The 72,089-nt window shown below is 38.9% G+C and overlaps 1 long non-coding RNA gene across 1 annotated transcript; it reads right to left on the reverse strand.

The window, feature by feature from the left end:
• Window positions 1-11,675: 11,675 nt before the first annotated feature.
• LOC128942350 (uncharacterized) lies at window positions 11,676-56,605 on the reverse strand. The gene is made up of 3 exons (XR_008483619.1): window positions 56,536-56,605; window positions 17,795-18,235; window positions 11,676-13,066 (listed from the first exon to the last, which is right to left on the reverse strand). It is a non-coding gene; the product is annotated as an uncharacterized LOC128942350 (long non-coding RNA).
• Between the last annotated feature and the right edge of the window lie 15,484 nt (window positions 56,606-72,089).

Below are 72,089 nucleotides of genomic sequence, written 5' to 3' on the forward strand. Positions count from 1 at the left end.
TAAAAGATAGGAAAAAACCCTGATTCACTGGCCCAGCACTACACCTCCTTAGCTTCAAATAGCCTTTGCAGCACATAGGTAATAACTACTGTGGTCACCAAAAGTCTCCGTTTTCTAATTTCAAGTGTAGATTTTTCCAGAACATGATAGCTCTCTCAAAACTATTAGACTTAGAGGCATACATGAGTAGAGGGCTACATGCAACTTCAAGAGCTGAAGCTGTCCAAAGTTACAATTTTCATCTATATTGAACTAGAGATGCCAATAAACTTGTTTAGAGGAATTATTCTGCTGTCTTTCCTTCCTGCCAAGCTTAACCTCCAGCCCTTGCACTGCCCCTGCCAAGCACACACACAAGAACATTTTTCTTTCAAGCCTCTGTGTCTGCCCTGACACTTCCACTCCTGTGCTTGTGTGCTGCAGGAGGTTCAGGGCATCACACTCACCATATGCAAGTGCCCACAGAGAGATGAGGACATGGCCAGCAGCTGGCAGGAAAAGTGACATTCTCTTACACTGATGTGATGTTTAATCCTGGGCTCAATTAAATGTATGGCACAATGTTTATTAACTAGCTGAGCCACCCTACAACAGCAGAAGTTGGCTGCAGCTGTGACAACCTGTGAACCGGTCCAGGAATCTGGCTGGGGGTTTCTGAGGAAGGAAATCACTGCCAAATTTCAGCATCTTCCAAATAAATTGTTTTCCTTTACCAGGTGTTGCTACCTCATGGTGTCATCAGCAGAGCAGGCAGTGAGCCCCATTCCTGGCTGACTGCTTCCTTCAGATTTGTGGGGGAGGAGAGTCAGCCGTGCCTGCTGCTCTGCAGTGCAGTAGCGTGTGACAAAGGACACTGGGGGACACCACTGGGGAGACAGTCCCCACAGGGTGGCCCATCACAGCTCTGACTCCCCTCTCCTGTGACTCTAGGGAAGCCAGTCCTGGCTATAAGGTTCCTTATTATAAGAAAAGCCTAGATATAAACATACACACTTGCACACACACACATATATATATTTACATTCACACACAGATACCTACATATGTGTGTGTATATATACAAGCATGACAGAGAGATATGATGAAGCTGCACAGAATTCAGCATATCATAGCTTTTCCATTTGAGCTGTGTACAGTAGAAGGATTTTATTCGATTATTCTTTCTCTTTTTTTCTTTTTTTTTCTTTTTTTTTTTTTTTTTTTTTTTTTTTTTTTTTTGTTACCTTACTGCTCTAGTCAGGAGGGTTTTGCGTTTTGGGGGAGGGGAAGGATGCTCAGAGGCTACTTCCTAAAGCTGGGGTGCTGCTGCCATCTAGTGAGGTGCTTTTGCCCAGGGACACACACATACATACGCACACACACGGCAAGGAAAGCGTGGGGACACCTTTCTGTCCGCGTTTTCCAGGTAACGCCAGCAGCATCGTGCCACTCTGGAATTCAACGGGCAGCCTGGAAGCTGAGCCCTAGGATAACATGGCATACAGCAAAAGTGCTTGTTTCCCATAGGGGAGCCTGCACTACAGCCAGGTTACAGCCTGTGTGGAAGCAGTTTGTTAGGATGGTTCAGTGAGGCTGTATCAGATTCTGCTAATGCCTGAACATTATCACTTCAGAGCAAATATGTGGAGCCATCAGTCCAGATTTTACTCAGGAGCAAATTATGAACATGACAGTGATTGGAGCCTTGTGTATGAACCGTCACAGGAGATCCCAACTCTTGTGAACACAGTCTGCTGCCTGACAAAGGTAGCACTGAAACGCAGCTTCCCTTCACAGACCACTTCCACAGGGAGCAAAGGACTCTTTCCACACACAAAACAGCTATTTTCTGACCTACAGCAAGTTCCTACAGTTTTAGATCACTCTGCAACAATCAGGAATAAAAAGCAGACCAAGAGACAACAAAATGCAAAGTGCACTAGCTACCAGCTCCACTTGCCAAAAGCTTTGTGATTTGTATGTCTTATCTCAGCACTGGAGGACCAGAATATCCCAGGAGAGAGGCACCAGTCTTGGTGAGCTTCTTGTCATATCACACGAGGACACTGTAATCTTGCAAAGCCATCCCATCCACACCACCTCCTTGTGGCCTCTCTCCAGGACTCAGTGCCCCACTACAGAGGCAGATGGGAAAGTCCAGAAAGAAGCCCAAATATACCAGTGTGGGAAAGGGAATGAATGGATGGCATCTCAATGTGTCAGGAAGTCAGGAAGGAGGTTATGTTTGAAGCTATTGAATTAAAGCTACAGAGGAAAGTAACAGGTCTGAGCATTTGAAGTGCTTGTTTGAGAGCTCTGCTTCAACCCATGGCACTTCAAATCTGTTCCTCCACAGGGAGTCCTAGACACATGGTTATCTTATGATGCAAACATTTGGCATATTTTCCTAAATATGCTGAAAGACCTAAAGATGATACTGTAAAATGTATCTTTCTGAATTGTCTGAGAACTGATGAAAAAAGAAAGCACTTAGAATGGTTTCTTAATTACTATCCATGGCTCATTGTGTTGGTTTCGACTGTGAGAATGACAATTTTCTCCATAGCAGCTTGTATGGGGCTGGGTTTTGGATCTGCATTGGAAACAGTGTTGATAACACAGAGAAGATTTCGTTATTGCTAAGCAGCACTTACACAGCATCAACACTTTTCCTGCTTCTCCTACTGCTCCTCCAGGGAGCCAGGAGTGTGCAAGGAGCTGGGAAGGGACACAAGCAGGACAGCTGAGCCCAACTGGCCAGAGGGATATCCCATACCATATGGCATCATTCCAGTCTATAAAGCTGAGAGAAGAAGGAGGAAGTGAGGATGTTCAGAGGGATGGTGTTTGCCTTCCCAAGCCACAGTCCCACATGATGGAGCCCTGCTTCCCTGGGGTTGGCTGAACATCTGCCTGTCCATGAGAAGAAGTGAATTATATCTTGTTTAGCTTGCTTGTGTTCATGGCTTTTGCTTTACATATTAAAGTGTCTTTATCTCAACCCAGGAGTTTCCCCACTTTTACTCTTCCATTTCTCTCCTCCCTTCCACTATGAGGTGAGTGAGTGAGCAGCTGAGTGATTCTAGTTGCTGACTGGGGTTAAACCACAATGCTCACCAACTTTGAGACTTAAAGTCTTCCAGGAGTTCTTCCAGTCTTCCAAAACTTTCTGTAACCTGGGTCAAAGTGAAGCCATTCATCAGCCTTCTGCTCTTGCAATATGGACTCCCCACTGAGTGACTCACAGGTCTGAACCATGCAGAGACTGATGTTTTAGAGAGGTATATCTTTTGGTTTGCACTTGGAAAATGGGTCTTCTAAGAAAATATGCTTTTCTGTTTCATTCCTCTTTTCTCAAGCTCATTAAGATGCTGGGGATAAGAGTGCTCTTATACTGCCCAAGAATTTACTTCTATATACATACTTATGTGGAATCAATCTTGTGCTCTGATCCTGGAAGAGCTTATGAAGATTTAGCCTCATGCCTTTAGCCTAGCACCTATTAACTTTATGAAAAGATTATGCAGTTATGTAGAACTTTGCAGGACTTCTCACTGCATTTTGTTAAGTAAAGCAGCTAAGGCAGTGTTGCTATGATATTGTAGAAAAATATCTGTGAGTACCAACTACCTTCTGGCCAAAGAAAATGTCCAAAAATCATGACATTTTTCACTGACAGCTATCAGATTTTTCCCCTGGAAAGATTTAATAAAAATCCACAGTCTAATATTCAAGCTTCCCCTAAATCAACCAGTCAAGCAATAGTTTCTATTCTATCCAACATGAGTGAGAAATCACATTCCTATCTGAATAAGACACTATAGATGATAACATTTGAAGCAAACTATTTCCAAACTGTTATCAGACTGAAACAACATGCTGAAAACAGGTGGCACTCACCCAGAATAAAACCATTCTAAAACCTGGACAGAGCAGTAATGTTTTTAAAAAAACAAAAAATGAGGACTGCTTTCAGAACAAAAATTTTAAGGCAGGTCTTCTGCCAGACACCTGGAGTAGGTGACTCCAAATTAGAGATTAAATATAAACAAGTCTTTGCCCTCAAAGTGCATATGATGGTTGCATCACTCTCTGTATATGGGACTTATTGTCTGGACCAAGCAGAGGATGAACTCATTGAGTGCTGGGGTGAGTGAAAGCGAGTGAAGAAGGAAAATTATTGGTAGAGTCATCAGACTGTCAGACAGAAATGGCCTTTTGCCATCTGAGCTGGGAGGAATCAGGTCCAGAAAAGCAAAGAATCTGGTTTAGCCTCAGTGCAAAACCTAAATTTCCATTTGACTTTCTAGAGACCATCACAGCCCCTTCCTTGATTTTCTTCCCTTCTCTCTCTATCCCACCAAGCCACACTCATGCTGTACCATGAGCTATTCTGTGCACAGTTTAGCACCTACAGAAGAGTCACAACCAGCACACACATCACACAGCAGAGGCAGGGGATGTAACTCACCATTAGGAATAATTTATACTTAAAGCCTAAGTGCAAAGAGATTAACTCTGAGGCCTGTCAAGATATGCTGCTGTTTGTTGCCCCACACCAAGCAGCAGCACTGTTGTTAATCTTTGCCACAGGAGGCATGTATTATATTTTATAACATTATGAGCAATCCTCACATGCTTTCTAAAAGGAGAAGATCTAAAAAAAAAAAAAGCAGAGGAAAATAGAAAGGTAGGACAGTAAAAAGAAACGCAATGAAACAAACATGCAGCTGAGAGCCATCTTATCCTGCTATATCTGTCGTCCTCTCTAGACACCCCTATGGAGCTATTTTAGTAAGTTTGGCTATTTATTATATTGTAAGCCCCGCTGCTTGATTTATTGGGCCTTGGTTGCCTCAAGGAGTGAGAAAATCTCTCTCCCTTCTCAGCTCAGAACAGAAGAAAGTTTTATTACCATCTCTGTGGTGCCCCCTGGTCCTTTCTTAGTGATGCTATTTCTGGCACAGACTGATTGAAAAGCGCCTCTGTCCCCCACATGGCTGCCAGTTTGACACTTTTTGACATTTCTAAAAACTGATGCTCTTCCTGCCAACTCCCTGTTGCTTTCTAAACCTTTTTAATCCTGAAGAATGCAAACTAATCTACTGAGAGAAAGAAGCTGGTCCTGGGAAGCAGCGCTGGAAATGTCATAGTGGTAGAAATGATAAATTTACCTGCTAGGGAAAGAGAGCCAACACAGGAGAGGAGCTGTTAAGAAATGTCACTAACACTGTGGCCAGTTAACACTATCTACTGTAAAAACACATGGAGTATATTATTGAGCAGAACTGTGTAATATCTTCTTTAAAAAAAGAATGCTTTGGAGGAAAGCACAAAGCATGGTTAATCAAGTGGAATAAAGCAGTGGTCCCTGAGGGAGACTTAAACTACTTAGATCTAAGTATAGCTAATAAAAGTTAGCAATTCAAGAGAGTTTCCAAAAGGCTTTATTAGTATTATTGTTGTGTCATGCCTGATCTTTTGAATGCAAAGGTCAAAGAGCCTATAGTGTGCTAAGCTGATAGATTTATTTTCCAAGAGTACTCCATATATGCTGAGAATATTAGCACCCCAAAAGACCCCCTCTTCCCTTGTCTCACCTTCCACCCTGTACAATTGCTTTTCAGAAGGCCTCCTCTTTCCACAGAGAGACAAAATTTCTATTCTAATTATAACACTATAAAACAATAGACGCCAGGTTTTAGCAGAGTCTCTTTTCATATATCTTTACCTTGTTCCATTCACAATAATGCATTTAAAACAAATGTCCTCCGTTGCTTCTTTGTACTCATAGCTCTTTAAAGACACAAGGCTACCTTCAGGCAGGTAACCAGGCATCTAAAAGACAATATTTTCCATCTAGGCTACAGGCAGCAAAATGCAACAATGGCTCACCCTGAAGTATGTAGCACTACTAGCAGGAAGCCCAGTTTAAAGAAAAATGAGCCACAATGCACATGGGCAATAAGGGTTCTGAGCACTTCAAAGCCACACTTCCCAAGTGCCTGGTTTTCTTAATTCAGTACTCCAACATGCTGGAAGCAGACATGTTCCCTTCAAACTCAAATATTTCCTGGTGACCGTGCCTGGCTGGAGCTGGCTGCTCAGCACCCTTCCAGCCCAAGCACGCCTATCCCCACCCCAGCACGGTTCCTCCTTGGCAGCATTCAGAAAACCTTACATTCATCAGAATCTAACTGGGGTAATGATAAGATTCCCTAAATACCACCTGGGTTTCATTGCTGTTTCAAGATGCCAGAGGTACTTGGCTGGTAAAAGCCCAGAAGTGCAAGGATTCAGGGGAAATTGGGCTGTTCAGTTCTGACTATAAGCAGAATATTTGGTGATCAGACAGTCTGACACTATTTTTTTTATTCTACCTGCATAGTAGAAAAATAGATTAGACATTGACATTTCAACATAATAGTTGTCAAAAATAACTTAGAAAATGCATCACTAAGAAAATAAAAGTTTATTTTTAGTGAAAGATTCACTACTTCTTTGGCTTTCTGAACAATACACCAGCAAAGAGCAGAACTCAGCCTTTGACCAGCTTTTTTGTTCCTACCAAAGGGCAAGACTGAGAAAAAATGCAAAGACACCAGTGATGGCAATCCATACAGTGAATATTTTAGATGACATCCTGGGATAGCTTTGAAATGGGATTTATATGTATTTTCTTTGGCATTAGAAAGCATATATCCCAGTAAAACATGGAGGTTTCCTTCTAGGAAGTATTCTTTTGTGAGAAAATCTTCTAGAAAAAAGTGAATTAAAATAAACAAAACATTAAGGAACAGGAAACTAATTCTTAGCTTGGTTCCATCTGTGTCCATCAAAATCTTGACTTCTTCTTACACTCTTCTCTGTGACAGGTCATTTCTGATGCGAAATCTAGAACACTGCCATTGAAAACTCCTGTACAAATTGAAATAAGGTCTAAAGGCCTAATTTCAGCATTCTTCCATTTTACCTACCCGAAAAAGAGCTATCTATCTGGCTGCTCTGTATGGTGTAGAAGTCTATGCACCATTGCCATCTGTCCTGGAAGGGAATTTGACACTGGAGCAGCAGCAGCAATGAAAGGTGCTAGCAGTGCTGCTTACTGTGGTTAATATTAGTAATTCAGCTCCATTAAGCTGAAATGCACTGAATTCATTAGAAACATGAAATGTACAGTAAAAATCCAAACACTGCATTCCCTGCCTGTCAGATTAATAAATTCCATGAAGTTGCATTAGACACCTCAGGTTAACTAAGGAAGAACAGCACAGAAAAGGAAACAACTCAGGGGGAAAAACAATTCGAGAACAAGAACGCATCCTAAGAACACAGCATGACCCACAGGATTTGCAAAACTCCCCCTTTTGCAAAGCATCCAATGTACATTTGACCTACTTTTACATTCAAACACTGGGATTTTGATGGTCTCTCTGTCCCAAGATGCCTTTCAGCACTGCAGGGAATTTTACCCATGTACCAGAAAACACAGGACCTGCTGAAAACTAGCTTAAACCTGCAAGGGCTAAAAGCAGCATGGAGAATTTCACTGCAGGCACAGCAGTGAAGTCAGGAACTAAACCTGGAACTTTGCAGCACAAGGTTCAGTTGTCAGCTCCATCACTGGCATGTAATGCCACCCCAGGGACACTCTCCCTTTTCATCCATCCTTCCTGAGTTAGGAGCTCCAGAGAAAGATGAACTCCTCCCATGGCTCGCACAGTACAGCTCTGATATCAAGGGATTGGTGTAATACAAATAAAAATGGAGATATGTACAATTACTCTTTAAGGCCATCTCCAAATCTTTTGAGATTAGGATGGCTCCTCCTCCCTCAAACAGGCAGGATACTCTTAATCTGTATCCTATTGCTGTGAAGCACATATTTCCTTTGGGAAAAACAAGATACACCTTCAGCAAATCTAGAAATATCAGGCTGTCATTGGGAGGAAACAGGTGTGTTGCACAATGTCATGAAACAGCTTTCTCCAGCAGAGCTTACCAGAGGCATCCCTAAGAGAGGGACAGGGGGAAGAAAGCTCTCCCACAGGTAACCTTTTAAAAGGGCATCCTGGCAGTCAGCAGGCATTTGACTTTTGGAGGTCCCTGGGTCCCACAGCCAAAATCCCTCTGCTTATTCTTCTCAGACAGAGAGCTCAGAAATGTGAAAGAGTGCTTTAATTATAAACAGTAAAGCTAAAAGCCTGGTTTTAATAAGTCAGTGATGAAACTCTCCTCAACTTCCCAAAGGCATTTTGAAGTTGCAGTGTTGATTTTAGTTTTCAAGTTTCTGATTATTTTTTTTAACTTTTCCTTCTGAAATGTAGATTTGGAAGTATGTGTGAAGCTGGCTAAATTTACCTGTGACCTATATAATACATACAGTAGCTTCTTATCATATACTAGTGTGTTACTCTCACTATTTTTTCCTCTCCTAAAGGGTACAGGGGATGCAGTTTGGAACCAAAACTTCCATTTCAATTTTCATGTTATTGCCACACGGGTCTCCCAGGCTCATTTTCTCTTTGAATTTAGAAAATTGAAATTCCTATCTCTCTGGCCATCCATCCTGTACGATTTGAGTTAGATTCCAGACTCCCTGATACTTTTTTTTGCTGCATATGTAGCAGAACTGCAGAACTGAGTTTCTCAGCTCACATATCTTCTTTTGTCCAGACTAATACAGTAAAGTCACAACTACCACAGCCCCTTTCCTGACTTTACATAGTGGCAGATTAGGGGGCCCAGAAAATCCATTTCACTCCACATCACTGTGACATGAATATTTTAGACTCACAGGGATAGTCTGCTGCACTCTGTGGTAAGATTTACACCTCACAATGGTTAGGACATTGAATATCCTTTACCTGTGAATTCTTTTGATTTAACCTTTACTCACAAGTTCTTCCTTTCCTACTAGTTGTCATTAATTCACCTTGAAGCAAATTTTCCTTTAATTTCATCTTTATTTCCATTGTAATCACCCCTCATACAAGAGCAGCCTCTTATTTTTTCCTGCTTGATACACTTATATTGGAAAATGGGTTTATCTACAGAGTTACACAGACTATCACGATTTATAACAGTCTGTTTAATTCTTTGGAACCAAACTGAGCACTAACTGCCTTGAGCTGTTTGGTGGGAAATTAGATTTGTGCTAAACTGCTTAATGCTCTGGGGAATGCAGAATAAACTAGATGTGGCAATTTTATGAGTTTCAGAACTTCAAAATTACTATATTTTTATCCCTATCACTGAGCTTGGATGTCATTATCTAAGACTTTTTTTCTATATATCATTGTCCCAAAATGGATTTAAATTTTAAAAAACTTGAGGAGGAAAGTGGGGGGAGGGGGTGGTTTATGCAAAACATTTCTAATTTACAACACTTTACACTTAGAATATGGAATGAAAGAAAGATACACAATTTGGGAGCAGTTTGATTTTAATTTTACCTTTTAGATAAGACTACATCAGTAAATGTGATGTGCTTTCAGATTGACAGTCTGGAAGGAAAACTTAAACTGAAAATATGGAAAAAACATTTCTGTCTTACTCCTTTTCCAAACTGCAGCAGGAGGACAAATCTCAAATCCATTTTTTCATGGCACTACCCAGGTCACATCTGAGAAGGGGGAGAGAAACAAAGAAAAGATGATAAAATTATTTATGCTCAACCATTTAAATAGGCATTCCAGCTGACACCACACTAATTCTGAATAACAGTCACTGCTGTACGGACAAGAGTTCTTTATTTAAATTCCCAAGTGCTGTTAATGTAATATCATAATGCAACACAATTAGCTATTTCAGCAAGACCTGATATTACCAAACCTTTTATTGCATGATGAAGTGCCATCTCCATTATTAAATTTCATAAAATACATTTTTCACGTCAAAAAATATATATTTGCAATAGAAGGACAATAGAAATTGTTAACAAGATGATGAAGCTTCTGGAGCAGTAATTATGTGGCTAAAAGGCAGTGATTGTCCCACAGTGCTTCTAAGGCAGGTTTCTGCAAGCGAGATCTGTATTACAATGTTTTGTGCTAAATTCACTGCCAGTTCTGCCACTGCCAAGGACAAGAAAATTGATAATTTTCTTGCACTTAGCAATGCTGTGTAAAGATAAAATACACCACGGAGGAGTCTGGATTTGCAAAGAAACTTCAAAAATCTGCTGAGTTGTGAAAATATAGGAACCCATTCTTGTGCTGAAAGGAGAATGGTTTGACTATTTCTGTATTGCTTTAGTGTGATGAACAGGCCAGTCAAGCTTGACCCATCTGTCCAGTTGCTGTTGCCAGATATTGGCCCTCATAGAGCTCAAAAAAAATTATTTCCAAAAATTTATCACTCTTTTGGTTGAAATATCCAAAAAGCTCTTCTATTAGATATCATTTTTAATGATAGACCAATGAGAAAAAATCTCTGCAAGGACTTCACAGAGTTCTGATAGGACTCTCTATATTTTTGTCTTTGCCAATGAACACGTTTTCAAATAACTGGAACTTTTAATAGGATTAGCTGTAATTGGGATCTGTGTCACAAAGCCTACTGTGACAGGGAACAAGGGAGAACTGGGACAGAAAAACAAAAGTAAGAATAGGCTAGGGTATCTAATATATCATAGCTAAATTATCAGGAGATCCATACAAACAAAAAAAAAATCTAAAAAACAACAAGGAAAAAACTTGTCCTACTATAATTTCAAAAAAGTGTATGCACAGCATAAAAAACAGTCTGTAGAAACCTGGACTTCTACCTCAGTGCCTTTCTTGGAAAGAGATTTGAAGAGCCAGATGCTGTCCTCATACAGAGAGGCTAATTATGGAGACTGATATACTAAAGCTTTAATAAGGGCTATTGGCATGTAATTACATCCATTAATATTTCTAGACTTACATCATTGGAAATTATTGTTAAATGATGCCCTTTCCTGTCAGATGCATATCTATCAGGACAGTGGTTTTTATAAAGCCAATTTTAAATTTTGGGCAAGGTAGACAGAGTCTATTGAAAAGAAGAAACATTTAATGAAACCAAGAACAGTACCTGCACTGTGTATGCAGATTGAAATCTTCAACCCATCCAAGCTGCTGAGAAGTCAGGAGTTAAAAGAGATTTAATGGATTTCATCCTTCAGCGTATAATAGAAGTAATTTCTTCCCTGCAACCAGTAAGTCTGCAAAAGTTTTCATTAACTTCTCTTTACTTCTGATAAGACCTAGAAGAGAAGAACTTGTCCAGCTGCTGAAAAAAACTCTTGAGCAGTCTTTCTGGTGTTTTTTTATTGTTACTTTTATTTCTCTTTTTTGTTGTAGCAGCTAGTATTTTAAGCATATGATTATTGTTAACATGCTTATTAGTATACAATATAATTTAATTAATTAATATTATGCATCACAATACATGAATAAAATGAAATAATCTTATTACTAAAGCATGATCACATACAAATGCAATCCCTAAAAACAAAATTATCATTAAAATCCACGTTTTATCAATATAGCTTGAACTTCAGTGTTTGGAAGTGCAAGTAGGCAGAGCAGACATATTTACAGCTGCAGGCACCCCCAACCAATATGAATCATTCCTGCTTGAAATCTTACACTTTTTGTATGATTTTTAGCATTTTGGTGAATCTCTCTCTAACATCTGTAATACTGGTCATTAAGCAGCATACAATATATTTGAAGAGATCAGAGAAGACCAATTTCCACTAACAGAGAAAAAAACCAAACCAACACAACTGCATCATTTTAAGTTTTCATTTGGGCTATTTTAATGGCACTATGCAAGTCTGCACAGTTGGGCAACAGGAAAAATTCGTCATTTTCAATGACAGAAACAATTTTTCATTTTGGAGATTTAAATATTTTAAATATATATGCATGCTTCATTTTAAGTATCTTTCAAACTAATAAAAATACGTCATGACATTTTAAAGATAACTTCAAAATAGATGTCACTGTTTCTATGGTACTTCATTAAATCCACCTTTCTAGATAAAGTTTTGAATATGAGGCCTTTGCCACGAGATTCTTCAAGGTGAAGCTGAATATGAACATTTTTTTGTCCTATTCTTCTTTGACCCCGGGTCAGTGTGATGAAACACGGCAGTTCCCTCCAAGAAGAGCTGGAAAAATCAACAGTGCCTAACTCTCACAAGAGTCTGATTCATGAATTTCCAGGATAGGCCCAATGTAACAAAAAAAACAGTGTCTGATATTTTAATAGAAGCATAGTTGTTATAAGTGAGATTCAGTTTGTATCGAGTTAAGGTTGAGTTGATTATTGTAACTTTGGGAAGGGGAGTTATTGTTTTAAGGGGGTTAGTCAATGCTCTTTGCAAGTTCTAAAGGGTCCAGGATGTACCGGGGGCATGGTCCAAAGGGGCAGAATAACATCCAGAAACAGAGTCAGCGCAACGAAACCAGCGCCGCGGAAGGAGGTTGGACGAAAGACCTAACCAATCATTTGATGCCCCAAGGAAATGATTGGTCAGGAATGAACGACAATAAAGACCAAAAGGAACACCAGAAACAAGCCAATCACTGTGTGGATCCAAAACCCATCAATCCTGGACCCAAAGCGGGGGGAGGTTATAAAAACGGGAGTTCAGTTGCATTCGGTGTTCTATTGAGGAACTTGCTTCCTGGAGAGTTCAGCGTGTATGGGGGCTAGACACACTGTTTTGGTTTTTTTTTTTGACTTGTTGCATGGGGGTCTGAGCCTATCTCAGGCCTTCCATCTCCTGTAGCTCTTTTTAAATGAACAAGAGCCTTTTTCTCTGAAGGAAGTCTGGCCTTGTTCGTCCATAACATCCCCCTGTTTTTTAGTCTTTCAGAAGGAATTCTCCACTCCACATAATTTTGTCTCAATGCCATGGGAACCAGCTGGATCTCTGTGTTTTCATACCATCTGTATGTGGTCATTGACACAGGCACAGAAGTCCCACAGTCCAAGTGCTCTGCACTTCTGGAGCACTTCCCCAAGAACGAACTAAAGAGTTTGAGCTAAAGAAACGGCTGAGACTGAAGATCACTCCAGATGGTACAGTCCTGAAAGCAGAAAAATACAACTGCAAAAATTTGAGATATAAATAAATGACAGTTGTTTATTAAAAATAATCAGATATTGAGTACATTTTCTTAATGGTATTTACAAAGACACCCAGCAGGATTTGAGGTACTGCTACATGCCACTGGATTTCAGTGGAAAGCAAAATCCAACGCAGTGTTTTTGTAGATAGTATCTTTGATACAAGCAGCACATCCCCAAAGGAACCGATTTACAGTCCAAAATCTCTGATGCTGAAAACCTGACACACCCACTGCATGAATTTTAGGGAAAGTTTAGGTCAATTTAACACCATTCTGGCCCCTGAGTATAGGAAGCTCAACTTCTGGATGAAGCTTCTGGGAAGGTTCAGTCTCTGGGGCTGCTCCCCAGAGCAAACCCAGCACAACAAGGTGGGCAGCTGGGAGATTGACTTCAAAAGCAGAGTCAGGGCAGAGCCAGCAGCTCCTAAAGTGGACTCATCTCACTTGCTCTGGCACTGCTAAGCTGCTCCTACTTACTCACTCCTCTATGGCCATAGGAAGATAAAATGGCATTGTGAATTCATCCCTGAAATCCAGTCTAGTCTTAAATTTAAAGAAAATTGAAATTTTAGTTATCCTTTCTTATTGCATCCTAGGCAGTGCCAGAGTATGCGCAGGATCATTAAGTCATGGGATGAGCCATGAAGAAAACAAGAATTTAATGAACTATCTTGGAGTCGTTCCTGAAAGAAACTGTATACACACTTGTTCTAAATAATTTATGGACCACCACCAAAAATATCTCAGGAAATATTTTTTTAACTAAAATTTCTATTTTCCTTATCAGTTATGCTCAAAGGCTAGTTCTGACTGTTCTACATGTCACAATCTCAAGCAAACAAAAACAATATTCAAGGGGGCAGCAAGCAGAATATTTCATCTGGGGAAAAGATGGGGTAATACTCAGAAAGAACTTTTTTCCCTTGCTTCTCCTCAACAATCATTTTTTCCAGAAAAGAGGGAGTAATTTTTAAGGCACTCAGAAGAAATCTGTCTGAGCAGTCAGGCTATACTTAAAAACATATGTAAATATCTATGGGTAGACATGAGTGCCTGGAGTAAGTCATTTAACCCCAGTGCATGAGAGGAGCTCAGCTCAGGAGGGATTTTGGGGGCTCTCCCAGAATCTTAAATGCTTGTTTAAGTTATTATGTACTTGGATCATGAGTATTGCAGTCAGCCTGTTCTGGAGGAAGGAATCCCTGAAGAAAAACCCCAGTTTTGATGAATTTCCCTGTTAATCGCAGCACCTCAGAGCACACTGAGCCCATCACAAACATCCACACAAGGCCCACCCTCTGGGGCCCACCACCTCCTCAGCACCCCTTCAGTCTCCATTCTCTGTCCTTAAGGGATGCTGGGTTCCCACTGGATTGCTTTCACAGAAAGCAGTGCTATTTCAAAGAGACTTCAGGTTGGCTCTAGGAACTGAATGAATTTGTCCACATACCTTCAGTGGAAGAAGAATCTGGGATTTAACAGTTTTTCTTTTTTTGCTCTTCTTAATTTATAATTTACTGTCTTTGGCTCCTAATGAATATAGGTCTATATATAATTGCATTAAATTTATGAGATGTGTTTCAGTATTAATCATTTCATATATGTCAAAACACATTTTGGAAGCTGGCCAAAACAATATATAAATTTCAGTAATTGTAAAAGGTAACAGCAGCAAACTACTAAATACAGTGCTGCAGCAATAAGCTTCTCACATAGTTCTTCCACAAGATCCTGATTTAAATTCTGGTTTATCAATAAAAAAAACCACTACCAGCTTTGAAATTTTAATTTCCTTTTGAAATAAAGGTCTCATCTAGATAAAGCTGGTGTTGCTTGCCTCTCAATGCTCCCTACTTTCATTATACAGATTTTTTTTCATACAGCTGCTAAATCCTATTTTCACAAGAGAAAAAAAATTTGCACCTCCAATCATCAAAGCAGCATAATTTAGGCCTTTATTATGTCAGTCATGAATTGTCTTTCTTGTGAGCTCACAATGTCATAATATTCTTTCTGATTAATGAGGATCCTACAATTACAGGGTAGGAACCGTCATGCTGTACTGCAGAGCCTGTCTAGAGGCAAAAATTACTGTTAATGCTAATGTGTTACTGGAGAGTTAGGGGTGGAATTATTACTGTCAGCAAATCCAAAGGGTCTGCACCCACAAGATGGATGGCTTTTGTCGTTCCTGGAACACAGTTCTGGGAGGCCAATGAACTTTCACATGGGACCTCACCAATTCCCACTTCCACTTTTTGCATGCTTACTGCCCCTGCTCAGTTACCTGGAGCACCTCTGCCCTCCTAGGAGGCTGCCAGATGGGGGTGAAACAAAAGGGACCTGGAAAAGCCAGCCTGGCTAAATGGAAATCTATCACATCAAAACAAACCAGGTTCAGTCTTCAAAGAATAATCAGCTTCTCTCATGCAGGTGAAAGGCAATATCAAATCAATAACTATTTCAAATCAATTCTTTAGTTGTTATAGGCAATTTGTTTCCTTTTTAGTTGCTTACAATGCATTTTCCCACCTGTTATCACAAAAAAATCAAAGTGATTTCACAAACCTATATACTTTATGGCACAGCCAAGGTGCTTATTTTACACCCATGTGTGATCCTCATGATAGAAAACCCAGGAAATTGCCTCTGTGACTTGGATAACTTAATCCTATGACAAAATGGGAAAGGGACATGACATTTTATGTACTGCTTGAGCACTTTACAAATTTTGCTCTCAACATTTCTAGAGAGTGCTTCAAGCTTTCTACTGTTTATTATTTTTCCACATCACTCAGTAGTACAAGCATATATTAAAGATCAAAAACATAGGACTTGAAATCTGAAAAACAATTTTTCCCTTTAGAAAATAAATACTCAGGATGGGAATGATTAAATAACGAGCAGCACAAGTGATGTCAAAAACCAAAGTGTCTTTGATGCTGCACTTTTAGAAAACAATATCATCTTCCTTGAATCCTCCTCTTTTGTCACATCTCCTTATTTAATTTCATTCTAGTAGGATGTATCATGTTTGAACAACTCAAGTGGGGAGGCTCATTCCAGCCTCCAATATGTCAATGCCATTAACCGAACACATGTTTTGTAGTGGAAGAGGCTGGTTGATGTAGCAGTACAGTCATTATTCAGCAGACAAACATCCAGCTGAAAGCCATTAACCCAGAGAAAACAAATGACTGCTCTCAGGATTTGCCCCTCCAAGTTTATGCTGCTGTAAAGAAAAACATTTAGTCCTGCATTGCAGTTCTCCACGGAAAGAGCTTTCTTTACAAAAAAAGCATCCCCTTCAAATGAGCAAATCAGTTTAAATATCTTTCTTTGCTTGGAAAGGCAATATATATTTAGGAAATAGTTCTAGAAAGTAGCTGAAAGCAGAAGCAAATAATGGTTTAAGGGTGTGAACAAATATTACACTATTTTCTATCACCTGAGGAGCTTCAAGCAGTCAGGAAGAGAAGAAGGAACAAAAACATTCTGACCTACAACAAGCTTTTTGAAGTTCTAGTTAAAAGTAATAGTCTGTGGTATGCAGGAATTCAAGAGAGTAGTTGATTCAGTAGCATTTCACTATTATTAAAAATATCATAGAAATTGTACTAACCACAATATTTTAAGTATACTTAGTGATCTAATGACAGTCAACAATCAAGATTGTTAGGTAAATAAAGGATTCAGATTTACAATATGCTGATGCTGCTAAAATCAGCGAGAGTTTATTACCTAGTTGAACTAGCATAACTAAGATTATGGTGGACTGCTCCATTTTATATGGCAAAATTACAAGAAAAGTTCACATCATAAACTCTTAGTAACTCAGTATATTCCATGGAACAAATGAATTGTAAAAACAACAAAAAAATATTAATAGATTTTTCCATTGGATTTCTTTTCTTGGGAAGTTTCCTGCAAAAGCTCCTGAGGAAGATGAATAATCATCTATATTCCTTTATGGCTCTTGGTAATACAAACTATGGTTTTGAAAACATAAATTGATACACTGACTTTCCAAATCTATTTCTTTTGGAACAAAAATCTCAGAGGGAAAAATCTGTTTGAGGAGCGGGAGCGAACATAGGGGCTTCATAGTGAGTGGGACTTGTAGACTGCCAATTTCAGAGCCCCAGTTCTGGTAAGTGGCAGTAGTGAATCGTTAGAGACAGTACAGTGCATGGCTAGTGAGCATACTCATGCCTTGCCTGTCCTCTAACGTTTCCTAATCAGCAGCTTAAGTGTTCCTGAGCCAAAAGTTTTATTCAGGGCAATGAACAGCAGCTGTCAGTGGATTGAGTTGCCATGAACTTGCCTGTTTTGAAATCCATTTTGAGGGAGGAATCATGCAGTAGAACCAATAAGCAACAAGTGCATTTTGAGGCAGAATAGCAAATGCCAACCATTGCAACTTCACTCAACTGAGTACAGCCCCTCAGTCTACCAGACCTCATTTTGGGAAATATAGCCTTCCTCCGTGGAAGGAGAGACTAAAGAGACTCCTGTTAACTCTGTTAATCCAATTTCCATTTTCATCTAGCAGTTCCAGTATAAGCTTTAGAAAGGACTCTCAAATATGGCTTTAAATTTAGGCACTCTTAGAAGCCACTTCTTGCTTATGTGTTCTTGTGTCACTGATGTCAGTAGAAATTCCTTGCAACTGCAGCAAAGCAGGCCTGGGATGGGCAGCTGCTCACCTCTGCTTAGTGGGGGGAAGTGATCCATGTCCATCCTGCTCCTGGCCTCCACATTCATCATCTGCACTCCATAACACAGATGTTCATCCTTATAGAACAGCATCTCGTTCCTTCCTATTGCACAAAGCAATGAACACCACAGCACAAACTTTTGTTTTTCTGCCCCCACCCCCATCGTTGCAGATGATTGTCCTGAACAATTTAATGCAGAAGATTGTCAAACTTCATCTTCAAAAAAATTCAACCATTCCATTCCAATATTCTTCTGAAGGCTGTTCCACAACCTTCTGCAGGCTGCCTTCTTTTCCAGATGGCTAAAAACTGTTTTCTAATTATCAGCCTGAATTTATTCATGGGATCCATTTGTTCTTCTGCCAGTATTGTCTTGCAGCAACAAATTGTAGCCACAACTGAGTTGGGTTTGGATCAGCAAGTTGTAACCTAAAGATAAAAGGATAATTGTATTTCATTTGTTTATAGATTAATTTCCCCTATTGTTATTTTAATAAAAAATATACAGTGAAGTGTTGAGAAATATAAATTAATTACATTGACAGTTAAAATAATAACTTAAAAAGTTATATGACAATAAGCAGTCTTCCTAAATTATAGTTATATTTAAATTATTACTATCTAATTATCTATATATGTATATCTCTATGAGCTAATTATCTGTAACTTGTTAAATATGTAAGTGTTCTACAAACTCTTCAGTCATTAATAATAGATTAATTAAAAATTTATCAATAATGTGCTTTGAGGTTATTATATAGAAAGTGAGCTTATCTCACATATTAATCTGATTAACTGATTTTGCTTGTTAGAAGAACCCTTTGTATTCTGCTGATATCTTTTGTAGTACCTGAGCCTTCAGCTGAGCTTGACCTTGCTCATCTCTGGGAGCCGTATTTCCCTGCTCCTGCTCCTGCTCCTCCATGGCAAGCAGTCATCCCTCACCCTGCTGCCCTCTTTCTCCTCTCAGGCAGTCACCATTTGCCTTCTTCACCTTCTTGTGCTGCTGATGGATGGATTCAGAGAAAACAGCTGGACTCCATTATAGCCTTGTGGCTAGAACCGTTCTCATGGAAGACAAATAAACTCCACTGTCACTGCTAAAAGGTTTTTGCTTCTCAAAAAAATGCTTTAAAAAAAAAAAAGGCTAACAATTCCACCAGTTTTCCTGAGATACCCTCGCACACCTGTTGGAAACTATGATTTTGCTTTGCCTTAAATTAAAAGAAAATGCCCAAATATGACAATATAGAAAAAAAAGGGATATAAACAAATAGTGTTTCCCATAAGTCTGAGTTGCATTAATAGTGCACCAGCGTTTTCTTTCTTTCAAACATTCACTCTTGAAACAGGGTAATATTCCAAAAGGTATATTTTTATATACATAATTATCTATAATTTCATCCCACAAAATTAATACATGATATGAAGATAAATAGTAGCAGGTCACTGGATTGACAGTTTGGTAATTTTTTAGAAATTTTTACAGATTATTTTGTAGTACTTTTTGCCAAGGATATAACAATTCCAACTTTGAGTCCAACATTTGGGTAAGTTTTGCACAGTCTCTCACTAAAGAAACATACCACCTCTTTAAGTTTTAAATTTGTTGTTGCTGAAGATGACAAGGAGAAAGCAGAGACTTCCACATGACCATGCAAAGGCTGACCTGGGGCTTTTACATTTCCAATGGAATATAAGTGGCCTCAGTGGAATAGAATTCTAGAAAAGAGGTGAAGCTCCCCTTCCCCCTCCTTCCCCCCATCAATAAAAGGATTCTGTGTGTGGCTTATTTTGCTCCTTAAAAAAAAAAAGAAAATCTGCTCCCCATGACAGCCTGGATTGTAAAAGCAGTATTTCAATTGGAAGATTAGTTAGCTTTCATGGGAATTAACAGAGAGTCCCATCATTCACAGATGACTTGGACAATAAAATCTGTTTTCTGTCATTAATCTGGCACCAACTGGCTGACTGGTCACCTACAGCGAGCTGTGAGGGATGGGAAGTGGGGAACAGTTATGTTTATTCACCAGATAGTACTATGGAAAACAAACAGAAAATTATCTTGGGAAAACTGTGGACCACAGAGAAGTTCTTGTCCATTCAATGCAGGGAGCAAGGTTATTAATGTGATTCCTCAGAGCTTTTCTCTTACCCACAGTTCTGGGAAGGAAGACATTTTCCTCTCATAGGAGGAAAGAACGGAAAAAAAAATATACAGAAGTTCGATAAAAGTACAAAGAATAAGCACTGACAAGTCTTTGAGGAACTACTTATTCATTAATGATATTTACTTAGCAATAGCAGATGTTTGAATGTCAGCTTTAGTGATTTAATACAGAATCTACTTTAATGTCACTACAGCAAGCCCTCAGTATGGCTGTAGACTAGATCTCTGGGTTTAGAACCATACCTCTGCAGGAACCCACTCTACTCCATGTGGACAACTTGAGAAGGCACCAAGCAGTTGGAGAAAGGACTTCAAAAGTGGTTTGAATTTAAGCTTTGCTGCTCAAGCACAAGCAGTTTGTTCAGTTTGAAATTTCCAGTCCCAAATGCCATAATTCCCACAGCTTAGGAAATGTGTTTGCTGGGCAGCACAGGGTTGCAGTACAGTAACATAGGCAATTCTCAGAAGGCAGAGTTTGGGCAAATTTATTAAAGCTGGCTGAAAGTGAGTAGAGCTAAAACTGAGAGTTTGGAATGGCAAACTAGTACCAGACTTCACCACAGCTCAATCAGTTGAGGTCCACTTGACACCAAGAGGTTTTCTGACAGTAAACCAGAAACTTGTGTTGGTTGCTGCATTTACAGATTTTTGATTTTGAAGATGGACAAAAGCTACAAAACCAGAACAAAAAAGAACTCTGTACCTGTGGAGCTTGATTCCTCAGCCACCTCCATGATTACATAGCTGTGAATGCTTAGACTCAGCTAAACCTTTCAACAGGACTCCTCTAAATCCATATCAAAAGCAACCAGCTGGTCACACATCCAGAGAAAACCAAAATATGTGACAAGAAGTGCAATTTTCCATCCTACATTTCAGAACACTCTGCTGTACTGTGAACTCCTCAGCAACATTATGCTAAAAAAAGGTGGAGATGGCTCCAAGCCCAGCAGTAGCCAAGATATTGTGTATTTTTCCTGAAGTATAGGATGCCCTGGGCAGTGGTGCTGTGCAGGAGCTAAGAGCCTAGGGGGAAATCTTCCCTGTGTGTGTGAGGCTCTCTGCACTTTTCTTTTTGACTTAATTGAGCAATTTTTGCCAAAAGTGAGGGAGAAGAGCTGTTCATAGTGAGTGATGGTGTTGGCCAGATGAGTGTTGAATACAAAAAAGGCTGTGAGTCCAGGACATTCTCCGCTCTCAAACACAAAATACACTCAGGTGGCTAACAGGAGCTGTTTTGCTTCCCTAGCAGTCTTCCACTCCAGGGTTATTCCTCACAGAAGCAAGGACTCCCACCTGATATTCTTAGGCATATTTTCTGGGGCTGGCTTCTCGTACAGGCAGCCCATGACTAGTGACTAGTTTTCAGGTTATGACTCAAGACCTTTGCATGAAAAAAAAAGACTCTAAGAAGTTTCTGCATACTTACTTTAAATAAGTATTAAAAACTGCAGCAGTTGTAGCTGATTTTGTTCACTGCACCGGTAAAGCCTAGCAATAAAGCTATTTGTTTTTCTGTTCATTATTAGCATGCACTTGGTAAGCTAATTTTTCAGTTCAGCAGGATTAATTGCAGCACTCTGAAGGAAACATCCTACACAATAGCAACTCAGTGTGTGTGGCAGTGTGTGTTCAGTCCATTTCTTCTAAAACATACATAAGCACAGTCATGTTAGCTATTTTTTGGTTTTGGGGGTTCTTTTTGTTAAAAAAACAAATCCATTTAAGAAATTGGAGTGTTCCATCCCAAGCAAGACAAAGCTCAAAAGAGAATACAGTGAGTATATCACAAAGGTACTGATTCTTCCAGGAAGCATATTTGTTCTCTTGCAGACTGAATTTTCCCTGAAACAAAATACATAAGTAAGAAAACAGCTTTGCACTGTATTTCTTCTGGCACTTACAGAATATTATAGAGTAAAAAAAGAATTAAGGATTTTGAGCTGAAGACAATTATAACCTCAGTCAAAAAGCAGGAAAAAATTAAAGGAAAAGAACACTAGAGGATGGAGTTTAAGTCACCCCTATTCACTGGCTTGGCAAAAGAATGTATTAAAGGTAGGAAAAACTCAATTTCTTGTGAACTAAAATTAAGTATCATAAACCAAAATAATACTTGGCTTCATAGAAAAAGTTATTACAATAGTAGTGCTACACTCTTATACAGTGTTTTTTATCTTTAGGTGTCAAGACTGCTTATAGCATATGCATATAAGTATTATTCAATAGTTTAAAAATGCACAAAGCTTGCTAATAAAAAACTTTTTTTAAGAGTGCTCCTCCTCCTTTTAAACACACCTAGATAAAAATGTGACCCACAAGGCCTAAATTGCCTCTTGCTTGCATAGGCATATAGAAGATTTGCTCAAATTAATCCCACAGAGACCTCAAGTGAACCAAAACAATTGAATGGCCTAATCACATTTACAGAAAACATTAAAAGGATAAGGAATCAAAAAGATGGCCCAAGCATATGGAAATTAATAGAAAGCTCTCCTTTTTATTCCCACCCTAGATAAGAAGGTAAAATACCCACCAAAATAATTGGTGTTGGGAACACACAATATCCATGAACAGAAAGACCTCTACTATTGCACATGTTTAGAAATTAGGAAGACAGATATGGAAAAGCAGTCAAATAATAAGGATTCCATACAGAAAAAAGATCTTTTGATTGTGGGACTTGCAGTCAGCACCAAGAGGTACTGAACACTTTAAATACAAAAACAAGATGAGAAAGGTGAGCACATCTGTGCCAATACAGAGTCAAAGCTGCAACTGCTTTAACCAGAAGAAAACACTTTAAAGAGGAATCACAGCCATCTAAATACTGAGAAATAAAAGTTCTACTACAAAGCTCAAATACCTTTGAGGGTGAGTCTATAGCAAGAAGGAGTTCCAAGCCATACATTAAGATTCTGCAAGTTCCTTCAAGACATGTGTTGTACCATGCAAAGGAAAGGAAAGACTGCAACTAATCCTATTTTCTGCCTTTTTCAGCTGCCACCTTCAGACAAGGGCATATGCACAGCGACTTGTGCTCTAGTCTTCCAGGTGTCTCGCTATGGCAGCATTCTCTGCCCAGTAACACACTCCAGAAGACCCAGGTAGACTTTAATAACTTAGCTGAGACTAAATTTAGCTAACACTTCCCATTTGGGTACTTCTAATTCAGGGATTAACTCTCCAGGGAAAGAAAGATTTTATGATATCTAACAGGACATCCAAGCACAAGAGCAGTTGCTATTTTTCAGACTGTTCCTTATAGCGTATTTGTGGGTAGATTAGAAATTCTTCTTAAATTTTATTAAGCAGAAATTACATAGAGGCATAAAAAATATTAATTACGATCTTCTAAACCAAATAGCCTGATGGCAACAGGAATCCAACATCCTCCTCTAACTGGTCAAGCCACTGGTTTCCTGACCCATTTGCTCCAAGTTTTGATGATAAGTGGACAGTAGGTCCACCAAAAGTTTGCATTTAGATTACAGGCTTACAACATTTACACAAAAGTTGTTGAGGTTCAAAATCTTGGCCCATAAGCCAAGCAAGTTCTTGGAATTTAATTCTACTGGAAAGCTTTGAGTAAGGAAGACTGGGAGACTGGTCATCTTTTTGAAGAGGATGGGTAAACTAACCCTACGAAACAAATGGATTTAATGTGAAGTATGTTTCCTTCATGAATAACTATGCAAACAAATCTATCATTGACTTAATAGGAGATGGGCGAGCCTGTAAACTAGAAAACCAATTAAGTGTTTCTTGTTAATTGGATCTTCCTTCTCTGGGAACAATATCTCTGATTTTTTTTATTCCCTTTTACAAATGAAGCTGGGGGCTGCAACTTCACAAATTCTTTAATCATGCAACTAACCACACTATCCATTATGTACAGCACAGCGCATATTTGATCAATAGCACTGGTTTTGTTAATGCTACATGAACTAAACAAGTGGGAAAAAATCCTTCAAATTTTGTGGGTATTTTCAGTTGCTGAGTCAGAAAACAAAATAAGGTCTAACATCTGCTTTTATTTCTTGTTCAGTAAAGCTTGCATCTCCCTTCAGGACTAAAAGCAAGCAAACTGCTGCTAACCATGATAATTACACAGTACTCAGCATGGTGAGTAGAATAACATTGTAATTGTCCAAGGGTTTGAACAATTTGGACTGATTTTGTATAGTGTATAATTTACAGTAAAGATTCAGAATGTGTTTTCTTTGCTTCAAGAACACTTTCATCCTTTAGCTTTGGATTATTATGCATGAAGAAAAGCATCCACAATCAAATTCAGTCCAGATGAAGAACATCTGCAAAAATAGAACCATTTATTTTATTGACATTTACATTTACATAATTTTATCAGCGTCTGATTTTGCTTGTGACAGTCAAGGTAATATAAAATAACCAAGACCCCACGGAGTCATTCAGACAAAATAAAAGTATGCAAACACTTGAAATTTTACCGTAAGCAAAGCAAATTAGTGACAGTGACTGAAGCCGGGTGAAAGGACTCCAGAAAATATTAACAAGCTCCGTGCTTGCATATGGTTTATTTTCCTTCGTGAGGTCAGGGCCAGACTCAGTCCTGTGCAGCCACATATTAAGACCCTCATTCTGCAGAAATCCAAATGTTTATTTTTACACACTGAAGAGTCACTGTGAAGCAACTGGGACTAATAACAATTGAGAGCAGTTATAAATCAGGGCCCACATAATTTCTGAGTATTAGATGTGGTGGTGCATAGCAGAGGGAACAATGAGTACCACAGCCATCATGGTCGCCACTGCATGTAAGGCAGCAGAAGCATGACCTAAAAGTATTCTAGCTTTTCTCAGAAAGAAATGAACAGTTCATCACTGGGAATGTACAGCATCATCCTTTATGAGACACAGACAAAAATCTTTACAAAAAAATAATCAGAAGTCTTAACAATGGCTTGTTTTCTATGGCTTTTAGACCTTTTCTTTTTTTTTTCTGGAATTGTTTCAATCAGGGAAGGCAAGGGGGAAATGGTGCTAATGGGAGATGGGGGGAGAAAATGTTTTTCCATCAAAAACTATCTTGAACATTTTCGTTCTTGACTTGAAACAGAGGTTTTGCCTCTCAGAGATTCCACTCCACTCTCATTTTGGTGAAAAAAGGAGACACAAAACCTAGTAGGATTTCTTTTTTCTTCTGTTAATGTTTCAAGAGTGCTTTCTATAAAATGGGAATAAGAAATACCTACCCCAAAGGACTCCAATGGAAATTATATAAGTACAATTTATGGGCCACTTTCATGAAAAAATTTAAGATAAATATTCCAAATAGTTAAAAAGTTATATCATAGCATGGAATAAGTCTAGCAAAGAATTGAGTACTGCTTCTAAATCACAGGATTGTTGCCAAAATGACCTTTCTAATGCTACTGAATTCGTTCCTGTTAGAGAACTTAAAGAGGTCATCATGCCAGTTGCCAGGTTTATATACCCCCTCAGAACAGCAGTAGGTTAAACACTAGATCCAATTTCTGCTTTGCTAAAAACTAGTCAGTAGAGATACACAACAAACAGTTTAAAAATTTCTACATTAAATGCCTTCCAATGTTTCTTCAGTCCTTAAGGTAATATTTTATGTATGTAAAACTGAAAAAAACTACCCACTTTTTAAATTAGGATTAATTCCAACAGCTAGGGTAACTGTAAATGAATTTGACTTTACACTTGTATTTTATATATCTGACCTTCAAGTGTGTCACACAAAGTCATTCAAAAGTAAGATTCACAATATAATTTTGACAAGTATCCTATCAAAATGGATATCACAGCAGTTTCTGGATACAATGTATCAGTGTTTGTTTATGCTTAGACAGCTTTATCCAGTACAATGGAAAGGGAAGAAGAAAGGGAATTTGTATATAAGCTGGTATCCCGCTTCTCATTTTTAACAAACATCATTCAGATCTGGAAAGCAAGACTGTGAGCTCTTGAGACTAGGTGACCTTAACATTCAGAAACGGATTTTTCAATTAATTCAATATTCATCCTTACAATGCATTTACACTGCAATATTGCAAGTCAAAATTTCAGACAAATCTCACTTGCCAACAGTTGGTCTGACAAACTTTAAAGCAGATGCTGCCAAATTAAACAATAAAAAGTAAGAAAAAGGAAGAAAGTAAGGATTCTTGGCTTAAGGAGGTTTTCTCCTCCTTATAGTTCGGGGCAAATTATTTCCTTCATGCTCTACTTTCATCACTGCCCACAGCTCTAAAACAAGGTGATCAACAACTAGGAGCAGAAGACAACCATTTGTGTTGCTTTCCAAACTATACTCAGCTTCCAGGGCATGGATTGCAGTGTTCTCTTCTTGAGGGAAAACTCAAAGCACAGATGCAAAATCAAATGGTCCCAAATTGACTGCTGTGCTCAGCAGCAGTGTTTATCCAGCACACATCAGACAGAGAACTTCCTGAATTACATCAGACCCACAGCATTTACTCAGCAGGAGGCTAAAAGCTCCTTCCTGACAAAGGAGAGCAAGACCAAATGAAAGACATCACTCAGATCTAGGCACAGAACATTTTGGGAGATGCAGTTCCAAGGAGAGATGAGCATGACATCTTTTCTTGTCATGAGCACTAACAGCAAGAATGTCACCATAGGCCACACTCTTCTTTGGTGTTGCTAAGAGATTTGATTTACCTATATATTGGTGTATATAGAGTAGAGTTGTGTATTCATTGACGGTCCTGTGTCAGGTCCTGGCCTCTGGTGTATTTTTTGCACACTTCTGCAGCAGTCCAGGTGAAGGAAGCAGACTCTGCTCTAAACCACCAAAGCACATCATCACAAAAAAGAATAAGTCCATAAACAAATTACCAAACTAAATGCTCACACACATCCTTTCTTCCATGAAAGGATAAATTTTATTTTACAGAATGCACTCTAGCCAGTGCACCCAGGGCACAGGGCTCCCTCTCTATCCCAGGGAACTGATGTATAGCTCCCAAAATGAGGGAATGTACCACATGTGTGGAGGACAGATTGTGGGAGGGAACATCTCTCCTTCCCACTAAATAGAAGCATTTAATCAAGGTGTTTCTGGACACAACAGGAAACCAAATTTTAAGTTGGCCAAGGCTTCCCTTAATACAAATAAAATAGCTAACATAAAACATTTGCTTCCTTGGCTGCAGAGGCAATTGAGTAGGACTTAGGGAATATGCTTTTCAGACACCCGAAATCCTATGTTCAATCTTAAATTTGTTTAAGTTCTCATTTGAAGACTGTATCAATCTCAAATCCATTCCAGGGAAGAGAAAAAGAATCAGAAAAACTGGAAAGTTAAATTTCCCAAAGCTCCTCAGGTTCTGTCCACCTCTAATAGATTTTCTGTCAGGAGGATTTGACTTTTTATTTGCCTGGTATTTCCGTTCCATTTCTTTAGCAAGACTGAAGTTCCTTTTGCTTGAGAAAATTGTAATCACAAATTTAAGAGATTCCACAATATTAAAAAAAAATAATTTAAAAACAAACCAAAAAAAGCAAAACAAAACAAAACAAACAAAAAAAAAAAAAAAAAAGAAACCCATACTGAAGTTCAAGAGGGTTGGGATCTAGTCCAGAAAACTTAATTGCAAAGCAGGGTTTTATTTATGTCAGCTTTGCAGAAAGCAACATTTCAAATTCTGATAGAAGACCTTTATATCTAGGTTCTACATTAAACAGTCTGTTGTCTGGAAAATTATGCCAGTGAAAAGAAAACTGTTTTCTTAATTATCTCAACCCATTCTAACCTCCATGGTATTTTTATTTTCTTTTTTTAATGAGGCTCAACCTGTGCAGTTCAATGTGGGTTTATTTTCTCAGAAAGGGGACAAGAAAGTTTGAAGTACTTTTATTATGTGGTTAAATAATGGAGTTGTGACGGACTTTTTTTTTTTTGGAAGAGCTTAAGAATACATGCAACAAAGTATGTCCCAGAAGGCAGAATACAATTGCTCACAGAGAGATTTCTCCTGATAAATTTTTTTCTGAGTATGTGATTTTTCTGGTAGAGTTAAATAATTCTTTAATGTGGACATTCAGTAATGGAAAGTTTAACACTAGGCAAGGCCACTGCTACACTGAAAGACTACATCATGTCAGCTACCCAGCTTCTCTAAATCAGCATAACTTTCCTGAAAACACTCCAACAGGACTTCACTGCTTTACAGTAGCTAGATGCCTAGATACAAATCTTCCGTATACAAAACATCCAACTAAAATAACCCTCCTGTCCATTCCTAGAAAAGCCTTGATTCATAGGTACTTGGAATACACAGGAGGAGGTCAATACCTTTTTGCCTTCCTCAGTCATGAAAACCCTTTATTTTTTACTCAGTTTATTTTCAGAGAACATTCTTGAGGCAATTAACTTTGAAACCCATTTGGTGAAAAACCTTATCCTCCATCACCTTTCTCCTGCAGTTAGCTTTTTCCTGTTTCATGCAACATCAGTGGGAGACACACCATGCCAATCCCACCTGTCCACCTCTCTAAACGCAAAACTTCTGAGGTTCACTTATGTATTTCAGAAGGGAATTTGAAAGAAACAGTGACAGTAGTTTCTGTAATGGCAGGAAAAAAGGCATGAAACAAGAGAAACCAGTTCTGATTTTTTTTCAGGAAGCTACAAATGGTCTGTTAAACAAGTGACTGGCTGAAGTCATAGAGTGCTAATCATTGATCCCAAAGAGAGAAAAAGCTCACCAGCTATTTTAAAACCCAATTTTTATGTCTCTCCAGACACCACAAATGAGCTATTACAAATAGCACATCTCTCCACAGCAAGAACAAAGAACAGGTGGCTCCTCAGCACCTGATTTTATCCTCTTGGAAGCATTTGATGCAGATCTGAAAGCTCCCATCTCAGTTTGGGATGCTCTTTGTTTCAAGAATCTGTTGTATGTTGTATTATTCACTGGTGTGTTATGTAATGCCAGGCACAATGCAATGAGGGTATTTCAAATTCACATGAAAGAAACAGAAGCTGACTTTGACCTTAAAGTCATTGTTTTATTACTGGAAAGTTGTGTTTTGGAGCAATTACTCAAACATGAATCAAAGATTGGATCTAACAAAATCTGCAAGATGGTACAGCAAAATGAGGATTCTGATTTATATATATTGCTTGTTGCTACTTGTACTTCTGACTCCAGATTGAAGCCCCTAGTATGCCTTATATCCAGGATTCTTAAAGTTAAAATAAATGTTAAATAAATAGATAAATAAATAAATAAATAATCTTTGTTACTTTTGAACCAGGCATGGCTGGTTGCACACAGTGCAGGCAGAGAAGCTCCATGCAAGGCTCTGCAGGACAGTCTTAAGGGCAAACAGCAGACTGAACCAGACAAATCAATTTTTGACAGAAGTAACACATATGAAAAGAGCAACCAAGAACCTCAGCCACAGGCCACCAAAAGCATTGAAGCCTTTTTTGCTTTATAAATTAACATGGATTATGAAGAATATAAGGCTTCCATCAATCCACAAATAAGCCTGGAAGGAGTTTGTGCTAAGTTTTAGGTAATATAAAATTATTAATTTACCTATTAATTCTCATTGTGAAGTATTAGAGCCCCTCATGGCAACATTTTCAGTGTTGAACATTTTTATATATTTCAGTGACTTTTAAGAAGTCTTTCCACTACAGCTATCCCCCCACCTTAAGGTATGTATTTATGTACTTGGCTTACTGAAAAGGAGACTTGTGTGGAGAAGTTTGTATATGTTCCAACATTTCAGCATTTTCATAATTTGCTGGAGATATAGCTCAGCTCAAATGCATTTCCAGTGAGACTGATGTAGTTGAAAGCAGGGAGATTTTTTGAGCCTAACTGCTATAACACAGCACAATTGTCCCCATCTGTTTAAATCTACAGTTTCACTCAGGGAGGAGCAAAGCGGCTGGAGCGTGCACACACAGTGGTCACAATATGTGCACTAAGGAACTTTATATGGGAGGCTCTTGTCATAAAGTGCATGAGATACTTTTTCTACCAGATAATCTCAGGAAAATACGTGGGGAGACAGCAGGGAACACCATCAGTGGAAAGAGAAGAAAAAGAGACAGTGTTGCACATAAGTGTGAAAATATTTGATTTGCCTATAATGGTAGCCTTGACTTTTCATTTCAATTTCATTTATTTAATTTCTTTGTGCAACTGTTCTTAGAACCATACAAGAGTCTAAGCACCTAAAGTTAAAACTTTATGTATAAAAACTACTGCTCCTACTTTCAATGCTTTGAACATTTTAAATATCTTTGACACTCATCCTTCAAGAACTCTGGTGTATCAGTTTTCTACCAGAAAAATCTATCAATCTATAATTAAAGAGTAATGTGGGAGATCCTATGGCAAATGGCTTGTACTGTTTCCAGCATTAAATTATTTTCTTTAACCTGACTTCAGTTTTTTTATGATCAAAAATACCCATCAGAGCAGGAAAAATATCTTTTCAGAGCTTAAGTATTTCTAATATTATCCAGGCAAATACCAAAGTTTCAGAATAGTAGACAGGTCATCTTCCATAGGCTCAGTTCTGTTGTACTTAATTATGCAGAGATCAATGGTGTCCTTGGTATGCATCAGAAATGTGGATAAATGCCACTGACAGTACTAATGCATCTAGATTTATGCATGCAGCCCAAAATACAAATAGACAGATTTTTTTTTTTCTGAGGTTGTTCAACTTTAATTTATCAAAACAGACATTTTCACTCCCTCTAATCATCCATTCTCACTGATGTTTCTCAGGCAGGTAATTTATGCTATTATTCACATGCTTAAAACTTCCAGCAACTCAGTAAGCATCCATTCCTTCAGTGATAAATTGTGCTAAGTAAAAAAGCACAGTAACATCAAAACCAATTCCCAATACAGTGATGTTCCATCAGAAAGAAATTGCTTCATTTTTTCCTTACAAAATAATCAAGAGAAAACAAAGAAAGTGAACATCCTAAAGAATGTAAAATGCAAAGTTGACACAGGCTTAACATATGTTGGTTAAAAAATTACGATGAAAATCTAAACTGGAAGAGACATCTTCATTGAAAGAAATTCACAAATAAACAGTGATTGCTCCCTAAAGACTTTAAACAGGTAGAAGACAAAGGTAGAATGTTTAAACACATTTAAAGAAGGATACATATGATGAAGAGGGAAAGAGAAATAAATTATATGGCAAAAGAAGAAGATCCTCTTTGTCCCACATTTAAAGCATCACATCCTGAGAAATTTCAGCTAATAGCCATGAATTCTAGAAAATTAGTTCCATATATAGGATGGAAAAAGCATTTGCTGACCTTTACATAAATTCAAATCACAGAATGATCACATATACATATTAAAAGGAAACTTAATCTATGAAACAGAGTTGCAACAAACAGCCTTTAGGAGGAAAATTATAGTTGCACTCCTGAATTATCCCAAGCCAGTCATCAGCACTCTAAATCATTATGCCAGAAAAGAAACACATGCTGGGGATCCTACTATCCTCCACCAGGACACAGCCTCCCACTTTATGTGTGTGAGAATATTCATGCTTACTGCTGGACACACGTGGAATCCCCAGAAGGACTAAGGTGAATTTTATAGATAGCGGCTGAGCTGAAATAGTTTAGAGGTGGCAAAAAGCATTTCCTATTTAGTTGAGATAAATATAAGAAACCTAAATAACAGAACCACACCAAACACAGACATCAAATATATTCTTGGTTGTTTCTGTGCCCTGGGCATCCAAGTACCCCAAAGGCTTCTGAGTAGTGGACAAGAAGTTCAGAACCTGTGGAACAGAACAAACTGGAGAGAAACTTCTGTACCTCCATTTCTGGATGGCTTCAAATTGCCAGTAATGAATATGCCTTCAAAATTACCATGTCATTAAATTTCCTGGAGAACAGGAAATACTAAAATATGCTACACCAGAAGCAGAAAATACAAATTATTTTTCAATTTTTATTTGAAGGACCACATCCCACCTTAAGCAGTAATGTTGCTTCTGATTCTTTAAGCGAAATTAGACCCTGTTTTGAATATTCAATGATTACTGGTTTTATTTTTAACTTGAGCTTATACATTTCCTGGAAGATTTTTTCTTGACATGATAATCAAGTTATATAATGCCTTATGGACCACAACACACAAAAAAATGCTGTTTTAAACAAAGAGGGGCTGTAAAGTTTCTGATAAAATTTTGTGTGTGATTTCTAAGGATGAAAACACTACAATTTTTTTCTTACTAATAGCTTTTAAAAACATCTGTATGGTGGGAACAAGTTTGGATTAATGTAATCAGTGACAGCAGGACTAAAGCACACCTCAGAGAGAGGAAATGCATTATTTTCATTTTCAGAAAAACAAGAAGAGTCAATACATCGTATCTATAAGATGTAGTATATTACTTATCTACTTATCCTGTCATTATTTTCAATAGAACTGTAAAGCCATGCATGTTCATCTTCTGCCTCCTCAGTCCTTAAGACTTCGAGGTTGCTCCTGCTGCTGTCACTTGAAATGCTATCAGAGATTTAGGATCTCAGTCACTCATTGGAGCAAGAGTTTTGGAAGTTTCCAACCCACTTCCCTGGCAGGGACACTCTTAATCAAATGGGGCTGAAGATAACAAGTGGGTGGGGAACTGGAAACTCTTTCCACCCCCAGAGAACTTTAAATTCCCCACCTGTCTTTCCTATGTAGCAATTCTCCATGCTATTGTTGAACCAAATTCAAGGAAGAGGAATGATGCTATTTTTACATAGAACTATGCATCCTTCTAAGTTTCGGCTTCACATTTCTCCGAAGAAAGAATGGCTCATGTGACTTAATTCTACAGGCAGCTGAAAGAAAAATCTTTTCTGTCATGCTTCATTGTGAATGACAATGCTTATAATATGTCTGTAAGATGTAATTTTTTCATGTCAATAGAAATTCGATATTCATAATCTAAGCAATAATTATCCTTTGTAAATGCCCTTGTTTTTAGCTGCCACTCTTATTATGACTGTTTAAATTCACCATCTCCAGTCTGTAGAGAAAAGAAATGCAGCTATTTATTCCAATGAAGAGATTAAAAAAAGGGATTTTTGTTTTATGGAAAAATGTAAAAAGCTGGAGGAGTTAATACAATTAGCCTAGTGCTTGAGGCCCTTCCTACCTTCAAGTTTATTTCTAGTGTTATTAAAAAAAAAACCAAAAATGTATTTGCTTTAAAGAGGGGGAGGTTCTATTTCTTTCATATATAATTTCATTTATTTGTTATACTTTTATCTGCTTAATTGTGTAGGGTGGACTGTATGACTTCCTCTTTGAATAGATTCTTCACTGAAAATAATTTGCCAGGTTGGAGAAAGGCAATTGACTTTGATTTATACCCTCTAACTAAAAGGCATGGCATCACATTGTGTATATGTGTATAAGTGATTGGTACAGAATATGGGGTAAGGTGTTAGAGGGGATTTCCTTTCAGCTGCTATTGAACAGCTGACCTAAAGCCTGAGGACTCTAACTTGATATTTTTAGCATTATACATGTGTGTAGCTTTGTCTTGTCTTCTTACTTTGTTACACTTAAGGCTGAAGGGAAAACATACTCTGAGAATTCTTTATCCACCTCCTAAGATCTATCTGTGGCTACACATTATTTGCAAGCAAGGCTAACTCCTGCTTTTCTATTTTATTCATTACCAAGAGTTATGGGAAAGCAGACTTTTGCTCCCACTCAGCACACCTGTGTGTTCCAAATTGCCAGGCAAGATGTTTTCCATTACCATCTGTATGGCAGATTACCTGTGTCAAGTGGGCAGTTTGCTTTATCTCTCTCTTTGAGTGACCACATTCACACCTCCCTCAGGAGGGGACATCTGCTGATAACAGACTATTGAATGTCACTGCATGACTGATAAGAACTACAGCATCCCATTGTGAGATGCTCCGCCCAGAGGGAGGAGCCAAACATTGCTACCCAGATATAATCCAGAGGTTTTTGAGACACCAGCACGGCTTTCTCCTCTGGATTCCCCAGAGGAACAGCAGCTGTCTCTTCTTCCACTGGATCTTCAGAGGAAGAATGCATCCTTCTCTACAGGACCTCCTTGCTCCAACAGAACCACACCTGACACTTCATGAGGACTGCAGCCACATTTCCAATTGCACTGCTACCAACACTCCACAGGGTGTCAGGTTGGGTTCTGACTCTGTCAGTGTTGTTCTAGAGTACTGCACTGTTTATTTTATCCTTTTTTTTTTCTTCCCTATTAAAGAACTGTTATTTCCTGCTCCCATATTTTTGCCTGAGAACCCCTTAATTTAAAATTTATAGCAGTTCAGAGGAGTGGGGAGGGTTTACATTCTCCATCTCAGGGGAGGCTCCTGCCTTCCTTAGCAGACTCCTGTCTTTGCAAACCAAGACACTGTGCAAATTAAAAGCCATTTCAATCCAGCACATACGATAGGCAAGTGGCAAGCAATGGCTTTCAGCTGACCTGCAGCAGGAGATCCCACAGTCAGACAGGTCATCCTTGCCCCCGTCTCTCCCCAGCAGGGAGCTTCCTGGATGCTGTCACAACAGGTTTGGCAAACCTTCTGGCCCTTTGCTGTTTTTCCTTTGTTAGAAAAGCAAAAGCTCTAAAAGAAGCACAAAATTTATACAGTTTACACAGAGAGGGGAAAAAAAATCTGGTCTTTCATCTGTCATAGAGATTGCTGTGCTGAGGTTCACTAGGAATTAAAAAGGTGTACAAGGCAAGATATCCCAATCATTCACCCCAGTGAGATTACCTGCAAGTACATGTCCAGCTGCTTCTCTGACAGAAATCCTTCCTCTTTTCCTCTTAGTGTATCCCACTTGGAAGATGAGATGAAAACTTACCAGAAATATGACAAAAAGTAAACAGGGTGACTCTCATAATTCAAATAGGCCACACTGGTAGGTCCTCACAAAATGGTAGCTACCTCTTTTAGGAGTAATTTACCTTTGCTTAAATGGCTCCCTTTCCATAGCAGAGTTAACCATCTATAAATATGAAACAAGTTCAATAATTAGTAAAACCGTGCTATCAAAATGCTTTGCGCACAATACACAAATAGGATGTTTACATCTAGTACCTTTAGCTAAAAGTACAAGAACTTTGTTACTAAAACATGGTGCTCCTAAGGGCTTCTCCACACTCTAGCTTGGCAGGATAAATGGGAAGTGGAAATGTCAAACTGCTTTCTTCTTCCTGGAAGTGACAACATCGTATGCAGACTTGGGATCAGCCTTCAAATTTTACTTCTCCTGTGCAAAGTGATTTCCCTTGATCAAAATGAAGATTCCAAAATCTGTTCCCAAAACCTTACTTTCTTGGCTCTTCCTTTCAGGTGAGGCACCTTCCAGCAAGCAGCTTTATATGCTGGTCACTAATCAGTCCCTCTGGTGAGCTTGAAAGCTGCGTGAGAGATTCCCCCACCACAACAGTTCCTCTGCCTCTCCTGATTCTGACTTCCTCCCAATGCTCCTACTGCTTTTGATCTTTTATCTGAATGTAGTCACTTCTTGTTCATTGCTATAACTATATATTTTGATCTCCTGAGAGAATATATCTGGACAGCGTGCTGCTGTGTGCCATATCTCATCCACATGGCACCACTCAGGAAAATTCGTCTGAATTATCCTTTCAAGTGGATTAGTTGAAGCACATTAAAAGCCTAGCATAAATGCAACCTAAATTTGTTTTAGTTTAATATGTTGCAGAAACAAATTAAGCAAAATTAAATTAGGCCATGTTTTTGTTGGGTTTTTTTTTAAATACGTGGTTTCACACGGCTGTAGTATGGTTTACCTATGGTACCTTCAGTTTACATCTTTGTTAGTCTGCACAGGCAAACCCTTATGATCCAGGGATTAATATTCAAGACAATTTTTCTATACATGCAAGTTCAGGATCAGGGCAGTTCAGTTGATGAAAAAAGTCAAAGCACACAAAGTACTGCTTTCAATTTTCCATTCAAATATGGCTTCCTGGACCCTCAGTATATTGGGAGGGTCATATCACTGTATGGGGTCTGAATTCCCAAATTCTTCATGTCTATGTCTGACCTCCACTTTCTAAGACATTCTTCTAATGGAAAAAGATGCATATAAAAAAAAATAATCTTCAGAAAGGTGGCATAAACTAAAGGAATGCATGTAGCCAGAAAGCAAACACAGGTAAAAGAAATACACTGTCCTTCAGTGGGAAGCAAAACCAGGAGGATCCTCCCTGTGTTATTTCAGTTAGACTGAACTAACCAGAGGGAACAGTGTGGTGAAGGAAGAGAGGGAATGAAGGAGAAAGGGTAGTTATCTTCATACTTTACTTTTAACAAATGTACTCATCTATGGAAACATGAGGTGGCCTGTGGAGGAGAGCTCCAGAAACAGCAGGCAGGGAGCCAGTCTTGAGACATTCTTACCAAAATGGAAAAAAAAAAAAAAAAAAAAAAAAAAAAAAAAAAAAAAAATAAAGCCAGGAAAACAAAGATCTCAGCTGAGACCAGAAGACCAGAATCCTAATGCACTCCAGGGCAAAAATGTCAATCTGGAAATTTATTACAGACAAGAACAAGTCCCCACTGGTGAAAAGGACTCAGGTACAAAGCATCTTTTCCAGTGACAAAGTCATCAAAAGCCAGAAGCATCCATTCTTGTGTTCCCCGTGGTTTTTGGAGGGAAGGTGCTGCAGGGGGAGCTGTACACCCATCATTTCTGTGCAGCAGCTGGTGAAGGCAATCTGCTCCTCCAAACGACAGTGACATCTCAGAGGAGTGCTCCTCTAGCAGGAGCAATGCACAGGCACCATAGGGCTCAGTGGAACAACATTGTTGGTTACGTTTCTGGCTGCATTTATTCTGTTGGTTTTCCAGCAGCTCCCTGAGTGCTACATTGAAAGTGCGCTCCCAGATACTACAGTTTTGTCTCATCTGTACATTGTGTTAAATTTGAACTGATGCAGTACTTCCATTCTCATTTAGCACAGAAAACCTATCCTGCTTCCAAGGCGAAGAGCCAAGAACTGAAAAAACACACATGGTTTAAAAAACTCATTAACTGATAACTACGCTTTCTTCCAAATTGCAACAAAAGGCCTCTACCAACACAAAGAATGCCCAAATGAGTTTAATTTACTATCACTATCAAGGAAACAAAATGTCTAAAAAATGTTTTATGGCCAGTCACACCAAAAGAAATTTAAATGCATAGTATTCATATGGCAAATATAAAACTGGTAAATAATATTACAACAGGAATGCACCAATAATACTTGTATTTGGAAACTGAAAAAGTTTTACAGTGACCTATGAGACTGTAGAACATGCAGTGTGTCTGCTAGGTTTGTCAATAAAAATTTATGCTCCATTTAAACAAAAAAAAAAGGAGCAGAGAAGCCAGCTTTAAAAATGCAGTATGTATTCCATTTAATAGATTACTATGTAGACTGGATGTGTTTGATTCAGTACATTCTGATACAGATATACTTTTCCTGCAGTATGCAAGGAATGTAAGGTAGAACCTAAGCTATAGGAGAAATAGGAATGAACAGGAGGTGGAAACAATTGTTATGGTCATTGCAATCTAAGCTCACAGTGATTTATGACTTGGATATAGTCACTTAAAGAAAAGACTGAGTTGTTAACAGTGGAGGGTACTTCAAGTGATCAGTTCTACAGACAAAAACTTAACACAAAAATGCTTGGATATGGCACTGATGAAAACTAATATAAAAACCTGGCTGCAGCAACATCCATCAGAATGAGGAGTCTTGACAAGAGCTCTGAAATCCCCTGCTTCAGCAGAGAAAAAAAATCTTGCTCTTTTCTGGGCTGTGCTAAAGAATAAAACCAGGAGTTTGACCACATATTTTCAGCCAAATTTTGCTAGACAAGAAAGCTAATAATTTAGGCATTTTGTGACAATCTGCTTTGAGTCAGGCCTAATAGAAGGCTGAAAGGAATCTTGTGATTATACCAGGAAAAACACATAAGTAAATACTCTAGAAAGATTATTAATGGAGTAGAAGAGGCATTACAGCTGGACAGTCTTTGAAAGCTTATTTGTCAAGGTTTCTGTCTTGCCGAGTTGTTTTTTAAGGTCACTTGGCAAAACTCTGTTTTGACCAGGGATCACAGAAGACTAATTTACTGACCATTTTTCCTCCTTTTTTCCTCAAAAGCAATTTTCCGTATTAGTTTAGTCCCAGTACTGTTAAAATCATTCATTCAGAGAATCAACAATGGGGAACATGTAAAGAAACTATTTATGAAACATATATATATAAATCAACATGAGCAGATCAAGCAGCTTTAAGAAGGAATTAGCAATGCAAACATATGACATTCACATTTAAATGAGAACATGGAGGCAACTTCTTAAGATGCTTTACATGTGTGTGGTAAAGGGACAAAGAAACAAAAATATTCCCTCACATCCATCAAACATACCTTCTAGAAGATAATGATTAAAAATTTCTGAGGGCCTCTTGGTCTCAAATTTGGTTGCTTTGTGAAAGTGTCGCCTCCTTGGCTTGTACGCATTTGGGCACATCAGTCCTTGTGGTATGGACCTGCAAAAACCAAAGCTTGCTTCTACTTCAAAGACTGATGGAGAAACTACTTTGGTTTCTTAACTATTAGCTTTGAAACACCATCTTTGTTATGCCTGGAGTTTGGGGAAGAAGAATATACACCACAGCCCAAAAGCAAAATTCAGATTTTGCATGTTCTTATTAAATGAGAGCAGCAAGAACACAAGTTTGTGCTATATGTTATTTCTTTGAGAGAAAGATAATTCTTTTGAATAAGATTTCCAATAGTTTGCAGCAATACACCATTAAAGTAGCATGTGTAGCATATATGCAGTAAGTTTTGATCAATGCTGCTCTGATGAGCAGCAAAGGGTCATATCCTTACATGACTCCACCAGAAACTGCCTGGAAAATCAGCAGAACAAGAAAGTATTGGCTTATCATATAAGATTAATTTCTACTTCGTTCCTTCTTCCCAGGTATTTCAAGAGGCACAGAAAAATAGATCTGTAACAGGACAAAAAGGTTTTAGTTAGCCTAAGTCTTGACATGTTTTTTGGTTTTACAAGTAAAGCATGCACTTCTACCAAGAATCCTAAATATTTTCAGGACAAGCTTTTGGTGCAACAGTCGAGAAGAAATACATGGGAAAGTATCTTAAGGTTGTCCTATTCAAAGCTCAGAGAGAAGCAATGTACAAGTTTCCCTATCATCTTCAAATGTGTCCTGTCTACACCCACACATGCTTCTCACCAGGGTTCTTCGGGCAGGATGACCTCTGTTTACATGTTGATTACACATTGAGGTAGCCAGCCAAGGAGAACAAATTTGCCCAATCAGAGTCAACAAAGATGAAGAAGGGTCTGGGCACAAATTGTATAAGGGAGCCGGGGGTGTTTAGCCTGGAGAAAAGGAGGCTCAAGGGAGACTCTATCACTCTCTACAACTGCCTGAAAGGAGCAAAGAGCCATGAGGGGGTTGGTCTCTTCTCTCAGGCAAGCGATGTCAGGACAAGGAGAAATGCACTTAAGTTGTGCCAGGGGAGGTTTAGATTAATTGTTAGGAAAAAATTGTTCACTAAAAGGGTAGTCAGGCACTGGAATGGGGTCTCTGAGAAGTTACAGAGTTACCATCCCTGGAAGTGCTCAAAAGGTATGGGGATGTAGCACCTAGGGATCTGATTAAGTAGTAAAGAGGCAGTGCTGGGTAAAACGGCTGGAATCAATGATCTTAGAGGTCTTTTCCACCCTTGATTATTCTATGACTCTATGATTAATCCTGCTCTTCCAGTGAGAATTTGGACAGTCGTTGAGGTAGAGAAGGGGTACAGATAACAAGTAAGCTAAATAAAGAGAATTTCTTCAGTTCCTTATCCATTTTTATACATTGCTTCACTGTTAGTAGATACATGTTGCCCAAGCAGCCACCCATTACTTCTCTGAGCCTAGATCTTGCTACACCAACCATAGACTTAAAAGCTGAACATACTCCTGTTCTCCCTCAGGCCACAACAATTCACCCATCTCTAGTAGGAACTGACTTCTGTTGTCTCAAAAACACACGTACTAGTAATGAAAACTTCCACTCTTCTGCCACACCTCTTCACACCTGCAGTTGTGGCATCTGATCTTACTTGTCATTATAAGGCTTTCCAAAGCTGGAGACATCTTTTGGAAGTGACAAAAGCCCAACCAAGCAAGCAAACACATGCAAACAACCACGCCATCCTGGTGACGAGTCCCTCCTTGTTGAAAGTCAACAACTGCTGCTGTATGAGGGGAAATGGAGGAAGGTAACATATATATCCTCTCTTGTTCCTCTTGTGAGTGACAAATCAGAAAATGAGGCTCAGAGCCTCATGGCTATTTTACCAGTGCCAAAGTGTCTTACAGAGACACTCTGCCCTTTTAGAGGTATCCCATTCCTCACCATATTGCCATTTACTGTGTCTGGGCAGGTGCTCAGCAGGTGCCATTGCTTGTCATCAGGAAGCAAATATGCTCCCTTCTGTGCTCCAGATGAAGAAAATGTAGCCTATGAGACACAATAGGAGATTCTGCATGACCACTGAGGAAACTAGGAATGCTATAATGGTACACCAGTTAATACATGGGGAGAGAGAAAGAGCAATAGAACACTTAAAAACAACAACAAAAAAGAGTCCATGCATCTGATACGTGTCTGATAAATGATTGCTTTCCCACAAGACATGTGGGAACAATGCCTAAACTGAGTGTGTAATGTCCCTTCCCTGAGACAGGGCCTATCTGTCTGACAGATGACACTGAGCCCAGAAAGGCGGGAGCATTCTCCTTGGGCCGTGGAGCAATAAAGTCTCTGCGGTAGAGTTACTGCCACTATTAAGAAGAGGTGCTGGGCATTAATTATATTCACAGGAGAAACACAGTAAGGCTGTGGCATAGCAGTGTAATAGTATTGAGACTGTCATTTCCCAGTCCAAACTCCTGTAATTAAGTCCCAGCTGAGGTCTCCTGTTCAGGTCTATGGTCTTGATTTCAAAGGGACAGAGGCAAATAAATAAATAAATAAATAAGAACAGTTTAGTTTCTTTCTAAGTAAGGACAGCCAGATATTTGGAGGTATTTATGGGTATTTTTATTTGAAGAGGCTTGTGGGTTGTTTTTACCTTGTAATTGTCTGCTCTCCTATTTTGAAATTAATTGACTGTATTCACTCCATAGAACCTAACTCACATTGAAGTCCACCAGGACTTGATAGATGTTAGGCTTACTTTTTTTATTATAGCTCAAGATCTGCCAAAAAGTGAGAGCATAGGAAAAATTCCACCATTACCTTTCTCTACATCTCCATGTACTAAGGATATCCAATATTCAACACAGGACTATTATAACACAGAACTAAGCATCAAGGCACCTTGTGTGACTATTTTGCTTCCAGTTCCCAGAGTGGTATATGTAAATTTGGTGACTAATTCTGCATATCTTGTGCTGTTTTCCTTTCCTTCTTTCTTTTTTTTTTAATGGTGAAATTGATCTACACATTCCTGCTTCTAGATAGTTTTAATGTAAGTTAATTCTCTGTTAAAAACAAAAAAAAGAAAAAAATAAGCTCCAATGGCAAATTTGTGATTTTTTTTTTAAATCTATATACTCAATGACATATCAGCTTTAAACTTGCTTCTGTTCACAAGGACAATGTTACAAATCAAACTTTCCTTTTTCTTCTCCTTGCCAATAGACTAACTGGAAATAAAAAGAAAAGAAACAAAATTACAAAGGTGAGTGTAAGTGAAAAGAAAGAAATCACAAACTTTTGAGAGAAAACACTCTCTTTTTTTTGCTAATATTCCCATTTTACTCCTAGTTTCTTGAATAGAGTCCATTCATGAATTTACCTTGCTGTTTGCTTCCTTTTTAAATTTAAACTAGTTTTCGTACAGGTTTTTATATTTAATTCTCTTGGGGTTGCTGGAGAAATCATTAGTCAATGGTTTATACAACTGTAATTCCATTTTCCCAGGTTATTAAAAACTAATAGCGTGCCATTTAATTAGAATAGATGATGAGAATCCACTTATAAGTTAGAAATAGACTTACAAACTGCCCATCTTCTTCCTTACTGCCAAGCAAGACTTTATAATAAATCATTATTCCTTTTAAATGAATTTAGTAATTACAAAGGACTTCATTCTTCATTATATTCACCACAGCTATACGTATTTCCATAAGTTATCTCATTTATTTGTACCAAGAGTACTATTAAATATAGAATTAATTTATCAGAGCGGGGTACAGGAAGAAGTCCTTGGAGGATATTGTTGGTAATGGTCTGAAACAAAGCTTTCTGCTTATCCAAAGAATGAGCCTCTGCAGGAACCCTTGATATTAACTCTCACACCACAGCATGGCAATGCTGTAGAATGCTGAGGCAGGGCACAAGGCACAAGAGTGACTCCTTGGCCACAGCCTTTCCAAGTGCAGTTCCTGTGCTGAGCCTTGAACTGAGATGACAATTACTGTAACCTGGAGCATAGACCTCTTTCCCTAAGGAAATGAACCAAGACCTCCAATTTATTTCACATAGCCTGTTTAAGAATCACTGGCAAATAATGGCCTTCAGTCACTGCCAGCCCATGGTGAATTTAAAACAGTGACTTGGAGGGGAAATGCTCTATGTCATAATTCCCTAGGCACATGATCCCCTCTATCATGCCATTTATTAGGCAGCTTGGCCCTGGCACCACATTTATTTATAACATAATATTTCATGCTATATAGTCTGAGGTTAATAAAGTCTCATTAACAGCTCCTTTATGGACTACCCCTTTATGGGCAGTCCCCATAAAGCTCTCCAAGATTTGATTTTACAATAATGGCAAAGAACCTTGCCATTTATTTTCCCCCATCCAATTTTAAAGACCCTACAGCAACACAGAAGTGGGGGAAAGAGAGGGAAAAAAAAAAAAAAAACATAACAGGAAAATAGTTATCTGTGGTGGAGTGAGAAGAAGGCAAAGAAAAATGTGGTTATCTGATTGGCAAATATGTTTTCCCTATGTGCTAGACTATATAGTCTGTTGGTTAGTACAACAAAAAAAAAAAAACTCATTAAGAAAAAACCTGGATAAGGATGACAGTGATTTTTAATCTCCTATTTGTTGCAAATTCTCATTGGCTTGGCTTGAATAGACTCTTGAGAGAAGGAATGTAGGAATTGGCTGGAATTTCACCTCATACCCTGCAGGCTGCTGTCTTCTAGAGTCCTTTGAACTTCTGAAAGCTCAACAGCCTTTCTCTTGAATTCTTCTTAGATACAGTCACAAGCGCCTCTGTGTCTTGGTGGTTTCTTATTTGAATTCTGAATATCACTAAAAATTGTTGATGCTTTCTAAAAGAATAATATTTCCAAGGCACTGGGGATTGGGTGTTTTTCTTTTGTAGAATATGAGTTGCTTCCTATTCTTCAGTATTTGGATTTAGTAGATGCTCATAACTTCTATCTTAACCTGTTCAGTGTCAGAACAGCTCTGAAACATCCAGAAAAGAAAATAAACTAATAATAAATTTATTTAAACTAATGATAACTATAAACTCATGTATCAGCTGAAGAGACTTCTTAAAATGTGTCTTAAAAAGAATCACATTGGACCTTTTAAAGGTAATAAGACAGTCACAGCTGAAGGAATGTGCCAGAAGGTCATTACAGGAATAAGATGCATTTACCTTTCATGTAAAGGAAGGAGAAGAACAGCACACTCAGCAGTCCCCTGTGAGAGAAGACAAACTTTGTCTCGGTGCAAATGTCATTTTGAAATAAATACACAATGTCTCTTCACCAAAGAAATCACAGTCCAAATAAAGGAAGCACAAAAAAGTGGAAGACAAGAGAAGCACTAAGAAAGAAAATAATTTGTCCAAGATCAATGTGAAATCTTCTGGCTGCTACTGTACACCAAACCTAGAGGAGAAGGGGTCAGGATATTTTTCCATATGGCCATTCCTTCCTGCTTCTACCCTACCCCAAAAATTAGTCTTTAGGTAAACATGGAATTTAAGGGTTTGGGGACACAACAGGTAGATAATACACCGTTTGAAGAAAAGCAACATATATCAGTCAGTGCTTTCTGTAATTCTAAAGTGGGATTGAAGGATTAAAATGCTTATTCCCCCTCAATTTTATGCTTCTGTATGTCCAAACACAATTAATGCTTTATTTCCTAAAAAATTGGAAGTTTTCACTGAAAAGTGAGTTTTGAGTGGAAAAAATACATATCACTTCAGAGAGAAGGGAGGTGGACTTGATGAAGAAAACAGTCACATGAGGAAAGATGGATGGATGTTAGAGCCTGTGAACACTATATATTCTGATGTAAAGCCTGTATTTGAGATTTCTGCCATATTCAGTTATTTACAAAGTCAGAATTTGCAAACAGTGACAAAGTTCATAGCATTATAAATACTAAAAGAGAAAGATCAAAATAATTGCTTCTCAAACAATATCAATTATTCAATGAATATTTAACATATACATAATTTTGCTATGGGAGATCAATGGTATCACACAGTGAAATTTAAACATTTGCTTAAAGGAACAGTAAAAAGAGATTGGATTATTTATATATGAAACTGTAAATTCATATTTAATGTAGTCTCTCATCCTGATTGTTTTAAGTTTGTAAATTTTATATGAATAAAAAAGACCACTGTATATTGATGCTGATCTCTATTATAAGAATTATAGGAAGAGAAATCAAGATGAGACCCTGCCAACATAGCGTTTGCATGACAGTTTACTGCTCTCCAGCCTACATGCCTTCCATCAAGTGTCTAATTTGCCAAATCCCAGTGACAGAACAACAGTTTATGCTAACTGAGAACTTCAGTCTTCATATCTTTTGTGGTTGGGTTTTTTGTCTTTTTTTCTTTTTTGGAGGGGTCTTTTAAACCCACATTTAAATTCATATAGATGGGAAGTGCTTTTAATTTTTGTCCTGTGTATGAACCAGGCACATGGAACTATTTCACTTTTAGAAAGAATACTTGCAAAAGTTTTACGAAAGATACTGAGTGACTTTCTATGTGCTTCCCCTTTTTGGGTGTTCTTCCCCCTTTCTTCATAGCTTCCAGTCTTCTAATAACTGTTTTGAAACAGATATTACATAGAAACTGTCCATCTCCTTGTGCAATAGGACATTGTATAACTCAACTGCAGTCAGACAAATTTCAGTTCTAGATGACTGAAGGCAGAGGCTCAAATTATCAGGCATGAGATTGATATAGGAGGGTTGCCCAGGCTTGGGAAACACAGATATTTAAAACAGATATGCTTAACAACATTGCTTTAAAGAGTACAGAAGGTAGGTCAATATATTAGAATTGCATTTCCACAATGCAACATCTATGTTAGAGCACTCAGGAGCCTATACTTAATTTGGCATTCAGCTCTGCCTGCAACTGTATCTAAGTATTGATCTATCAATCTGTAGTAGTCAACATCGCACGCAAAAAAAATTTCATTTATCTTCACACACCTGTTATCCACTATTCAGAACCAGCATGCCCACAAAAATCAAAAGTTCATCATGTTTTTAAAGATGATTTTGCAGTAACAACTCATTTTCATCTTGGTTTTCTATTCATGAGAGGGTTTAGACATCCTGAGCATCTCAACCATAAACTGTTAACACAGAGACTAACACAACATGAGAGAGAGAGGGAGAGAAAACAACCTCACCCACAAACAAACTCAGCAACAGGCAGCCCTTGTTTGCCAAGGCTATTGCATTAAAATATCTGTAAAAAAACAGAAATAGGAAAACAAGAGTGGTGGCTTTTGCATGCTGCAATTCCAATCACTGAGAAGGAAAAGACTGCGGGTAGGTAGAGGTAAAAGAGAAAGGAAGGGGTAAAACAAAATTAATTCCAAAACAGAGCACCAAACAGGACCACTAGAAACTCATAGGTGAGGGAAACTAAGAAATCTTCAAGAAAAAGGCAAGAAATACATGCAAAAGACTACAAGAATGGCCAAAAAGAGCCCCACAAACTAGTAGTGCTTTGCACTCATCTTAGCATTTCGAGACTCACTTTTAGTTATCTAAAGAGAGGCAAAGCAGAGACAAAGCACATCTACCAAGAAGCTGAAGGTGTTGACATTTATTTCATCAAAATAAAAGTTTTTAAAGCAGAATATTGAATATATAATAATTTAGAGTCAATAAAAATTATAGAGAAATAAAGAAGCATCAATAGCTCTGACATGTCTGTAGGTAGTGGGAGTAACCAAGGATTATAACTGGAGAATTAAATATACTAAAATACATTTACAGGTGAAAAAAAAACTCACAAAAAGTCTCAGCATCCATTTTCCAACTGAATTCAATCTATAAGACAGGTAGAAAAGTGAAAGTTACATTTGAAACCCGTTCTCCATTTAAATTTATCCACCACAATCAATGTTACATGTATTTTCTACACTTCATCCTTGTTTATTCATTATATACTGGAAAGAGAATTTTCAAGGGCAGTAAGACAGGAAATCACTTCAAAGAGAAAATCTTCAGGATTTTTGATCAGATTATTATTAATCAATTGTATTCATCATTTTCTCCTTTTTAAGGTATTTCCAGGCAGCTCCAATTGCAAACAATTAATTGAAGATATGCAAGGCAAAACAGAAAAAATGAAAAAAAACCCCCATCCATTAGATACAACAGCTTTAAAACCAAAAAGAAACAGCATGCAATTTGCACTGAAGCCTAGAGAGAGTCACAGCAGAAGAGGCAGAAAAAGCTATTCACATAACTGCATTTCTCAGATAATGCTGAAATCTAAAGGGTCTGCAAATATTTCTCATGATGATGCACCAGTAGGAAATCACAAAAAACAAGGGTATGGACTGCCCATAATGTCCAGGTTATTGTCATTCTTCCAGCACCTGAGCTACACATCTAGATACTAGGTGAAATAAGGGAAAAGTCACAAGAGCACATATAAACCCATAGGAATCTGAGACACCCAAATGCATCTGTAGTTCCCTCATTGTGACCCAATGAGGGGGCTGTGTGCTCACAAAGCTGCTAAGGACTACAGTTTTTACTAATTTTTGCTTACTTCAATTTTTTTTTTTTGTGGAGAAGAAATGTCTTTGCAGAATAAAAAATATGAGGGATGGGAAGGGAAAAGAGAGTGAATACATATTTCAATGTTTGGAGTTCCAAGGAGCAATAAAATTCAAATTCTCCTTTCCATCTCCCTCCATTTTGCCTTCAGAGCACACATCCTTCCCACATTCCCAGGTTGAACAAATAAGAAAAAGGGTATCCCATCCTCACTGCTGAACAGTAAAGCCATACAGGAAAAGGGAGGAAGAATTAAAAGTTATGCATATGCAATGCCTTGAAATGATTAGAAGCAAGGCAGCACAAATCCAGAAACACTAGCTCAGGTTCAGAGGCGTGCTCCTGTGTGCTGCCTCTCACCACATTCACGTTTGTCTTGCACTGCTTATCCTTGCTCCAGTTCTTTGGAAAGGGATTATCCAAGGTAGTTACTTGCAATTGCAGGGGTTTAGACTCAGTGACCCAGAAGGTCCTTTAGTCTGAAGTCTCTCTGAGTCATCTAATTCCCACCCCAGCCATACCCCAAAAGCTGCAGCCTTCCAAGTAATAGCAGGATTGACCTTTGCCTTATGTACAACAACATCTTTTAATGAAAGCAGAAATATTTTTCTGTATCCTAGCACTAAGTTGTACAACAGTAACTGAGCAAAATAGAATTCTGTTTGCACACTAGCAAAACGAGGTAACACTGGCATCCAAATAAAGAGTTTTATTTATAAAATCTTTTATTTTAGACTATTAGGCCTGGGTTTAAGTTGCATTTTAACCATAAACATGGGAGAAGCTGTCCCAGATGGTGAATGTAAAACGTGCTGTAAATTTTAATGAAGCAAATAAGTCACTAATAACAATAATGCCAACACTGCTGCGTTTTTGGTAGATGTTAATAAAGCAAAATTAAAAAAAGAGCATGCAGCATTCAAATAAGTGCTTAAGAAGCCCAATATAATTTGCTAATTCAGCTATTCACACTTTGATTGCACAGCCCCTGGTCATCTGCTCAAGTACAGCTGCTTAATGTAAAAACAAATAAAAAAAATTTTATTGTCCACCAGATGTCCCAGCTTGTAATACTTGCTGCTATAATTCAGGTCACCCAAGGTTCAAGCACATTTAGAAATCAATTGCTGGATGGTCAACCTTGTGACAGTGGTCAAGGCACTTCAGTCCTGGGTTTATCCTGCCAAGAGGGGAGGGAGCACTCCTGTGTTGAAAGAATATTCATGCTATGGATATCGCAGGCACCCCAAACAGATAATTACTACCACAGCTTATGGAAAGAGCTGGAGAGGACTGGAGTGAAAAGAATTCAAGAAACACATGCCCTGCTTTATAAGGCCATTGGAAACCCATTAACAGGGCCCTAACAGATTTATTTTCTTTACTGAAAATGAATTTATTATTATTAAAGAAAGGTATAAAAGCACAAGGCACAACAACCACCACTGCTGTGCACCAGCATTCTCACTGCTCCTGATGGGAAGTAGACGATACATGTAGTGCAGCCGGTGTTTCTCCCCAAATCAAACGTAAAATTCAATGGAGCAGAATTATCAGCTGGAGCTAAAACATCTTGCACCAAGGGTGTCTGCTGCTGTGCTGCACAGAGCAGGTTTGAAATCAGCAGGCTGTGTTTTGTTTATGGATTGCACAGGGCTGACAACTCAGGAAAGGCTGGACTGGAGGAAAGAGAACTTGTTTCTGGAAACACCTCCTCTTCCAGGGCAGGAAAAGGGCATCAGTGAATGGAAAGAATCTGAGCAGAGCCAGGGACTCCTGCCAGAGCCATGCTGAGGGCACAGCTGTAGCCTACAGATGCTGACACCAGATCCCCTCCAGGGAGAGAAGGACGATGATTTTGTACAAGAGTGCACCACACCCAAAACTCTATGCCTTTACTGCAGAAGATGCAAAAACCTGAAACCCCCAATATGTCAAGATGTTTCAGAGTAATCTTTCCTTAAGCAGGACCTGTGCAGCCTGCCTTAGCAACACAAGCAGCCATTTGTCACCTTGTCTGATGATTTTCAAGGAGCAATATCTGGACAGGAATATTTTCTGAGAAATTATGTTGTTCTGCTATATGTCCTGCTATATTTAATTTACACAGTGCTGCAGAATACATGAAAAGTTACCTTTCCATCAGACATTTACCTCTCACTGTACAGTTCCTCTCAGCCACTGAATTTTTGCAACTCTATGCAGTCATCACCAGCTTCTGGCACTTAAATGTGCATTGCAATTAATAGAACAGTTACTTGATTGAAAACTTTCCCTCTTGAGCTTTACCACTTAAAATAGAGAAATCAGAGGATTACTTAGCTACTTAATGATTTCACATGAAAATGAAAGTCCCTTCTGTCCTAGTAGACTGAATTTTGGAAGAGCTGTTAACATCTGTGAAAGGGCTTTACCACTCAGCTTGGACAGATTTAAACCATCAGTATATTTGTTCTTCAAAGCCTGCCTTTCTCACTTTGTTCTCAGAGTTCATGAGTGTCTCCTTGCCCATTTTTCCCCCTCAGCACATATGTGCTTCTCTTCTCCCCACAGCTGACCTGCCATGACGCCCATACAAGCCATTAAATCAGAGTTCCCTCTGCTCCCCATTTTATCACCATGTCCCAAAGAAAAACCTCAATCCAATTATTTGAGTGCTCTTCAAAACCTCAGTTCTCCTCACAGTTTGTCAGCCACCACAGACAAAGAAACACCACTATGTCTTTTATCTCCCTCCATCTCTGTTTTGACAATTTACTCCCATCTACATCAGTAGCCAGCTGCTGTCTCTGTACCCTTGGTGAAGCACTAAACAGCCAACAACAACCTGGAGGAGATGGAGCAATGGCTGGCTCAGTGACTTGGCTGGACTGAAGAGAAGGATGCAGTGCTGCTGGTACAGGAGCTACACAGGGAGCCTCGTGTCTGCAGGGCCCTCTGCTGTCCTGTACAAGGGGAACAGGAGAAGGGCAAAACTGCTGGGGAAAAACTGGCTCCCTGTGACTTTGGGTCACTCACTTCATCAACCTTAACAGCTGCTTTCTGACACATCAAAGCAGCAGAAATATGTTTCAGAAATGCAGCGAGCTTACATCTACCCAAAAGAGTGTGGAATAGACTCAGGGAGAACAAAATGCAGTGGCTTCAAACAGTTAAAGGGATTAGGCTTGAAGATGTTGGATCAAATTTTAATCATGTCAGGAGAAATCCACCTACATGCCTAGAGAGCAAAATATCTAGCCTAGGACTTGCAAAGAGATTGTCATTGCAAATGCACATCCTTGCCTTTTCCACACAGTTCAGGCAGGATTTGGTCAGTGCATGCACAGAGGCTTTGCAGCTGCCTGCCCAGCACTCATGCAGTGGCTCCCAGTTAATTACCCATTCCCTGCTCTCCACCTGGGCTAGCTGCAATTGGAAGGCTGTCTTTTCACTGCCATCTATCACAAGACCCCAAAAGCTGGGACAAATGTTGGAAGGATTAAATCAAATTTAACAAAGGAAAAAAAAAGGGGAGGGAGCAGAGGGATGAAAAGAGATATATTTTAAATCAAAGGTGACTCTTGTGTTGGTGAGAGAAAGATGCATCTGACTCCATTGATATCAGAAGGCTAATTAACTACTTTATTATAAATTAACTACTTTATTATACTATACTATACTCTGTACATTGTATCTAAACTGAATCTGCCATGCACTCACTCTTGCTCACAACTGCTCACACTGGACTCATCTCTCATTCTTTTGTGACTGTCCCGTGATAGTCCGACACATACACTCACTTCTTGGCCCTGACAGGCCAAGGGAACAAAACATCCTCACTTTGGATAAACAGTCTCCATATTGCATTCTACTTTAGCACAACACAGGCATAGCAAGAGAGATAAGAATTGTGTTTCCCTTTTCTCTGAGGTTCAGAGAACGTGAATCTCAGAAATCCTTGGGAAGAATTGTGCCTTGCTTTTCCCTGTGAAGAGAAATGTGGCAACAGAGATACCCATCCCCAGTGGAGCCAGGATGCAAAAGGAGTGAGCAGGTGCCTCCCAAGCATTTACTCTGCTACCACATTCTGTGGAGGGCCCAGTACCAGGCTTTTCATCCTGGAGTGATGCTGGCAGCGTGCAGCCCTTGTGGAGACAAAGGGAAGCCTGATCTGCTCTATGCCAAGGCAGCAGCCCCGCACTCGGGGTGCCCTGGAAACCCCCCCAGCTGCAGCCACTCTGCCTTCATTGGCAGGCACCAAGTGCCACTCCTGGCCATTGTACAGCCTCACAGAGACTAATCCTCTCAGAGGCTGTCCTAATGAATTGGCAGCTACTGGATTAGATGGGCTGCAAGCAGGCTGCAGCTGAAAGCTGACTGAAATTTCTCCTTATACCTCTGCTTCTAAGCATCAGATTCAGTCTCCATCCATCAAACAATTTTTCCCCTTTTTAACCATCAGTTCTGTTGTAGACCCTTTGACTTGAGCAACAGTTTTGTTTGACAAACTACAAAACTTGATTTGATCTTTTAAAGACTCAATGTCACTTTTAGGCTATTGTTAGCTCTCAGAGTTTCATTGCCAGGCAGACAATAACAGGTATTTTTCAAGCTGAAAAGACTAGAGTCCAGGGATTATATAACTGGGAAAACAAAATGTGACCCACATCTAATGGCTCAGAAAGTAAATGTAAGAAAACAGTAATTATTTGTTGAGTCTCATTTTTAAGCCTATTTCAGGATCTTTTAAACATTGAGGGTTGAACAATTTGTATCACTGCCAATTCCTTAAAACAAAATTTGTCCTCTCTGCTGTTTCAATTATGCAAACTGCACTGTATCTACAGTCTTTACACTTTCAATCAAAGATCTTAATATCGAAACAGACAGGCAAGCAGCTTATCTCCCTGTGCTTTCTTTGAGCATTTATCACAAAAGGTTATTATTTCCATGGGACTGTGCAATTAGACTTCACCCTTTATTGACCTCTGTCATTCTTTGAATTAGCCATTATTTATGTTGTTACTAAATAGCTGCTTTTGAGTCTCATTTCATCTGCAGCTTCAGAGAACAGCTTATTCATCTAATTCAGTGGAACTTGGTCTTGCTTGCACCAAGAGAAAAGAAGAACTAGGACTTCTGTTTTCCAGCCTCTCCAGCAGGTGCAGGCAGGTCTCATCTTCTCTAAAGTCCATGGAAGTCAGTCACCCACAGAGACCTTCAGACAGGTAATGTGAGTCAGCTTCTCAGCTGTCTGACATCTGGTGAAATCAAAACTGACCACTGAAGTTAGGAACGTCAGAGGATCTCGCACATATGGGTAAGAGAAAGCCATGGAACAGCAGGAATCTGAGAAAGCCTTTGGAAGCCAACAGAATATGTGGCATAATGCATTGAACACGTGAATATTGCTGATGGCTTTTTTTTCTTCCTGTTCCCCTTTTGTTCCAAAATGATACTTGTACTGAGGTTTTCCTCTAGATTTCATAGTTCTCAGTCTTCTGTGTAATTGGAGCTAATACTTTTTCTTCAACTAACAATAATCCCCTAGCCACACTATTGGTTAAAGGCTCAGCCCAAGGAAGAAAACAGGGCTTGCCATTCAAATTAATATGAATGTGTTAGCATGCTTTTTTTTAAGTCTAGGGAGTGTTATTCTGGGAATGTGTTGCAATCTGATGCCAAATTTGGATTTAAATTCTGGGGACAACTTTACTGCTCATAATCTGACCTAGATGGTCCCAGATTGAGTGTATTTTAGAGATACAGGACTATATATTCCATGCAAATACTTATGTGAAAAGGAGATAATAGATCAAATGTTCCAGCATTAAAAAAAAAAAAAAAGAAAACAAATCGTAAAGAAAAACTCACCTAGAGGAAAAGCAGACAAATAGCTATAGAAGAGGGCTACTGACAGACAAGTTCAAAGCACAGTTTCAGATTTTCACTTGAAAAATTTTACACAGGGAATCTCTGATGATAGCTAAGCACATTTACCTCTGTACAGCACGGCACACTTGGTAAAGCAGTGCAATGCTTCTCTTCCTTCCTCTGAACCTCACATTTTCCACATCCTTAGCAACATGGATGTTATAGCACAAAAGCTTCAAATAAAGCCAGGGCATAGGGTCTGTGGAAGAGCACAGAGTGAAACAAGTCCCTCCACAGGCAACAGTTTGGAAACCAGTGCTGTACAGGTGAAATCTGCTTTTGCAGCTACTGCAGAGACTTCTGGTTTTGTGCAAAAAAAAGCCCAAAAAAAACCTCACAAAAACTTATCTGAAATACTATGCATAAAATTCATCGAGACATAGGTGATTTAAATGAAAGTTTGACTGAAGATCCACATTTATTTCCCTTGATCCAGTTTCATCCCCTGCACAGTAATTTGATTTTTATATTTTAACAGCAATAAGACATACTTCCTTTTAAATTAAATACTATCTATTTCCCCCTCAAGAATATTTCATCTTCTAAGGCTACAGTGATTCTGAAAACTTCACATTAAGTGTGAATCTGTTGCAGAAAACTCAAAATTACCTACTAGGAGAACCAAGCTTGTGAATTCCAGATGTAACTTCAGTCTACCCATATCTAGTGTGTTTAGAGGTTGGCTACTAAAACCCATTTAAGTAAGATGGTCTCCTTTTGCATTATATCTCTGCTTACTATTCATGGCCTGCTTGGGCAATACTCCGTTAAAATCCTGTTTAAAAGCCCCTGCTTTTTGAGATGACATTTTAATGCAGTCAGTGCTCATCTCCAGAGTTTTTCTATTAAAAAAAACCTGTGTCTGCTTTGAAGAGATAAAGCAAGAACACAGACAGGCTCCAAACCCCTCGTAAGGGGGCAGAGGTTCAACGCTAATGTTTCTGCTCTCTTTGCTTCTTCATTAAGTATTTTCTTAATTCAAAGCCCTTTTTGTTTTGCTTTTGTTTGACAGAAGCAAAGCATTTGATCTGCTACACCCTTTATACCTGGTCAGATATGAATCCTTCTCATCCTCCATCACCACAGGACTGCCTGCAATCCTCCTCAATCACTGGTTCTGCCTTGGAACCCATAGGGATTTCGCACAGCCTGAATTTCTATTAGTTCACACTGCATTTCCTCCCCCCACTCTCTGCCCACGCTTTGTCAGAAGATGTCTGTTGGCTTGCATTGACAAGGATATCAACAGCCCTGGGGAAACTCTTTTCCTGACCTTGTCTGTGCAAGGTGACACTTGACATGCTCAGTGCCACAGCCTAAGCACAGCTGGGCAACTGCTGCCCAAATGTGAATATTCGTGATAGATGAGTTTATTTAAAAGCTGTATCTGATACTGATGACTGGCTTAAAACACCTGCCTCTCCAGCATCACAAGAGAGCTGCCAGGCCAGTGAAACACCAACCATCACTCATCAGCAGGATCTGAAACTTGGCTAATAGTTAACTTTCTGACCTATTACTCTGTTTATGTGCCAAAGTATGAAAGATGAGGGGGGCACATTTTAGTCACCGGATGGCAAACATATGCCAAGATTTACTTGCACTTCTTGATGTTGTTGTCATTCCACTTGAACACAAACAGTTACATGGAGAATAAAAGAAAACCAGAGCTCCCTTGCACAGTGACTTTGCAGACACAGCCTTCTTTACAAGAGTCCTCCTACAAAACTTCTTTCATTCAGCAGCTAAACATCAGTGCTGATTGTGCATCAGGCACCAGGCTGGCATGTTGAAAGGTGATTCATTCCTCTTAGCATGGCACTAGAAGAGCCTGTCTCATTCTATATGCTTAATATAGAAGCACCTGGCTCAGCAAACTTGTGAATGGTTAAAGATAGCAAAGCTGAACCCTCAGCTCTGTGGCTTAGAACAGCCAGGGATACAAACCAGCTGTGTAAAAACCATTGCTGCTCTCCAGGAAATTTGTGAGACCTTGGCTTTCACAGCCAGACCCATTTTGCTCACCCACTTTACTAAGTGAAAGTAAGAGGGACAATTAAAGGAGCATCAGTACCTGGCAGGAGCAGGAGCACAGCAGCCAAAACATGAGCAGCCCCAAGAGGGAGCACCCAGACAGCTTGGGGACAGCAGGACCTTTGGAAGCTGAATGGCCAGCACGCCACCACCAGAGCAACCTGCTGATCGCACCTGTGGGCTGCAGGGATGATGGATGCCTCCCACCCATGGCAGCAGGATTCAGCTCCACTCTCCAAGGATGTGTCACAAATGCAGGAAATTAATTAGAACTAGGTCACGTTGCAAGATATCTGACTCTACTTGGCAAAATTTTCTTGAAATTTCTTGAAACTTCTTCAATCTCTATAATTATTGCCTTACACTCTTAAGGAAGAAACACTCCAAGTGACAGAAGTAATAAAAAATTGATTTGTGCTGAGTTTTTCCCTCCCAAAACAGAGCAAAATGTTTATAAAAAGCAGGTAGTAATAGTAATTTAATAAAATGAGTCCATAAAAAAAAAAATAAGCCCACAGCTTCTTTAGCATGCAGTGTACGCTTTAGCATGCAGTGTAACTTACGTAGGTAAGTTTAAAATGTTCATCTTAGGTTGTTTTTAACTCTGAGAAAGATGAAAGAAATTGCAATGCTCTACAGGAAAGGCCTAAGTATGGGGTTTTCCTTTAGATATATCTCTAAAATAAGCACAAAAATAAAACATTTTAAATGGATGTATTTTTAATTTATCAGCTAAAAGGAAGAATTAGGATCAGGTAATGGTAGTTAAATTCAATTAACAGAAAATTCTATCAAGTCTATCCAACTGAAAACTTTATGATCGAACATTCCTAAGCCACCTTCTTTCCATATGTCATAAACCTTACTTTTCCTAACAAAAAAAAAAAAAAAAAAAAGACAAAAAAGCCCCACAACCAACCAAAATGGCTAATAATGAAATCCAATCAAATCTTCTTTATTTTTAATGTGCTTATTGAATTTTATCTGTTTTATCACATAATTCCACTAAACTGATCGAAACTTTCAAAGAACCTATCAGCAGATTAAAACTGCTTCATGAATTAGATAAATAAGCATCTGAGAATTGTCTTTATCAGTCACTGCTTGTTCCCTTTTCTCTCCTATGTTTGCTCAGTACTAATAATTTAATCAGGAACACAATCCATTTATAGGAAATGGAAAAGATATGTGTTTCCACAGTGTCTAATTAAATAAAATTAAACACTACATTTTTTGGAAATTTTCTGCAACACTTGCAAGGAAATGTGTTCTTTTGCTCAACATTTCTTTTTCATAAATCTGTTGTAAACATTTTCTCACATTTGATTCATCTAAGACATGGAATGGCAAATCATTAATAATATCACCGCTACTAGTGTTACTTTCATTGTCTTGATGGATGTGACTGAATATCAAATCAATTTCAGAACCTACCTTAAATCTTCAAATCTTGAGTTTGTGAAAGCAGCTGCTGTGGAGAAGTTGGATTCTTTGAATTCTAAAAGAACAGAAGGAGCACAGAATTAAATAAAAGCAAAAGACTAACAAATGTTAAAGTTTCTAAAATGGCTGGGTAGAAGGTAAAAGGCAGTAAGACCTAAAGACAAAGCAGTTTATAGTTTGGCCAGACTGTTCTACTCATCATTACTGGTACCCCCTTAAAAACACTTAAATAAAGAGTTTCTGGTATCTGCTTTCTTTGTACACCACCAGAAATATAGGAGAACTGCTGATAATGAATATGAGACCTCAAAATTAACCTAGTTAGACTGGAAAATATCTTAGATCCTTATTAAAATCTTAAATTACAAAGAAATTTACCAAAATTATGCTCAGTAGAAAAGCAAAAATATATCATAAAAAACAGGAAACTTTAAAACTTATTTTCATTTCAAGTACAATCATGTATTTTTTGTAGTATGTTTAGCCAATCAGAATAGTCCTAATACTGCAATAAAAATAAATACAGTCGACCACAATTCCCTGCAACACCAAGAGTCTATGAGTGTGATTTTAAAACAGATTCCTAGTAATATGTAAGTACACAAAAAATAGTAAAGTCCAAAGTCAATACTGGAATTTACATCTTTATCAGAATTACTATTGCAAAGAGACTCCAAGTCTTTAATAGAATAAGAACCAAGACATGGTATTTCCATGTCTGAAAAGTCATGGTCTGATTTGGGATTTTAATTTCTTCAGCTTCACAGCCAATTAAAAACTTCTAGAGCTTTCAAAAATTATTTAGAGGTGAGATGAAGAGGCAATATGACCAGCACATATTTTACTTTTAGCTCTAAGACCATCCATAGTTTTCAAAAACATCTTAGAAGGAAGGAACATGGATAATATATGGAATGGAGTGGTCACACCAGTAGCTGCTAACAGCGCCAACTCAAACATCAGTTTGTTCCCATGGGCTGAGCAGCCAACTCAAACTGAAAATACCCCCAAACACAGGTTAAGAGATGATTCATCCAGGGGAGAGTTAGAAGGGATTTAGATACAGGCAGGAACGGCCAGCAGCAGTCAAGTAATTGACCCAGACATGCCTACATGTCTGCTACCTGAGGTGCAGCCTAAGTGATCTGAAGAAGCAGTTTCAATTTAAGAGCAGAGCCTAACAAAGACCAGAGACTGATAAGTTAGGAGCAGACACCAAGCGCAATGGCTCTTTTCCTCTAACCACTGCAGGCAAGTGAATGTCAGCAGAGTGAACAGCAGCCGCCTGAAGCTCTTGCGTTCAACCCTATTGTGCTGAAATGTCAAACAGGATCTTTGCCACTGGCATAAACATTTTAGAGAAGCTTCAGGGAATATACTAGAGTGCTTATATCTCTGCTGGTTCTCATCTTGCAACACAGGAAAGAAACAAACACAGACTGTGACTTGTAGCAAAGAGTAGGATTGCAGCTGTGAACAGATGAGGTTTGGGAAGGAGGGGAAAAAAAGTCAAGGTTTGAAAAATTACAGAAAGGTCAGTCAGATGCTTACCTTACACATGCAGTTCTTTCAAAACTAACCAGTGCCACACGGCACTCTTAAATATATAAATAACAGATTTGCCTCTGCATTTATAGTCTCATATCCAGAGTTCCCAAGGAGTTACAGAAGTCAGATGCGCAGAGAAGGGTGTGACACTAAGGCCCAACTCAGTGTTAAAAAAAGAACTACTTCTTTTTGGTTCTCTTTGTGCTTATCTGGATGGTGATCACATTAAATGGCAGAAGACAGTAAAAGGGCACTCCAGGCAAATCCTGTTTCAAAGCTTCTTGGCCTGTGGGAGATACTGCTCCTCAAGAAAGCATTCTTTAGGGAATCAGTGCTCCCCCCTCATAACCAAACCCAGTAAACTTTGAGGCACTGTACAATGCCTCATGCAGCCTTTGCAGAAGACACAGGTTCCCACAAATGTGAACCAATATAAATGATCAAAGTAATAAATGCAATACTCATAACCAAGAGGATAGCAAAGGGCAAATACTGCAGCAATGATCTGTATTTTCTCCACAAGGTGGGGTAGTCTTTGATTTAAAACTACTGTGATGTGCAGCTGCATATAGAGACTCCGTTCCCACTCCAGCACTTAGACAAGCTTTACCAAGAGGACAACGGATTACAAATATGCAAGCACATGTTTAGAAGGCAATGTGATGTCCTGAAAAGATAGCCAGCTTTGTTACTTTTTCATCCCTTGTAAAGAATGTACATAACTGTGGTAAGATTGCTGAGAGCTGTGAGTTAAATGGAGCTATATATAAAGCTAATACAAGTTGTGCTCTCACAATTTGAATTAAGTAGAGCGGAGTGCACAATGTGGCTAATTGCATTTATTCTTCCCATTATACTCACATATAATTTCATTTCATCTTAAGAGCTGTGTTGGAAAAATGTAAGACTATGCTAGTTTGTATTTTGTTGGCATTTATTTTATGAACTGCATTCTCAGACTACATTTTACTGCTGTCAAGAACCACAAAACCTTGGAGAGAAGCTGCACAGATTTTTTTTTTTCTTATTTTATGCTATTGTGGCACTGTAACAAAAAGTATTAAAATGGACAAACATTGCTTCTCCATTTAAGGTTTTGTACAATTGTTGCACAGCGAATGACACCCAAATAAATTCCTTTCCCCCACTTTAATTCTGGCAGATATAACAGATTGAGACACTGCTAGACAACTACTAGACTGAAGTAATTAAACAGTGTAATGTGCAAACAGCATTTTAGAGTCAGCAATTAGATCACTCAAATTGGATGTTTTATTTGCCCAAACATGTCTGTCAATCTCATCGAACAAAAGGCTTCATTTGCACACAATACAGCAGCAGACTCTCAAAGCCCTGGAGTGATGGAGCACTGCAGACCACTGCCTGCAGTCAGTGCCCCAAGAGATCCATCACACTGGGGCTTGGGCAAGACTGATAAACACCCCAGAGCCAGCCCAGCTCCCTGCATCTACAGTGGGCACTCAGATCGTGTGTGCAGGCTGTACCTCTGCCTGGATCACTACAGAGTTCTGAAGGAGGAAAAGAGAACCTTCAGGAGCACAGGATGATCTGATCAAATGTGTTTATTCATCTTTTGAAACATCTTTGAATTTTAAATTAGTCACGTGTTTCTGTAACATTCCTGTTCATGGCCTTGAAAGCTGAAGTCTTCAAGCCTAGTCAGAGGGAACACAGAGAAAAAGCAAAGTCCACAATGTGTTTTCTTGATTTTGTGGTTGTTATTGTGATATATTTGAGAGAACAGCATCATAATAAAAACAACATTCCACTGCATGCTCAGCTTCAGACCTCCTGCAGCGTACTAAAAAGAGGAAAACTGATATTCCCATGAGTCCTCTCTGTAGTTCATGTCCACTTATTATCTAAAAAATGGTGTAAGTCAATCCACTGTGTAACATACAAACCTTAAAAAAACTGCCACTTGACAGATCATAGCATCCATTATTTAACACTGAAAAATCCACACAATTAAGTTGTCTGTACAGCAGCACAGGAGACATGTCTTTTATATTCCACCTGTCTTTAATGACCAATGACCTTTGTTTCTCTTTCTCTCTCCTCAGGTTAAATCTTAAGGGATATATTTTTGTCATTATGCTCTCTGTGGAGGAAAGGCCACTTTCCAGAGAAAGCCAAAAATATTATCTGAGAGATCACAGAAAAACTTTCAATCCACTCCTTAACAACGCAATAGGAGCAATGCACACCCTGTATCTTAGATTAAAAAATCTCTCCCCTAATTAAATAGTGTAAAAATACATGCAGATATATTGTAAATAGTTTATCCTAATGCTGACATTAACTGCTCAACACATTGTCCATGTAAAACAGACTGAGACTGTGTATTGGTTTAAACACAAGTACCCAGCCAAACAAAAGAGCACAAAGCATTCAGAGACAGAATATTGCACCACCACAAAGCAGGAAAAAAAATTAAATTTTATGGTGGCCATGAAAACTTTTTATGAAACATTGTCAGAGCATTGTTGAGTCAGTAATAATATCCTGCTATTTACAATGTAACTCTATTCTCTCCTCAAGCCCCCAAACTGAAAATGTCCCACCTCTCCATAACTTTAGATAGCTGATAAAGGCACAGCCTGGGACATAAATCATGTCCATCATGTCAGCTTGGTGTGGATTTAAGATACAAAAGTCCCATCCAAATCACAAACAGCTTTTACACTGATTTCAGTGGGTTTGGAACTAGAACACTTCTCTTTAAATTTAAATTTATTTTGAATGACACAAGCTTCTAGGAACTGCAGCAATAAAAACAGCAGGAATAAATAATGGGATCATTTATAAATAAGAGTGTTGGAATTGCCTGTGGAAAGAAGTCTGCCTTTATTCCTTCTTTCCTGGGACAGGTAATAGCACTTGCCAAAGCAAAGCTTCAAAGAAAATCCTGTAGGAGAGAGGCAGGGGTTTTTTTGTGAGAATACTAAATCTAGAAGCACCATTCCTAAACCCTTACACACACACTCTAATAAGATCAAGGGCTGTAACATCCTTGCCTATAACTAGCACAGGTTGTGGAAACCCAGGGCACTGGGAATATTTCTTTGTCTGCTCTGGGGTGCCCTGACCCATGGAGAAAGTTTACTAGACTTCAAGATGGACTAGAATCCACAAAAGTGTGAAATAGATTATAGAGAGTAGTGTAGGTGTGTCACTTGGTGAGAAATTTAGGTTTTGGGATTTTTAATATGTTGGGGATGGAAGCAAGATGGGGAGCACAGGGTGTTGTCCTGAGTTTCTTCTTCATGCTTCTTCTTCCTTCCTCTTCATGGGTTTGGGTGGCATTCTGTAATTAGGCAGAAAAGCCTGCATTGCAGGATTTTTAGGATCAGTTATTGGATTAAAAGGGAAAATAATTTAGGTGTTAGCACTTAATTGGATAGTTTAGTCTTAAAAGACCTTGTAACAAGAGACTGTTAGTCATTTTGTGCCTTCTAATGAAAAGCCAAACTCACAGCTGTGAGACTGTTTTACTGATAAGAAGTAATAAACACCTGAGTCTGAACATAAACTACCGTCTCAAGTGCCTTCAATCCAGACCCAAAGAAACCAACAACTGGGACCCCCACACCAGGCTGTTGTGATAGTTGGCTTTATTGTGTTCCTACCAAATGATTCATATCTCCTGGTGGCTGGAAAATAGGAGGTACCTTCCCTTTTCTCAAGGGAAAGATACCCATTCACTGAATTCACCAGAGAACTCACAAGAGACAAACAGAAAGGAGAAGTCAAACTGAAGGCAATGGCAGCAGAACCAAAGGAGAAATCAAGGACTCATCCAGGTCCCAGGAGTGGCCCAGAGTCCCTGTGGGCCCTCTGAGGTGCTCTTTGGTAAATGGAGCTGCTGCTCTTTCTGTGGCACAGCTTTGCCAGTTCCTCTGGCACAAAACACAGCCCACCTTCACTGGGGTTCCCTCTCCTGCTGCAGCACGTTTGCTCAGGAGAGGCACTGCAAGTGGCCTGGTGGTGACTGCATCTGGCCTCTCCAGAAGGAGAACCTAGAAAAGAAAGCTCTGAAATATGTGGCACATGCTCCCAGTTCCCACCTTCTCCAGGCTGGTGCAGAAATGTCAATATAATCTCAGCTATATGGTCAGTCACACCACAGACTGGAAGTATTGTACTGCAGCCCTTGATCCATAGATTTTCCACCTCATGCCATGGGCCCGTACACAGAGGCCAGCATCAATTTAGCATTTCAGCAATATAAAAGCTCATAAAAATATAGAACTTTCTATTTCAGCAAAATAAAGACCTTTCTCCCTTTTTTTGTAACCATGTGCTCTTTGTTTACTTTTGCCATCGTGTGAATGTCATTAGAGTGAGGTGGGGGAGGTGAGAAAAAAGGAGATTGAAGGCATCATTGCATATTATTATCACTTACCATATTACCTTGCCACTGATGCTTCCATTTCAGATTTAAGTAAAGAAAATCAAAACTATTAGAAGCAGCTGATAAAAACAAACCAAAGCACTGGAGTGTGATGAAAGCAAAGGAAGATTATTAATCTGTTGCAGTACAGGAGAGAGATGCAATTATAAGATTCAAGGGAAATAAAGCAGACAAAAACATCTGCAGTGAAAGTCTAATCCTTTGAAATGAATTCATTTACTAAATACTCCTATCTTTTGAAGTTTAAGATTCACAGCAAATATTGCTGCTTGTCAGAAAAGCTTTGACAGAACACACTTTGAAATACTCATCATCCAACTCTAAGGATGTAGTAGGGATTAGGAAGAATGTGTTTTCTTTTTTATTTTTTTTGAGGTATCTATATGAGCATTGAGAGCATTATTATGCTTTTAAGGGCACATTTCAAGGAAATAAAAAAAGAGTTGTGAGGTTCTTTTTTTCTCTCTGTTTACAAAAGAGCTCTATGATCTTGAGCACTAAAGTGCACTGAGCTGTTCACACTGTATAAAACATGTACACTGGGTCTGCTTCTAAATCACAGATCAAATAGCCCTGCAAGTGAATGAGAAAAATGAACAATATTTGCAAAAAATACTGACAAGCAAAAATTAACAGGTATGCCAAAAGATGGGAAGCTAAAGCAGCAAGGAGGGCAGGTGATCCAGGGCCTGACTATAGACTCCTGTCTGACATGTGGAATCCCCATCACTGGGGAGCTTTATGAACTGATTAGTGAGGGATGGGCTAGATGTGTGTCTGAAACACATCCAGCCTGGCTGGTCTGTGATTAATATCTCTTGTTTGCATTACAGCAGACTGAGCCAGGAATGAGGACCCCCTCCCCTAGCCACTGCACACACAAACCTTTATTCCAGTAACTTCAGAAAGGCTGGAGACCACTCACAGCATTCATATAATTTAAGTGCCAAGGTTCCATGAACCTCTGCAGTAAGGCTTGATCAAGAAGTTCAGCTTGCTTCTAGGTCTTTCCTTCTCCATGTCTGATTAAGCAGGACCTACTCATTTTAGCCTAAATGCCATGAAAGGGGAGGGCAGCAAGCAGGAGATGGGGCACTGAGGTGTACCCAGCCTGAGATGTTCACAGGAGGATCAGTGAGCCCCAGCTGCCAAGGGATGTGGAGACAACAGCCCCTCAGCCTCACCTAAAGCCTAGCAAGCTTCTGTAAGGTGCTACCACCTCCTGACCATGAATTCAAGAGCTGTTTTACAGCAACACCACATCCCCACACAGCACGCCTCAGCAGAGCTAGTCCCTGAACAACAAAAAGATTCACCTATGTGCTATACATTCCTCTGAATCAAGTGTCATGCCTAAAACTTCATTAAGCTCTATTCTGCTTCATAGCAGCAGAAAGAATGAAGTTTTAATTTATGCCCTTGCCTCTCCAAAACAGACCCCACAATTCCCTCAGACAGGGAGCCATTTGGGATAATATTTCTCTTAAAATCACAGAGAGCTAAAGAGGGTAAAAGGATACTTCCACAAAGCAAGATTTAGAAACTACACTGAATAAATACTGCAACATTGATATTTGCAAGTGATCCTATCTAGATGACAAAACCAATGCATCACCAAACCTCTGTGCAGGCTGCTGTTCAAGGTGCAAAGGCACTGTACACACATACTCCCAAAATGCTCTGTAGGGCTCTCTAAAATCCAGCTCACAGGCATGCACACCCACCTCCCAGACACCCTACTCCCTTAAAACAGGCTGGATCAAATCAAAGGAGCCTGTCATCAAGGAAGAAAGGAGCTGCAAAGGCTTCCTGTCAGATGGTAAGCAGGACAAGATGGTGACAAGTGTGCCATCTGGCAATTTACTTCTCTTCCCAGGCTTCAGCACACAGCCCGGATTGAAAAGCTTGCAGGAAATCCTTCCTACACCCACTACTTCTCAGCTTCTGTGTTACTCTCCTCCTCATCACAAAGAGGGCAATGTGTTGCTTTCTCTCAAGGTACAGAGACCACGGAATGACCCACAGTTGTTGGTATCACTGCAGCACACCCAGAACTGCCTGTCCCATTTCAGTTTAACTGTGTCCTGCTGTGGCATCCCAGGCTCCAGAGCCTGAGGCAGACAGGTGGTGCTCTTGGAGGCCGCACAAAAAGCAAATCACCAACAGTCTCATCCCACTGGACTGCAGAAAGAATAATCTGCTTTGTTCTGCATGCAGTCAATTTTGAAATCAGGGAGGTGTTGCACACACCTCAATACAGGCAAATGGAGAGAGAACAAGAACCAGGCTCCATTCATGAACTGGAGACAAAGACTACAAACTACACCTCAGCTTCAAGGTGAAGCCACAATGTGTAAAGAGTTTAAATCAACACTTGAAGATTCAGCTTGGCAGAATCCACACCTCGAGTCCCAGTGATTTCAAGTATCTAAGCTATATCTACTTAAGATCTCCACTTGTATTAGAAAGCCAAGGGAATTGTTTCTGTTTGTGAAAGAAATAGATACATATAGTAGCATATAAAAATATATATTACAAGTCAAGTTAAAGGAGAAGCTTCTAGTACAGGACATGATAGGTTTATTTAAGAAATAGTTTAAATTATGATAAGAAGTAAAGAACACAGAAATTAAAACCAAACCAGTTAATTAATAGTATACAATAACTCTCAAAAGATCTTTATTCTGCAAATTTTTCTAAGCAGTTTGCATTTTTAAAAAAGTTTCAGTGCCTAATAACAGTTGATACTAACTGGCTGCATTATTCACTCAGGAGCATTATACAAACAGAGGGAGGGATCATGATTTCAGCAGAACCCAAACATGCAAAAAATCATTTGCAGTGAAGCTTCCCCATTCCCCTGTCTTCATCACAAATAATTGTCCTTTTAATTAAGACATCATTGCTCAGATATCAACTTCTCTATTAAAATACTGTGAGAGAGAGGAGGAGTACCAACATTCTGATGAATTTTGATGTATTACACAATAGTGTGAGTTGTAGTATAGGGCTTGGATGATGCACACATCACAATGTCAAGCCCAGTGCTATTCTGCTAGTTGCATCAGAGTAAATACAGAGACTTGTTAGATTTCAGTGGAGTTTCTGCTGCTGTAAACATTAAAAAAACTAGAAGAGATTTAGTCCTGGAATAGGAATATACATTAAATCCAACATGATTTTTAGGAAAAGTGGTTGGTGATAGCACTCAGAAAACCCAGCTGATTGCTTAACAAACAATTATATTTACAGGACAATAAATGCATTCAACCAGCTATCACATAATGGCACATTTTTATGGGCTTTAAGCTGTGTCTTTACAAAAAACTTCATTAGGCTACTAAGATCCTTTCACCATTATCTTCAACTGGAAGAGCAGCAATAAATCAGGTCATTGTTCAGGATCTTGCTCTGATCCCTTACAACTGAAATTCTCATAAACATTTAATTTAAAAAAAAAGTAAGTACTGAATCACATACAAGGTTTTTCAGCTGTGGAAACACCTCAGAGAATTAAGATGGTTTGGAATGAGGTGATTTTTTTTAGCAAATTAGTAAAAAGCATGAAATAAATTCAAACTACAGGTGAATCAACTCACCTCTCTGTATAGAATACACCTTGCTCTATCTACATCCCAATTCAAATAAATCAGTATAAGGAAGAAATTTACTTCAGTTTTATGATATAATAAGCTAATCTCTTTACAGTAGATTTTTGACCGATTTCCATAAGTTTTGTAAAGCTTAAAATAGACACAAACTTCCTGCACAACTTCCATAGCTTCTCTTGTAATTTGCTCTCAGAATTATCTTAGATAAATACAGGTACATTTATCCATACAGTCTTTTGCAGATTGTACATGCAGACAAAGTGTAGTCTGTGCCAGGTCCATATTGCCTGCACTACAGAAGCCCGGGTGTTAGAGCTATGTTAGTGCAGCACTATTCTCCAACTATGTACCTCTAGTTCTTAGCACAGTGCTAATAACTTAGGTTAGTTTTCTTTGATTAATTCTTTCATTTCTCCTCTCTGCAACTTCATGTGCCTTTGCCATGGTCACTGAAATGGAAAGGCATTCTCCTGCCTTTTGATTTCTCCACTAAACCACACAGAGAAGAGTAAACCTATGGACTTTCTCTCATGTTCATCAATTTACACAAACCATGTGTTCTTTTTTGTTCTTTGCCATGTTTTTATTTTGTTTTGTTTTTTAGAACTCCCAAACCATCCTCAATAACATTAAGAGGTGGAATACTCCCTCAAACTATAATTATGTTTGATTTTTGAACAGTCAGATTAATTATCTTCCCCACAATGGTATTGTTATCTTTCTGTTAATAGAGTTTATCTTTCTTTACTTATTCATTGAAGTATCTCCCTGTTCATCTCTCTTGTGCTCACTGTACACTGCCTTAGATGTAGAAAGGAGGTTTTTGTTACCCTCATTTAAAAGAACCTTTGAGTAGTATCTTTTTTCTTTGTTTGTTCAGTCTACTTCTCTGCATGTAGTAACTAGATTTCCTTGTTTTGCTTCATTGTTCTTTACAATTCCTTGACTCCTCTTTTCAGCTGGCTGTCATATACTATTTGAATTTCAATCTTCAGATACTCCTTTTCTGTGATACCATTCCTCGTCCCAGATGGCCAAAAAAAAAAATGTTCATTTGCAATAACTTTGTTGCTTTATTTTTCTTCTTCTTATCTTCACAAACTTTCTAGCACCATCCTCTTTTTTCAGACTGAAATAGAACCAGCAATACTACTCTAACCTAACTTCCAAGGCCTTCTCTAGATTTCCCTTCACAAAAAGGTCATAAATCTTCTTAGCCAACCAAAACACAATCATTTAACTTTTCTGGGGTCTTGTTTAAAGAGTGTGCCATGATCAGATTTTCCCTTCTTCCTCCCCCTCTACAGAGGTTTAATTTTTGCCTCTCCTCTTTGTCATTCATAAGTCAAATATTAGTGTAAGATATGGCTTGGGAGGGTGTGCAGGAACCACGAGGAGCTGCTCACAGTATGCAGGAGGGATTCTGGAGGACATTTGGGAAGGTGACTGCATCCTCGCTTTTGCTTTAACACAGGCAGCTAACCAGCAATTCTAAGTGTTAAAAGGGGTCATGGCACACATGAGTGAGTAATGGACATCTGATCTCCAGTCACAGGACATACCAAGTGTAAACAGGGGATTCTGACATGGTAAAGGGGATTAAATCTAAACAGAGGAGGCACATATTCATTTACTGGATGGAAATCCACAGAATCTCGGTAAATAATTGCAGCCCATGTTAACATGAAAATTTAAACCAGATAAAATTTTAAAAGCAGAACCCTGAAAGGAAGGCCTGGATAAGAAAAGCTAAATGCTTCCATAATAAATGTTCAAAACCCAAGGGAGGCACATATAAACTACCTAAAAGAGGCTTCCTAGAGGGGGTTCTGTGGGAGATGAAGGAACTCTATTAAATCAAGAGGCAGCACCTTACCTTGCTCACTTCAGGTCTTGCCACAAAGCACTGTGTAAACACCAGACACAGTCAGTTGTAGCTTCTCTTATTCCTTTGCTAATTGATAATTCTGTTGCTCTTGCTCTACTTTGGGAGAACAGTTACCAGCAAAAACAGTTTATTAAGCATATTTACCCTTGACACTACCTGCAGTCTGAACCTTAGCCAGCCTGCAGTGTCCCAGGCAGTTCTCAGCATGATAGTGTACAACAGGGACTGTATGAATGGACAGCAAGATGACCTGGTTGGTTGCAGAAGAGCTCCCCTGCACAGATAAAAAATTATTTACTATGCACTTTCAGGAAAAGAGGGCAAAATCTAAACTACCTTATCCATTAACATAGAGAAGCTTGCAATAGCCTGCCATGACAAAGAAGCTATTACCTCCTCATCTTTTTCTAAAATCATCACTGATTTTGGTCCCCCTAGTTGCCCTGCAATGGTAGGAGATTAGGAAAACTAGGAGTATTGACTGGAAACAATTGCCTGACATTTCCTCCATTCAGATGAGCTATTCTTTCCTTCTACTATCTGGTTAAATCAGAAAGCCTTATACCAAAAACACTCTTGCACATGGTGTGGGCCATTTTGAAACCCTGTGCAATAGAAAAGATGAAGGGAATAGGACAAATAATGGAAAACAAACATTTCCATGAATCCAGCCTCTCATTTTGATTCTGGTTTTTTGTTCCCTTTTCCACATCCCTTCACATGTATGAGTTTGCATTTGCATAAATGCTGAGAATAAGGGTCCATACAAATACTCATTCATATGCAAACAAGGGTATTCACTCTCATTCCAGAAGTGTTTGCCCTCTGTTTACAAGGCTTCAGTAGCAAAATCACACAGCAGAAAAATATCATGAATTCCAGCTGGTCAGTGATATCCCACCAATAATGCTCACTAGCCCAGAGACAATGAAAACAAGCAAACAAAAACACAATGATGTTCATAGTGCTGTGATACAACTAGGTAGTAAGAATAATATACACAAATCAGACTCTGCACACACCACGCTTATAAAAATACTGCATTTCCTGATAAGCTGGCTGCTTCCTAAAGACAGAGTCACATCTACCACAGTGGAGAATGCCTCAACAGCTAGCTCTGCTTTCTGCTGCCACACAGGCAGGCAGATTTGGGCTTCAGGGTTTTCTCATTTGTTTCATTACGATGCTCAAGAGTCCAGAAAGAAATGGGAAACTCCCTAAGTGATGGTTGGGATGCTCACTTGGGAATGGAAGCAGCAGCATTCAAGTCACTGGTATCAATGTCAATAAAACAAGTATTCAAACTCGTTTTTATATGCTCCTGATAAATCAGCTCACTGATCTCTTCTGTGGCTGATAACTCTCTGTCACACTTAGCTACTGAAACTGCTCAACTTCTTCCCTCCCACTCTCCCTTTGGCCAGAGGTGAATTGAGTGCACTTACCCACAGTGTTTAGGATCAGCTCCTCTTTCAAGCCAGTCTCCTGGCTTTCTGATGGGTGCTGGGCATTGTTCCTTATTTCTGAAGTGAGCATTTACACGGGGTTATGTGATACACAGGGACCTCATCCCTCCTTCCTCTGTTGCTCAGATCACCCGCTCTGGGAGGTGTTGGTTTTGGGATGTATCAGCACTTTCTGACAGTAGTTTTGGTCAAAAAAAACCCCCATTTTGTCTTACCATCCACATTCTTCAAGAGCAAAAGGCCAAATCTGAAGTATGAGCTATTCAACCCCCCACAAAATGAGAAGCTTTAAGTACAAAATGTTAGTTGTTATGGATATGAATCATAAACTGTGAAGGCAAAGCATTGTTCTAGGACTTTTTCCCAGTTAATTCTTTGCTTGTAATAATTCTGCAAGTGATTTCAGATGTGCCCTTCCTGCTTTCACTTTCATCCTTGAAAGTGAAAGTGAACATTGGGGAATGTTCAGAGAAAAGTAGTTTTATTAGATAACAGGCAATTTTTGAACCATCTTAAATAAACTTAATTTCAAGGAAACAAAGAAATGCTGGATCATATCTTGGCATCATTTATGACAGTGCAAACATATTGACACAGATTTTGCTATCAAAATTTATATTTTGCACCCGTTGCCTACAAAAAAAAAAATAGGGAGGAGAAAAGAAAGCAAAAGAAAGTCACAATAAGATCAAAATTACAGTTAAGTTTTTAAAAATCTCTTTACAAGAAAGGCTCCATTTAGGAATCAGGAGTTCACACCTGGAGTGGTGACCAGGCTGCACCTGCACTTCTCAGGAGCTCTGGCAGCCATGAGCCTGTTCCTCCACTGGTGTCAGAATGCCAGGAAAACCCAACACACCTGAAAATAGCCCAGGGCATGATTGCAATTTATAACAGAAATGATAGGACACATATTTTCACTGGGACAAACCAATGGTCAATCTAACTAAGAAGGCAATGGTTGCAAAGCAAAACCATTTTGGTAACACATCTCAAAATGTACTGAGATGGAGCTCACTCAACTTTCTTCATAAATTTGAGTGAGTTCCTTAGACCAAAACAGCAGTTTTAGGGTTTTAAAAATTAACTATTTTATACTTTCCCCACAAGACACTCTGCTCACTGGAAGCATGTTTGGTTAAAGTACACCATTTACTTCCAGTTTTTTCCTCATTTTCAACAGATTTGCAAGAGGCTAAGCAAGGAGCAGGAGACACACAACTCTTCTGTTCTGGTGTGTATTTTGAGAGAGACTTGTTTTTCAGTCTCTTAATTTACAGTTTGTATTTGTATAGAGTATAAGCTGTGTGAGGAAAGCAATTGATTTACAGAACAGACTGCACGCAGCAGATACAAACTGACTCCTCTTATCAAATAGGAAAGACTTTCTCAATGCAACAGCTTGGTGCAGAAGAGCATGCTGAGCTGAAAAGCAAATACAGCTATCTGATTAATTGATTCTGACCTCATAAATATTATACTTTGGGGGCTCTAATGGAACTTCCTGAGGGTAAATTGCATGGTTCACCTCATTCATTTATATCTCTGGCTGACAGATGTACATTATGAAATGTCACTGAATATGCTGGCAATAAATGAGGTATAACATTAGCATCTTGGTTCTGTTTTCCTGAAGGAACACTTTTGTTAAATGAATCCCACAGCAGTAAAAATATTATTCTCCACTATGTACACTTATTTCTATTTTAATCAGGCTTGCAGAAATATATACAGGCCTTCCAAAAACACAGCACCCCAGTAAATTAACAAAACAAGATGCTCTTTTGTTGTGCATGTTTCCATTGTGAAGCTATATTGTTGGACGATATTAGGCTGTGACAAGCATTTGATAGTGTAGTAGTTGCACTAATGTTATGGTTATTATCTTTACTACCGTGCAGTGAAACACAGTTAATTAAAATACAGTGAAGAAATCGCTCCCTTCCCCTGCCCACTCATAAATGAGATGATAAATTTGTTGTTGTAGTCAGCATATAGGGTCCCTTGACCTCTCTGCATGTATTTAGGCATTATTCTATTTTATTTCATTTTTTATTTCGTTGCCATTTGAGACTGATAAAACTGCACATAAAGGGCTTGGGAATAATGGCAAATAACCATGACATGTGTAGCTTAATGAAATTATATACTGTGGTGCATTGCAATAAAATTCATAGGAATATGTGCCCCACTACTGTAAGACTTGCAAATTCCAATAAACCATTAATCCTTGCCACGAGCAGGCCATGACTGCAAAGGTAACTTTGCCAAGGAGTGGGGAGAGGGGAAGGAGAAAGGAGGAGGGAGAGAGGCCGAGGGAAGGAGAACAGAGCTACTGGCGAGTGTGGTTGTTAGAGAAAATGAACCATCCCTTTGGAATTAAACCTGCTTCCAACTATCCCCCTTCCTCCCACTGTTAAGGCATAATTGTTATAAAGGACAGCACTGGAAAAACATGTAATTTGTCTCTTACTAGTCGCCGACAGGTATTGCAGGCTTAGGAGCCCAAGTGAGGCTGACAGATATTTCATCTTGTAGTGCTACCTCCAGGACAGCTTCTGAAGAGCTGCACAGTGGCTGCACCTCTGCACAGAGAG

This window comes from Melozone crissalis, unplaced genomic scaffold, assembly GCF_028551555.1.
Source record: "Melozone crissalis strain CALT ecotype California unplaced genomic scaffold, PUWL_Pcris_2 ptg000042l_1, whole genome shotgun sequence".
Lineage (NCBI taxonomy): Eukaryota > Metazoa > Chordata > Aves > Passeriformes > Passerellidae > Melozone > Melozone crissalis.